Source organism: Bombina bombina, chromosome 1 (assembly GCF_027579735.1).
Source record: "Bombina bombina isolate aBomBom1 chromosome 1, aBomBom1.pri, whole genome shotgun sequence".
NCBI classification, from domain to species: Eukaryota; Metazoa; Chordata; class Amphibia; order Anura; family Bombinatoridae; genus Bombina; species Bombina bombina.
The window spans coordinates 690,451,069-690,523,157 of NC_069499.1; positions in this window are offsets into that span (position 1 = coordinate 690,451,069).

Genomic DNA, 72,089 nt, shown 5'->3' on the forward strand with positions numbered 1-72,089 from the left:
GATTGGCTGATGGAATCAGCCAATCAGAATCAAGTTCAATCCGATTGGCTGATCCAATCAGCCAATCAGATTGAGCTCGCATTCTATTGGCTGTTCCGATCAGCCAATAGAATGCGAGCTCAATCTGATTGGCTGATTGGATCGGCCAATCGGATTGAACTAGATTCTGATTGGCTGATTCCATCAGCCAATCAGAAAATTCCTACCTTAATTCCGATTGGCTGATAGAATCCTATCAGCCAATCGGAATTCGAGGGACGCCATCTTGGATGACGTCCCTTAAAGGAACAGTCATTCGTCGTTCCGGATGGATGTTCCGCGCTGGAGGTCTTCAGGATCCTGCCGCTTCGCTCCGGATGGAAGAAGATCGAAGATGCCGCTTGGAGAAGATGTTTGCCGGTCCGGATGTCCTCTTCTTGCCGGATAGGAGGAAGACTTTGGAGCCTCTTCTGGACCGGATTATGGATCGCCAACCCCCGCTTGGGTTGGATGAAGATCTTGGAGCCAGGACGGATCGGTGATACCTGGATGGTGAAGACAAGGTAGGAAGATCTTCAGGGGCTTAGTGTTAGGTTTATTTAAGGGGGGTTTGGGTTAGATTAGGGGTATGTGGGTGGTGGGTTGTAATGTTGGGGGGGGGGGTATTGTATGTTTTTTTTTACAGGCAAAAGAGCTGAAATTCTTGGGGCATGCCCCGCAAAGGGCCCTGTTCAGGGCTGGTAAGGTAAAAGAGCTTGTAACTTTTTTAATTTAGAATAGGGTAGGGAATATTTTATTTTGGGGGGCTTTGTTATTTTATTAGGGGGCTTAGAGTAGGTGTAATTAGTTTAAAATTGTTGTAATATTTTTCTTATGTTTGTAAATATTTTTTTATTTTCTGTAACTTAGTTCTTTTTTATTTTTTGTACTTTAGCTAGTTTATTTAATTGTATTTATTTGTAGGAATTGTGTTTAATTAATTTATTGATAGTGTAGTGTTAGGTTAATTGTAGGTAATTGTAGGTAGTTTATTTAATTATTTTATTGATAGGGTAGTGTTAGGTTTAATTATAACTTAGGTTAGGATTTATTTTACAGGTAAATTTGTTATTATTTTAACTAGGTAACTATTAAATAGTTCTTAACTATTTAATAGCTATTTTACCTGGTTAAAATAATAACAAAGTTGCCTGTAAAATAAATATTAATCCTAAAATAGCTATAATATAATTATAATTTATATTGTAGCTATATTATGATTTATTTTACAGGTAAGTATTTAGCTTTAAATAGGAATAATTTATTTAATAAGAGTTAATTTTTTTCGTTAGATAAAAATTATATTTAACTTAGGGGGGTGTTAGTGTTAGGGTTAGACTTAGCTTTAGGGGTTAATACATTTATTAGAATAGCGGTGAGCTCCGGTCGGCAGATTAGGGGTTAATAATTGAAGTTAGGTGTCGGCGATGTTAGGGAGGGCAGATTAGGGGTTAATACTATTTATGATAGGGTTAGTGAGGCGGATTAGGGGTTAATACATTTATTATAGTAGCGCTCAGGTCTGCTCGGCAGATTAGGGGTTAATAAGTGTAGGCAGGTGTCGGCGACGTTGAGGGGGGCAGATTAGGGGTTAATAAATATAAAATAGGGGTCGGCGATGTTAGGGCAGCAGATTAGGGGTACATAGGGATAACGTAGGTGGCGGCGATTTGCGGTCGGAAGATTAGGGGTTAATTATTTTAAGTAGCTGGCGGCGACGTTGTGGGGGGCAAGTTAGGGGTTAATAAATGTAATACAGGGGTCGGCGGGGTTAGGGGCAGCAGATTAGGGGTACATAAGTATAACGTAGGTGGCGGTCGGCAGATTAGGGGTTAAAAATTTTAATCGAGTGGCGGCGGTGTGGGGGGACCTCGGTTTAGGGGTACATAGGTAGTTTATGGGTGTTAGTGTACTTTAGGGTACAGTAGTTAAGAGCTTTATAAACCGGCGTTAGCCAGAAAGCTCTTAACTCCTGCTATTTTCAGGCGGCTGGAATCTTGTCGTTAGAGTTCTAACGCTCACTTCAGAAATGACTCTAAATACCGGCGTTAGAAAGATCCCATTGAAAATATAGGCTACGCAAATGGCGTAGGGGGATCTGCGGTATGGAAAAGTCGCGGCTGAAAAGTGAGCGTTAGACCCTTTAATCACTGACTCCAAATACCAGCGGGCGGCCAAAACCAGCGTTAGGAGCCTCTAACGCTGGTTTTGACGGCTACCGCCGAACTCCAAATCTAGGCCTTAAAAAGCTATGCAATGCTCTAAAGTTAGCAGTTATTTTGCTACAAAACAATCACCCCCTAACAGTATACAACCCCCACCCCCCAAACCCACAAAATAAAGTAAAACCTAATCTACCCATTGCCCTGAAAAGGGTAATTGTATGGGCATTGCCCTTAAAAGGGCATTTAGCTCTTTTTCCTGCCTTTAAAAGGGAATTCAGCTCTTTTATGAAATGCCTAAACCCTAATTTAAAAATAAAAACCCAATAAAAAAAGTAAAACCTAATCTACCCATTGCCCTGAAAAGGGCATTTGTATGGGCATCACCCTTAAAAGGACATTTACCTCTTTTTCCTGCCATTAAAAGGGCATTCAGCTCTTTTATGAAATGCCCAAACCCTAATCTAAAAATAAAAACCCACCCCCAAAACGAAAAAAAATACATTGCACAAAATAACAAACAAATTATCATAAATAATAAAACACAACAAACGTCTGGCTACTTTCAAGTGGTGTGCTATAGAAAAAGTTATAGTACATAAAATGGGTGGAGATAGATTCAGGCTTTTAAGTAAAAAAGGGAAATGTTCTGGATTTTCAAGTACAGGATAAGGTTACCCCTAGGCTTGAATGCAGAATATGTTTTAAAGGGACACTAAACCCAAACATTTTCTTTTATGATTTAAGTAGAGAATACAATTTTAAACAACATTGCAATTTACTTCTATTATCTAATTTGCTTCATTTTTTAGATATCCGTTGTTGAAGAAATAGCAATTCACATGGGTGAGCCAATCACATGAGGCATCTATGTGCAGCAACCAATCAGCAGCTCCTCAGCATATCTAGATATGCTTTTCAGGAAAGTATATCAAGAGAGTGAAGCAAATTAGGTAATAGAAGTTTATTAGAAAGCTGTTTAAAATTGCATGCTCTTTCTAAATCATGAAAGAAAAAATTTGGGTTTCATGTCCCTTTAATTATTTTTTGTGAATAGCTTTGTACCTTTTACTATGTAGATTATTTAAAATAATTATATATCTAAATTATCATTTAATGTGAATGTAGGTTGCATCATTGAGCTACATGTTCATGAAAGAGTTGTCAGTTCAAACATTCCAAGCCCTACCTTGTTTAATCAGTGCTGTTAAATTACAAAGCAAAGTTGCCAGTTTCCAATATGCTACTAATGTTTTACCTATGTGGATCAAAGCCAAATCAAGTTTCTCCAGCCTTTATTACTAATTATAAATTGCCAAGCAAAGACGGGAAGAGGCTGTCTGCTTTGTGTAAGCTGTTACTGTGTAGTACGAGCACTTTGGGAATCACTTTAAAAATGTTGACATCTACCCACAATTTCTGTCTTCTTCTATGTTCTTAACAGGGTGTTAAGGTTTTATTAAATTAACATTCTATCCTATTTTTTCGTGCTTCAATGTTATTTCAAAGTTAATTTATAACTCCTTATTTTCTTTGTTCTTCTGTACATTAAAGATTATGTGTGAGTGAATCTATAATCAACTTGTCCATTTTGTGACAGTTCCAGACCTTGTCAGAATCTACCATGCTATGTACCCAGATAAAGCATTTTTTTTTTAAATTCTTTTTATTATGAAACACAAGTATTCATCACAATTCCAATTACATCTGCATGAAAAATCTGATAACATAAATAGCAGCACTGGAACCATATTGGTACACAAGCCAATAAAGCTGGTAGAACCATGAAACAAAACCCAGAATATAATAAAACAGTCAAGACATATTTATGCCAGGGAGGTTGATTATATCCTCATGGTCCCCAACTCTCAGACTGTAAAACTGTATGCTTCCTATGTACACTTGTGCTTCTGGTGATAAATGATAAACTTACAAACAAAACAAACCAAACATAACATAACAAGGAGCTATTATATAACCCATGCAAGATCAATCATTTTCTTGAAATAACAAGGCATAAAGCCATAAATGGCCCAAGTTTAGAGTCTAAAGAGAGGTGTTAATACGCTTGATATCAGTGGTACCAAATAGTGTCTGGCAATAGCCAAGTGGGAAGCCATGATAAACTTAAAGGGACACTGAACCCAATTTTTTTCATTTGTGATTCAGATAGAGCATGCAGTTTTAAGCAACTTTCTAATTTACTCCTATTATCAAATTTTCTTCATTCTCTTGGTATCTTTATTTGAAATGCAAGAATGTAAGCTTAGATGCCTTCTTTTTCAAATAAAGATAGCAAGAGAATGAAGAAAAATTGATAATAGGAGTAAATTAGAAAGTTGCTTAAAATTGCATGTTCTAACTGAATCACAAAAGAAAAAAAATGTGGGTTCAGTGTCCCTTTAAGTGTGAAAAATAATGAAGTATGTTATCTTTATTGGTAGTAGTTTAGTAGAATAAAGTATGAACCAATGTATAGATTAAAGGTATGGTAAACCCAAATTGTTTTCTTTCATGATTCAGATAGAGCATGCAATTTTAAGCAACTTTATAATTTACTTCTATTATCAATTTTTCTTCATAATCTCGGGGGGATATTTATCAAAGTCTCAACCGCAAATACGCCGGAATTCTGCAGCGTAATTGTTGCGAGCTTGATCGGACCTAGTTATCAAAGCCTACAGACTGGCAAATGTTGAAATTTGTGACGTAACACACAATCTGCCAGTCTCAATCCGACGCAGATCGATGCTTACATCATTACAGATGTTCTGAATACACATTCGGCTCTATCTGACACTTTTTCAAAGTTCTCAAACTTTTAACAGGTACGCTCTCGGCTATTCCGGCCCAGTGTACCTGGTTTTCAATCCGCCACCCTGGAGGCCGCAGATGCCATAGAAATCAATGGGAGTCTGAAAGCACCGAAAGTTTATGTTCGATGCTGCCAGATATCCCATTGATTTCTATGGTTGAAAACATGTAACATTTACACCTAACACCCTAACATAAACCCTGAGTCTAAACACCCCGAATCTGCTGCCCCGACATGGCCGACACAAATAAAATGTATAAACCCCTATCCTGCCACTCCCTGACCCTGCTGCAACCTAAATAAAGTTATTAACCCCTATTTTGCCGTTCCCCGCCACCACCACCACCACTAAATAAACGTATTAAACCCTAAACCTTGCTCTTCCACAAATACGCAAAACCCCACGTTGTCAGCTCCAGCCCTGGCACTCTCAGCAAACACGCTTTCTACAAAAATGCTCCCGTGTTGCTGAACGTGCCTGGAGGAAATCCCGCTCTGAAAACGATTTCCTACACTATAAGTTCATTCTTTATTCTTACTCCTCTGCCCTTCACTTCTCTTCTCTCATATCTTCTCACTACTCAAACCCTAAACGTCTCTTCTCCACTTTCAACACTCTCCTCTATCCACCTGCACCACCCCCCTCATCTGACTTTAGTGCTCAAGACTTGGCAGATTACTTTTTCAACAAAACACTTACCATCAGAAGCAACATCCCACCACAAGACTGCAACTTTTCAACTGTGCCCCCGGTCAACCCCTCCAACACTCTCAGTACCTTCCCCCCAACCACTGAGAATGAAGTGATTTCCCTAATATCTTCCTCACACCTCACTACATGCCCACTTGACCCTATCCCTTCACATCTAATACCCTCTCTGTCCTCTACCCTCACCCCAGCTCTTACTCACATATTCAACCGATCCCTTACTACTGGTTCATTTCCATCATCCTTCAAACATGCAAAGGTCACCCCCATCCTCAAAAAACCCTCCCTCGATCCCAATTCTCCTGCAAACTACCGCCCCATATCACTACTTCCGCTAGCTTCTAAAGTCCTGGAAAAACTAGTTTTCAATCACCTAACACACTTCCTATCCTCCAACTCACTGCTTGACCCCCTGCAATCTGGCTTCCGTCCCCAACACTCAACTGAGACTGCCCTCACCAAGGTTACTAACGATCTTCTTTCTGCTAAAAACAATGGCCACTATTCTATACTTATCTTACTTGACCTGTCTGCTGCCTTTGAAACTGTTGACCATCCCCTCCTCTTACGGACTCTCAGCTCCCTTGGGCTCTGTGACATTGCCCTCTCCTGGATCCACTCTTATCTCTCTAATAGGTCCTTTTCTGTCTCATTTGCTGGTGACTCATCCTCTCCACTGCCTCTGTCTGTTGGAGTACCTCGAGGCTCTGTTCTAGGCCCTCTACTCTTCTCTATTTATACTTCCTCGCTGGGTCAACTTATTAGTAGCTATGGCTTCAACTATCACCTCTATGCTGATGATACTCAGATCTACCTATCCACCCCTGCACTCTCTCCGACTGTCCTTTCCCACATCAGCAGCTGCTTATCTGGCATTTCTTCCTGGATGGCCTCTCACCACCTAAAAATCAACATGTCCAAGACTGAGCTTCTTCTAATCCCCCCAACTAATTCTACTCCAGTTTCTAACTTTACTATCACTGTCGGTGACACCACTATCTCCCCATCACCCCAAGTCCGCTGCCTTGGAGTTACACTCGACTCCAATCTGTCCTTCATACCCCACATCCAATCACTCTCTTCATCCTGTCGCAACCACCTACGTAATATCTCCAAAATTCGTCCTTTTCTGAGAGCTGAAACTACTAAACAGCTAATCCATTCCCTAGTAATTTCCCGGCTTGACTACTGTAACAACCTACTAACTGGCCTTCCTCTCTCCCGCCTCTCCCCCCTTCAATCCATCCTAAATGCCTCTGCTAGGCTAATCCACCTCTCCCGACGCTCTGTATCTGCTGCACCCCTCTGTGAGTCCCTTCACTGGCTCCCCATTCACAGCAGAATTAAATTCAAAATTCTCACTTTGACCTACAAAGCCCTTACCAATGCAGCCCCCCCATACCTGTCCTCACTCATCAACAAATATACTCCAGCCCGTCCCCTAAGATCCAACAACGATCTACTCATTGCCTCTTCTACCATCACCTCCTATCATGCTAGACTACAGGACTTCTCTCGTGCGGCACCAACACTCTGGAACGCACTTCCTCGTGCTGTCAGACTTTCCCCCAACCTCTCCTCCTTTAAACGCTCCCTAAAGACCTTCTTGTTCAGGGAAGCCTATAACCAAATCAGTAGCTAATTAATTCCACTTGCCTAATAGTTGCCCTCATCTAACTTCACACTAACATCATTCCTACCTTTGCAGTCCCCACCTCCTGTTTCTCACCCTCCTACCCATTTAGATTGTAAGTTCCCACGGGAACAGGGCTCCCAATTCCTCCTGTATTTGTTTGTTAAATTTTGTCTAGTGTCTCATATTGTACTGTCCTTTTATCTTTGTTACCTATGAACAACGCTGAGGAATCTGTTGGCGCTTTATAAATAAAGAATAATAATAATAATAATAAACCTCTGGCCTCCCACATCACTACCACTAACTAAACCTATTAACCTCTAAACCATCAGCCCCCCACATCGCCAAAAAATAAATTAAGCTATTAACCCCTAAACCTAACAACCCGCTAACTTTAAATTAAAAATACAACCTCCCTATCTTCAAATAAATTTAAACTTACCTGTAGAATAAAAATAAACTATATTAAACTATTAATTAACCTACCCTAACTATTATCCTACAATTAAATTAAATAACTACCAATTAAATTAAATAAATGACATATTAAAAAAACCTAACCCTACTCAAATTAATTAAATATACTATTAAACATTATTAAAAGTACTAAATTACAGAAAAAACAAACACTAAGTTACAAAACCCCCCCCACTTTCAGCCAATAGGAATGCAAGGGACGCCATCTTGGATGACGTCACTTGAATGAAAGTTACAGGCAACCGTATGAAGAGGATGCTCCGCGCCGGATGGATAAAGATAGAAGATGTCGTCTGGATGAAGATAGAAGATGCCGTCTGGATGAAGACTTCTTGCCGCCTGGATGAGGACTTCGCTGGCTGTATGAAGATTGAAGAGGCCGCCTGGATGAAGACTTCTTGCCGGCTGGATGGATCCTTCAAGAACTGTAAGTGGATTGTTGGGGGTTAGTGTTAGGTTTATTTAAGTGTTTTTTTGGGTGGGTTTTATTTTTAGTTAAGGGTCTGGGCATGTAAAAGAGCTAATTGCCCTTTTAAGGGCAATGCCCATACAAATGCCCTTTTCAGGGCAATGGGGAGGTTAAGTTAGGTTTTTTATTTGGGGGGGTTGGTTGGTTGGGTGGTGGGTTTTACTGTTAGGGGTGTTTGTATTTTTTTTTTTACAGGTAAAAGAGCTAATTTCTTTGGTACAATGCCCCACAAAAGGCCCTTTTAAGGGCCATTAGTAGTTTATTTTAGGCTTGGGTTTTTTATTTTGGGGGGCTTTTTTATTTTGATAGGGCTATTTGATTAGATGTAATTCTTTTTTTTTTTTTATAAAGTGGTTTTTTATTTTTCATAATTTAGTGTTTTTTTGTAACTTAGTTTATTTTTATTTTGGTAATGTAGTACTTTTAATAAGGTTTAATAGTATATTTAAATAATTTGAGTAGGGTTAGGTTTTTTTAACATGTAATTTAGTTAATTTAATTGGTAGTTTAATTTAATTGTAGTATAATAGTTAGGGTAGGTTAATTAATTTTTTTAAATAGTTTATTTTAATTCTACAGGTAAGTTTAAATTTATTTGAAGATAGGGATGTTGTAATTTTATTTTAAAGTTAGCGGGTTGTTAGGTTTATGGGTTAATAGCTTAATTAAGTTTATGGTGAATTGGGGGGCTGATGGTTTAGGGGTTAATAGATTTAGTTAGTGGTGGTGATGTGGGAGGCCAGAGGTTTAGGGGTTAATACGTTTAGTTAGTGGCGGCGATGTCGGGGAGTGGCGGAATAGGGGTTAATAACTTTATTTATGCTGCGGTGGGGTCGAGGAGTGGCGGAATAGGGGTTAATAACTTTATTTAAGTTGCGGCGGGTTTGGGGAGTGGCGGGATAGGGTTTAATACGTTTATTTATGTTGCAGCAGGGTCAGGGAGTGGTAAAAAGCCGAATAGACGCGAGATTGATGACTGTTAGTTAACAACAGTCTGATGCTCATCACTCCGTACTTGGTGCACGTCTTTTTGCCGGCTTTTTTTATAAATAAGGAGAGCGTATTGAGATACGCGGCCGCAATGTTAGGCAATGTTAGGCGAGCGTATTTGTGCCGGCGACTGCCACAAAGTTGAGGCTTTGATAAATATCCCTCTTGGTATCTTTATTTGAAAAGCCAGAATGTTAAGCTTAGGAGCCGTCCCATTTTTGTTTCAGCACCTGGGTATCTCTTGCTGATTGGTGTGAAAATGTAACCACCAATCAGCAAGCGTTACCCAGGGTCCTGAACCAAAAAAAAAATTCAAATAAAAACAAATTTATTTTTCAAATAAATATAGCAAGATAATGAAGAAAAATTGATTATAGAAGTAAATTATATAGTTGCTTAAAATGGCATGCTCTATCTGAATCATGAAAGAAAAAAAAATGGGTTTACTATCCCTTTAAACCCTTTGTAGAACAAAAGTAGAGTTTTACTGATATAACCAAGGTATTTTTATAGCATTGGATTAAGTATAACAGTAAAAATGGTTGCTATCATTTCGCAACCAGCATTTAAAAATGCTAGCTGATATTCCAGTGTGTGCCTCAAACCTAATTAAAGGGACAGTTAAATCATATTTAGACATTCATGATTTAGACAGAGCATACAATTTTTAACAACTTTCCAATTTACTTCTATTATTTAATTTGCTTCCTTCTCTTGTTATAATTTGCTGAAATGTTTTTCTAGGAAAGCTCAGGAGCAGCAACGAACATTCGGCCAGATTATGAGTTTTGCGGTAAGAGGGGTGCGTTGCTAACCTGCACGTTATTCTCACCTCTCACTTACCTACAGCGCTGGTATTACAGGTTTTCATAAACCCGGCGTTATTAGGCAAGAAGTGAGCGTAGAGCAAAATTGTGCTCCATACCGCACTCCAATACCAGCGCTGCTTAAGTCAGCGGTGAGCTGGTTTTACGTGCTCATGCACAATTTCCCCATAGACATTAATGGGGAGAGTCGGCTGAAAAAAAGCCTAACACCTGCAATAAAGCAGTGTAAAACTCTGTAACGCAGCCCCATTGATTCCTATAGGGATATACAAGTTATGTTTACACCCTAACATGAACCCCGAGTCTAAACACCCCTAATCTTACACTGATTAACCCCTAATCTTCTGCCCCAACATCGTCGCCACCTACATTATACTTATTAACCCCTAATCTGCCGCTCCAGACATCACCAAAACTATAATAAACATATTAACCCCTAAACCGCCACACTCCCACATCACAAACATTAGTTAAATATTATTAACCCCTAATCTGACACCCCCAATGTCGCCACCACAATACTAAAGTTATTAACCCCTAAACCTAAGTCTAACCCTAACCCTAACACCCCCTAACTTAAATATAATCAAAAGAAATCTAAATAAAACCTACTATTACTAACTAAATAATTCCTGTTTAAAACTAAATACCTGTAAAATAAACCCTAAGCTAGCTACAATATAACTAATAGTTACATTGTATCTAGCTTAGGGTTTATTTTTATTTCACAGGCAAGTTTGAATTTATTTTAATTAGGTAGAATAGTTACTAAATAGTTATTAACTATTTAATAACAACCTAGCTAAAATAAATACAAATTTACCTGTAAAATAAATCCTAACCTAAGTTACACTAACACCTAACACTACACTACAATTAAATAAATTACCTAAATTAAATACAATTAACTAAATTAAATACAAATACCTAAATTACAAAAACAAACAAACACTAAATTACACAAAATAAAAAACAAATTACAAGATATTTAAACTATTTACACCTAATCTAATAGCCCTATCAAAATAAAAAAGCCCCCCCAAAATAAAAAACCGTAGCCTAAACTAAATTACCAATGGCCCTTAAAAGGGCCTTTTGCGGGGCATTGCCCCAAATAAATCAGCTCTTTTACCTGTAAAAAAAATGGATGAAGACAGAAGATGCCGTCTGGATGAAGACTTCTGCCCGTCTGGAGGACCACTTCTCATGGCTTGGATGAAGACTTCTCCCGGTTTCATTGAGGACTTCTTGCCACTTCGCTGAGGACTTCTCCTGGCTTCGTTGAGGATGGATGTCCGGTCTTCAAAACTGTAAGTGGATCTTCAGGGGTTAGTGTTAGGTTTTTTTTAAGGGTTTATTGGGTGGGTTTTATTTTTAGGTTAGGGCTTTGGGCTGCAATAGAGCTAAATGTCCTTTTAAGGGCAATGCCCATCCAAATGCCCTTTTCAGGGCAATGGGGAGCTTAGGATTTTTAAGTTAGGGTTTTATTTGGGGGGTTGGTTGTGAGGGTGGTGGGTTTTACTGTTGGGGGGGTTATTTGTATTTTTTTTACAGATAAAAGAGCTGATTTCTTTGGGGCAATGCCCCGTAAAAGGCCCTTTTAAGGGCTATTGGTAGTTTAGTTTATGCTACGTTTTTTTTTTATTTGGGGGGGGGCTTTTTTATTTTGATAGGGCTATTAGATTAGGTGTAATTAGTTTAAATATCTTGTAATTTGTTTTTTATTTTGTGTAATTTAGTGGGGTTATTTTGTTGTAATTTAGGTAATTGTATTTAATTTAGGTAATTTATTTAATTGTAGTGTAATGTTAGGTGTTAGTGTAAGACAGGTTAGGTTTTATTTTACAGGTAAATTTGTATTTATTTTAGCTAGGTAGTTATTAAATAGTTAATAACTATTTAGTAACTAGTCTACCTAGTTAAAATAAATACAAACTTGCCTGTGAAATAAAAATAAAACCTAAGATAGATACAATGTAACTATTAGTTATATTGTAGCTAGTTTAGGGTTTATTTTACAGGTAAGTATTTAGTTTTAAATAGGAATTATTTAGTTATTAATAGTAGGTTTTCTTTAGATTTATTTTAATTATATTTAAGTTAGTGGGTGTTAGGGTTAGACTTAGGTTTAGGGGTAGTGATGTCGCGAACATAAAAATTTGGGTTCGCGAATGGCGAACGCGAACTTCCGCAGAAGTTTGCAAATCGTGCGAACCGCCATAGACTTCAATAGGCAGGCGAATTTTAAAACCCACAGGGACTCTTTCTGGCCACAATAGTGATGGAAAAGTTGTTTCAAGGGGACTAACACCTGGACTGTGGCATGCATGGAAAATTACATAGTTGATGCAGAGTCTGGTTTTAATCCATAAAGGGCATAAATCACCTAACATTCCTAAATTGTTTGGAATAACGTGCTTTAAAACATCAGGTATGATGTTGTATCGATCAGGTAGTGTAAGGGTTACTCCCGCTTCACAGTGCGCAGTGTAGGTGATATACCTGCCCTGACCATGCTTTGCAGACCAGGTATCAGTGGTCAGATGGACCCTTGCCCCAACACTGTGTGCCAGACATGCCATTATTGCAGACTTATATGGCTTTGGCGTTGCTTTTGCTAATTAGACAGCTGCTAAATGCCACTGCGCACCACACGTGTTTTATGCCCAACAGTGAAGGGGTTAATTAGGGAGCATGTAGGGAGCTTGTAGAGTTAATTTTAGCTTAAGTGTAGTGTAGTAGACAAGCCAAAGTATTGAACTAGGCCCATTTTGGTATATTTAATGCCACCATTTCACCGCAAAATGCGATCAAATAAAAAAAATTGTTCACTTTTTCACAAACTTTAGGTTTCTCACAGAAATAATTAACAAACAACTTATGCAATTATGGCATAAATGGTTGTAAATGCTTCTCTGGGATCCCCTTTGTTCAGAAATAGCAGACTTATATGGCTTTGGCGTTGCTTTTTGGTAATTAGAAGGCTGCTAAATGCCACTGCGCACCAAACGTGTTTTATGCCCAGCAGTGAAGGGGTTAATTAGGGAGCATGTAGGCAGCTTGTAGAGTTAATTTTAGGTTAAGTGTAGTGTAGTAGACAACCCAAAGTATTGATCTAGGCCCATTTTGGTATATTTCATGCCACCATTTCACCGCCAAATGCGATCAAATAAAAAAAAAATTGTTCACTTTTTCACAAACTTTAGGTTTCTCACAAACAACTTATGCAATTATGGCATAAATGGTTGTAAATGCTTCTCTGGGATCCCCTTTGTTCAGAAATAGCAGATTTATATAGCTTTGGCGTTGCTTTTTGGTAATTAGAAGGCTGCTAAATGCCACTGCGCACCACACGTGTTTTATGCCCAGCAGTGAAGGGGTTAATTAGGGAGCATGTAGGCAGCTTGTAGAGTTAATTTTAGCTTAAGTGTAGTGTAGTAGATAACCCAAAGTATTGATCTAGGCCCATTTTGGTATATTTCATGCCACCATTTCACCGCCAAATGTGATTAAATTTAAAAAAAACTTAAATTTTTTCGCAATTTTAGGTTTCTCACTGAAATTATTTACAAACAGCTTGTGCAATTATGGCACAAATGGTTGTAAATGCTTCTCTTGGATCCCTTTTGTTCAGAAAGAGCAGACATATATGACTTTGGCGTTGCTTTCTGGTAATTAGAAGGCCGCTAAATGCTGCTGCGCATCACACGTGTATTATGGCTAGCAGTGAAGGGGTTAATTAGGTAGTTTGTAGGGAGCTTGCAGGGTTAATTTTAGCTTTAGTGTAGAGATCAGCCTCCCACCTGACACATCAGACCCCCTGATCCCTCCCAAACAGCTCCCTTCCCTCCCCCACCCCACAATTGTCCACGCCATCTTAAGTACTGGCAGAAAGTCTGCCAGTACTAAAATAAAAGGTTTTTAATTTTTTTTTATTTTTTTTAGCATATTTACATATGCTGTGGTGTAGCATCCCCCCTTAGCCCCCAACCTCCCTAAACCCCCCCAAAACAGCTCTCTAACCCTCCCCATCTGCCATATTGGCGACCATCTTGGGTACTGGCAGCTGTCTGCTATTATTTCACAGTCAAAAAAGTGTTATTTTTTTAAATGTACACTACTGTTACACCAGATATGAGTGGTGGCACTGGGCAAGTGGGCATAGTATACGCTGTGAGCCTGACACACACGGTGGCAGGCAGGCAGGCAACTGAAATTAGATTATACAGGAAAAAAAAAAGCAGACTGATGTTCTAGCCCTAAAAAGGGCTTTTTGGGGTGCTGTCCTTACAGCAGAGATCAGATGAGTCCTTCAGGACTGTAGTGGACACTGAATACACTAGCCTAGCTATCGATTTCCCTATTAAATCAGCAGCAGCTACACTGTCCCTCCTCTCACTAAGAATGCAGCTTCCGAATGAATCTAAAATGGATGCTGTCCAGGAGGTGGGAGGGTCTGTGAGGGAGGGTCTGCTGCTGATTGGCTGTAATGTGTCTTCTGACTGTGAGGTACAGGGTCAAAGTTTGCTCAATGATGAGGAATAGGGGGCGGACCGAACATCGCATATGTTCGCCGTCCGCGGCGAACGCGAACATGCTATGTTCGCTGGGAACTATTCGCCGGCGAACTATTCGCGACATCACTATTTAGGGGTTAATAACTTTAGCACAAAAAGAAAAATTAGGTAGGCACTGCTCCAGATCGTTGAATGTAAAAACATATACAATGCTTTATTAAAGTTCCAAGTAAAAACAACAACACATGCAGACAGGCAGTATAGGAGACTAATAGTCTAACATGTTTTGCGCCTCCAGGTGCGCTTACTCATAGATTGAGTCTATGAGTAAGCGCACCTGGAGGCGCGAAACATGTTAGACTATTAGTCTCCTATACTGCCTGTCTGTATGTGTTGTTGTTTTTACTTGGAACTTTAATAAAGCATTGAATATGTTTTTACATTCAACGGTCTGGAGCAGTGCCTGCCTACTTTTTCTTTTTGTGCATTCCTTTGCGGTTTGATCCGCCGCTACCGGCTACGGCACTCCAGGAGGTCAGGTGAACTAGCCCTCTCAATTCATTCAGGGCTTCCGGCTCAAGCACAGTTTGTCAAGGTTGCGGTTCACTTCACGCTGTTAATAACTTTAGTATAGTGGCAGCGACATTGGGGGCGGCAGATTAGGGGTTAATAAATGTAGATAGGTGGCGGCGATGTTAGGGGCGGCAGATTTGGGGTTAATAATATTTAACTAGTGTTTGCAAAGCGGGAGTGCAGCGGTTTAGGGGTTAATATGTTTATTCTAGTGGCGGGGATGTCCGGAGCGGCAGATTAGGGGTTAATAATTTTATTTTAGTGTTTGCGATGCGAGAGGCCCTCAGTTTAGGGGTTAATATGTAGTTTATGGGTGTTAGTGTACTTTTTAGCACTTTAGTTATGAGTTTTATGCTACAGCTTTGTAGTGTAAAACTCATAACTACTGACTTTAGAATGCGTTACGAATCTTGCGGGATAGGCTGTACCGCTCACTTTTTGGCCTAAAAAAAAAGCTTGTAATACCGGCGCAATGGAAGTCCCATTGAAAAAAGACTTTACGAAAAGTGTGTAAGTTGATTGTAAGTGTGCCGGACAGCTGTACCTACAAGACTCGTAATAGCAGCGGCAGTAAAAAAGCAGCGTTATGAGCCTTAACGCTGCTTTTTTACTCATAACGCAAAACTCGTAATCTAGCCGATAGGTTCTAGCTGCTGATTGGTGTCTGCATATATATACAGCATGTGTATATATATATATATATATACACCGATGTCATTGGCTCACCCATGTGTTCAGTTAGAAACCAGTAGTGTATTGCTGCTCCTTTAACAAATGATACCAATAGAATGAAGAAAACTTGATAATACAAGTAAATTAGAATGTTGTTTAAAATTGTATGTTCTACCTAAATCATGAAATAATTTTTTTTTGTTTCATGTCCCTTTAAGGCATGTGCTGATTAAAGGGACATTATACACTAATTTTTTCTTTGCATAAATGTTTTGTAGATGATCTATTTATATAGCCCATAAAGTTTTTTTAAAAAATAAATGTATAGTTTTGCTTATTTTTAAATAACATTGCTCTGATTTTCAGACTCCTAACCAAGCCCCAAAGTTTTATGTGAATACCGTCAGCTACCTTTTGCAGCTTGCTCCTGTTTGTGTAAAGGGTCTTTTCATATGCAAAAGAAGGGGGAGGGGGGGAGTGTCTTATTTGCCACTTGCAGTGGGCTTTCCAGCTACCTTTTCAACAGAGCTAAACTTAGAACTTCTAAGTAAGTTTTTTAACAGTTTTATACTGGATTTTTATATCAGTATCTGTGCATCTTATTCTTTATAGTAGTGTCTATTACATGCAGTTATATGAAAATGAGTGTATACTGTCCCTTTAATAGCCAATAGTGATACGTAAATTGTTTTAGAACCAACCAAAACTAACCAAAACTAAAGGTGATTTCAATAACAGAATATTCTATATGGTAAGGTAGCACACATTAAAATAAAAGAATGCAAGATAATAAATAACCAAAACGGTGAAATCAGAAGCAAATGCCGTCATAACAACAACTCAGCATATAAACTAGGTCCTTTTCAAGACTACCAATCTTTTATAAACAGCTTACAAAAGTTTATATCAAATGAAAAGGAACATAAGTATTTTATAGCATTGCAATATATACTCTACTAATGCAGGTTTCCTCATTTCTACTTTTAAGTGACTCAGTCTAAAGTGAAGGCAGCATAAAAAACAAAACAGGCACATTGTTATTCTCATCCCACTCCAATCTTCTGTGTCCCTGTTTTAGTAGAAAAGGTCCAAAGAGCTTGCAAATTGAATAAAAACAGTGTTTATTAGGTAGCCATTAAAAACAGATGCAAAAGAACATAAAAATCTGACTGGTCTTACGCATTTCGGCAGGTCCCGTAATCATAGACCTCACAATGCAGTAGTCAACTGAGTTTAAAGGGACAGTCTGCACTTAGAACAACCGCAATCCATCTGTTAGATAATGTCACAATGTATTTTGCTCACCCCTGCAACTGTATCGAGTCTTGTACACATCCCGAATTATGCTCAATGAAAAGTTATAATATGACAGTTAGAAATGGCCCTCCGATCCGCCCACCCAATACGTCACCCATTCTCTTATTTTCAATAGTCCAATAGAAAATTGCTCACCGATCAAAACCCTGTATCGCGCATTCATTGTTTCGCGCATGCGCAATGTCAGTGGGAACCAAGTATAAGGAACCAAAGTTTAGCTTTATTTTTTTACCGCTCTGGGGTCCGATCCGATATGCAGCGTCGCCCGCAAATGCACTGGTTTGGTATCCTATATACGGCGTAACATAGAAGTTACGCTCGTATATTTCTGCCGTCGCCCGTAGTTTTTTGGGCCATAGGCAGGTATACCAAACCAGCACAGTTTGGTATCCAATATACAGCGTAAGGACTTACGTGGCGAAAATGGAGAAATCTTACTCCATTTTCACCTCGCCACAAAAAGCAGCCGTAGTAAGCCTTACGCTGAGTATTGGAGCCCCGTAACTCCCTAAACTAGCTACAAAATAAACCTAACACCTAACGCATGCGCAATGTCTATCTACCTGTCAACTGCGATCTGCTAAATAAAACCTAACACCTAACGCATGCGCAATGTCTATCTACCTGTCAACCACGATCCCCCGTCGCAATCCCTAATAAAATATTTAACCCCTAAACTGCCGCTCCCGGACCCCGCCGCCACCTACATTAACTACCCCCTAATGTGATCCCCCTACACCGTCGCCAACTATATTAAACTACCCCCTAAAGTGAATCCCTTACACCACCGCCATCTACCTTACCTACCCCCTAAAGTGAGCTCCTACCCCGCCACCATCTATTTTAAAATTATTAACCCCTAATTTAATCCCCCTACCCCGCCGCCACCTATATTAAATTAATTAACCCCTAATTTAATCCCCCTACCCCGCCGCCAGCTATATTAAATTATTTAACCCCTAAAATACTAAAATATCCCTACCACTAAACCTAAGTCTAACCCTACAAATAGCCGTGAAAAGGGCTTTTTGCGTGGCATTACCCCAAAGTAAACTGCTCTATTGCCAGCCCTTAAAAGGGCTTTTTGCGGGGCATGCCTCAAAGAAAACTGCTCTTTTACCAGCCCTTAAAAGGGCTTTTGGCGGGGCTTTGTCACAAAGTAAACTGCTCTTTTGCATCTAATCTAAATCCCCTTACACCGCCGCCACCTATAATAAATGTATTAACCCCTAATCTAATCCCCCTACACCGCCGCCACCTATATTAAACACATTAACCCCTAATCTAATCCCCCTACACCGCCGCCAGCTATATTAACTAAATTAACCCTAATTATATTAGGGTTAATGTAGTTAATATAGTTATTATATTATATATATTAACTATATTAACCCTAATTATATTAGGGTTAATATAGTTAATATCGTTATTATATAGAAACATAGATATTGACGGCAGATAAGAGCCATAGGCCCAGCAAGTCTGCCCGACCTTACCTAACAGTATAAACTTATCTAGTTCGTAGGATAGCCTTATGCTTGTCCCATGCATTTTTAAAGTCCCCCACAGTGTTTGTTGCTACTACCTCTTGAGGAAGTTTATTCCATAAATCAATCACTCTTTCTGTAAAGAAGTGCTTCCTCAAATTACGCCTGAATCTACTACCCTTTAGCTTGAGCTCATGACCCCTTGTTCTTGAATTTTCCATTTTATGTAAAATACCCACAGCCTCAGTTTTACTAAACCCTTTAATGTACTTGAAAGTTGCTATCATATCACCTCTTTCCCTTCGCTCCTCTAGGCTATACATATTTAGGTCATTGAGCCTATCCTGGTAAGTTTTATTTTTTAGACCATGTACCATTTTGGTAGCCCTCCTTTGCACAGATTCAAGTTTGTTAATATCTTTCTGAAGATATGGCCTCCAGAACTGCACACAATACTCAAGATGAGGCCTAACTAATGATCTATAAAGTGGCATAAGAACCTTACTATTTCTGCTGCAAATACCTCTACCAATACATCCAAGCATTCTGCTAGCCTTACTCGCTGCATTACTACATTGTTTACCAAGTTTTAAATAATCTGAAATAATAATTCCCAAGTCCTGTTCCTCGTCTGTAACAGTCAGTAAAGTGTCATTGAGTCTGTAATTAACATTTGGATTTTTCTTCCCTAAATGCATTATTTTACACTTTGCTGTGTTAAACTTTAGATCCCAGTCGTTTGTCCAATCCTCCAATTGTTGTATATCACTTCTCATTTTGTCTACCCCCCCTGGAACATCCACTCTGTTGCAAATTTTTGTATCATCTGCAAAGAGACATACTTTCCCCTGTAGCCCTTTGCTGATATCGCAGATAAATATGTTAAATAAAACAGGCCCCAGAACTGACCCCTGAGGAACACCACTAGTAACAGCCCCCTCTGCTGAATGAACTCCATTTACTAAGACACTTTGATTTCTGTCCTTAAGCCAGCATTCCACCCAGTTCACAATTTTTGAATCTAGACCAAGGAGATATAGTTTGTGAATAAGTTTATTGTGTGGGACGGTGTCAAATGCTTTGCTGAAATCTAGATATGCTACATCAACTGCTCCTCCCTTGTCTAATACTTTTGTTACATAATCAAAGAAGTCAATTAGATTAGTCTGACATGATCTCCCTGAAGTAAAACCATGCTGATTTTGGTCCTCTAAATTGTTTGTCTTTATGTAAGTCATAATTCGTTCTTTTAAGAGGCTTTCCATTAATTTCCCTACTACTGAAGTTAAACTAACTGGCCTGTAGTTGCCAGATTCTTCTCTACTGCCCTTTTTATGAAGAGGTATTACATTTGCTATTCTCCAATCATCTGGGACAGCTCCTGTTAATAGTGACTGATTAAACAGATCAGTTAATGGGACATTTAGCACTGATCGAAGTTCTTTTAAAACTCTTGGATGAATATTATCAGGACCCACTGCCTTTGTAACATTTATTTTTGATAATGCTAACAAAACCTCATCCTCTGTAAAAAGATTACTGTTAAGCTTGTTTCTATTTTTCGTAGCATCCCTTAATGTAGACATTGTATCTTCACAATCTTTAGTGAAAACAGAACAGAAGTAATCATTGAGACAGTCTGCAATCTGCTTATCTCCTTCTATTATTCTACCATCAACTGATTTCAATTTTACTATTCTTACCTTATTTTTTCTTCTTTCACTGATACATCTAAAGAATGTTTTGTCCCCATGTTTTACTGACTGTGCTATCTTCTCTTCTGCATGAGCTTTAACCTTCCTAATTAACTGCTTAGTCTTTTTTTGTTGGTGTCTCCATATTTTCATATCATCATCATATTTTATAAGCTATCTTTTTTGTCTTTACAGCATGTGCTACTTCTTTGGAAAACCAAATTGGTTTCCGCTTTCTTTTACTTTTACAGACATGTCTAATACAGTGTGCGGTTGCATCTAAAATGGCACCTTTCACAAATTCCCACTGTTCTTGAACCCCTGTAATAAGAGTTTTCCCCTTTAAATAGTTTTTTAGGTATTCTCCCATTAATGAAAAATCTGCCGTCCTAAAGTCTAAAACTTTTGTTTTAGTCTGGGTGGACAGTTCCTGAACATGAATACTAAACCAAACAGATTGATGATCACTGGATCCTAAGTTCTCACCTACAGACACATCTGAAACTGTATCACTGTTTGTAAGTATTAGATCTAATATAGCTTCCTTACGAGTTGGTTCCTTGACTAATTGCTCAAGTGATTCCCCTAGCAGAGATTCAAGAATATACCTGGTTCTAGCCAATCTAGCAGAAGGAATCTTCCAGTCTATATCTGGCAAATTAAAGTCCCCCAGTACTATAACCTTACCCTTCATGGTCATTTTGATTATTTCATCTAATAACAGATTGTCCAGTTTTTCATCCTGCAATGGAGGCCTATATACAACCCCTATTCTAAGAACATTTTTATCTCCAATTTCCAAAGTCACCCAAATACTTTCCACCTCATTATTTGTTCCTACAATTTCAGTAACCTTTATTTTTTCATTTACATACTAAGCAACTCCTCCACCTTTCTTTCCTACTCTGTTCTTTTTAAATAACCTGTATCCAGGTATGACTATGTCCCAGTCATGCAAATCATTGTACCATGTTTCTGTTATAGCTACTAAATCCAAGTTGTCCCTAGTCATTATTGAAATGAGTTCAGGTAATTTATTTCCTAAGCTGCGAGCATTTGTGCTCATGGCACAAAGAATTTTTCTACTAGAATTTCTAGAATTGTTACTTGGACTAACAGTTTTGGCATGCTGTGGGGGGCAGGTGGATATATTAATGCTACCCCCCTTTATTAGTTTAAATGATTTCTAATAAAGTATTTGAACTCCTCTCCCAGATACTCTGTTCCTCTAGCATCCAAATGCAAGCCATCTCTCCTAAACAACCTAGTATCTTTCCAAACAGAGCTATAATGGCCAATAAAACCAAATCCTCATTCCCTGCACAGTTCTTTCCTGTGTTATGTTACCTGGAGAATCAGGTACCAATAGATTTAAATTACCTGTTACAGCTTCAGAGGGCTCAGAAACAGCAATCTCCTCATCACAAGTGTATTCGGCAAGAGCAGCATAGGAGTTTTGCAATGGCAGAGGTTGTGGGCAATGCTTCTGGTCTACTGTTCTAATTCTTCCAGAGCCTACAGTGATCCATCTGCCTCTCCTTGCTGATCTCTGGGGTAGAGGGGCTTCTTTCTGAGGCAGCTTTGTAGAGGTAACAGGTATGTTACTTACCTTAGCTTGAAGTTTAGCTATTTCCTCCCTTAACAGGGAAAACTGCTTACAAACAGGACAGCCCCTAAATCTCCAAAAAGTAGCACGATTAAAAAGTGCAAAACACCCATTGCACTGTATCTGAGACATTTTAAACTATGCAACACTTTAACAATAAGTAAAATATAAGTATTATTTACTACTGAATAAGCCTGAATAACCCTGAATAACTCCTGAAATAACTCAAATATCCTTATTTATTTGATCCTTTTTTAGCTTGATCCCTTTGCTAAGAAGCAGAGCTAAAAATATATTTATTAAGAATAATAAACCTATCTAACTCTAACATCCCTAACTAAACTCTTATTAAAATAAATCTAATATTAATATTATTAATTGAAATATTCCTATTTAAATCTAAATACTTACCTATAAAATAAACCCTAAGATAGCTACAATGTAATTAATAATTACATTGTAGCTATTTTAGGGTTTATATTTATTTTACAGGTAACTTGGTATTTATTTTAACTAGGTACAATAGCTATTAAATAGTTAATAACTATTTAATAGCTACCTAGTTAAAATAATTACCAATTTACCTGTAAAATAAATCCTAACCTAAGTTACAAATACACCTACAATATCAATAAATTAAATAAACTACAAATATCTAAACTAAAATACAATTAAATAAACTAAACTAAATTACAAAAACAAACAAACACTAAATTACAAAAAATAAAAAAAAGATTACAAGATTTTTAAGCTAATTACACCTATTCTAAGCCCCCTAATAAAATAATAAAGCCCCCCAAAATAAAAAAAATCCCTACCCTATTCTAAATTAAAAAAGTTAGCTCTTTTACCTTACAAGCCCTTAAAAGGGCCTTTTGTGGGGCATGCCCCAAAGAAAACTGCTCTTTTGCCTGAAAAGAAAAACACAATACCACCCCCCAACATTACGACCCACCACCCACATACCCCTATTCTAAACCCACCCAAACCCCCCTTAAAAAAACCTAACACTACCCCCCTGAAGATCTCCCTACCTTGTATTCACCCAGCCGGGCAGAACTCTTCATCCGATCCGGGCGATGTCTTCAATCAAGCCTTAAAGAAGTCTTCTTCCATCCGTGCGATGTCTTCAAGCAAGCGGCAGATAGTCTTCTTCCATCCGGCGATGTCTTCAAGCAAAGCGGCATCTTCAATCTTCTTTCTTCGCTCCTCCGCCACGGAGCATCCATCCAGCATGACGACTTCCCGACGAATGAGGTTCCTTTAAATGACATCATCCAAGATGGCGTCCGTCGAATTCCGATTGGCTGATAGGATTCTATCAGCCAATCGGAATTAAGGTAGAAAAATCTGATTGGCTGATTGAATCAGCCAATCAGATTCAAGTTCAATCCGATTGGCTGAATCAATCAGCCAATTGGATTGAACTTGAATCTGATTGGCTGATTCAATTCGGATTGAGGGGTATACGTGTCGGGCTATGTTTGGGAGGCGTGTTAGACAGTGCGGGGGATTTCATACTTTAGTCAGGTTTTGTAGGCGCCGGCAGTTTCTAAAGTGCCGTATGTCACTGGCGACTCCAGAAATTTGTACTTACGCAGATTTCTGGACATCGCTGGTTTATCAGACTTACGGCACTTTAGCATCTAATGGTGCCGTAAATAGGATAGCTCGAGTTGCGAGCTGAAACTGCAGGCGGCGGGGGTTCCCTCGCTTGCGCCGCAAACTATGCTGCATATAGGATCGCGCCCCTGAATTATCAGAAAGCGTTGCTATTGCTTACACGGAGGGCAGAAAACAGAGTTACTCTTTCTGTGTTTGCCGGGATAACAACTACAGACTTCCGGTTTCGAGCTGAAAAACAATGCGCATGCGTTTTCGAGTAGGATGACATCACTGGTTTGTCCGTGCACGAGTGTTATAGGGAAGGAGAAGCACTCGATAAGACAGGAGGAGAAGCTATTGGGAGGAGTTACACGGCCATGTTTAAATCATGGAATAAAAACTGCTTTTATGTAAAAGTTGGTAAGCACATAAACGAAAATACGAATTAAGGGTATCAATACAATTGTAAGCATGCGATCGTAACTATGGGCTAACGTTGTTTTCAGTGTAGACTGTCCCTTTAAGGGGCCAATTTATCAAGTGTCTGTCAGACATGATCCACTCAGCGGATCATGTCCGACAGACATCGATGAATGCCAACAGCATACGCTGTCGACATTTAACATTCCACAAGCAGTTCTGGTGAACTACTTGTGCAATGCCGCTCCCTGCAGTTTTGCAGCCAATCGGCCGCAGCAGGGGGTGTCAATCAACCCGATCGTATACAAGAAGGAGGCGTATGAGTTTAGCACTTTTGATTCAGTTTATTGGAACACCCAGTGAAAGCAGACACTCCCCCCTCCCCCTTCCTCTGCATATGAAAAGACCCTTTACACAAACAGGAGCAAGCTGGAGTATGTATACATCAGTATTCTCCTAAAACTTTGGGGCTAGGTTAGGAGTCTGAAAATCAGCACAATGTTATTTAAAAAAAAATACATTTAAAAAAAAAAAAAACCTGTATGGGCTATATAAATGGATCATCTGCAAAACATTTATGCAAAGAAAAATCTAGTGTATAATGTCCCTTTAATAAGACATATGAAACAAATGGTCCATATTATCTGCTTCATACCCCATAAATAGGTAATTATTTCCACTTGTAATGTAATAGGGAAATAATAATCATAGGTGATAGTATCTTTGTCGATTCCATAAATATCAGAGAGGAACAGAAATATTTTTTTTTGGTAATTGGGTATCTAATTTAAATATTGAAAATACTTCTTGTTTGGATAGCAATTGATCCCTGTTACCCCCTCTTTTTGGAGTGCTCACTGTTTCAATTGCCAGACACTTAAATGTATCCACATTTTTATGTGGTGATCAAAAAGGGCCTAGACAAGGCTGAGCAGAGTTTATCATTAGTGATATACCCAAGGTGTTCACATATCCTAGATCTGACATCCCTGCTAGTCATACCCACGTACTGCATGTGATGTTAAGTACATTCTATGAGATAAACTACATAGGTTGTTGAACATTTAATACAACCTTTTGTTGCAAAATTCTGTCTTGTGAAACATGAATAAAAATCTTTCCCTGCTATGAGATAATCACATGATTTACATCTGGCTTTACCACACCTATAGGTGCCATTGACATTGAGCCAAGGACCCTTGGGAGAAATATTGGGTAGTTAACTAGGAGAAAGTAGATTACCTAGTGTTAGGTTTTTAGAAAAGACACACCGGCAACCACCTTCCACAACTTTTTTTATTTCCTTATCACCATATAAAAGTGGAAAGTATTTCCTTACCATCACAGATGGCAAAGTATTTCCTTACCATCACAGATGGCAAAGTATTCAGATGAGTACTGAGTTATGAAGAGTGGTTGTCGATTCTGTCTATTTTTAACCTTTGGTTTGAAGGTTTCTGTTCTTTTAAGGTGAGATACCTCATTGGATACTTTGTTCAACAGATTTGTAGGATATCCCCTATCTTTAAAGCATTGTTAAAGAAATCTGCTCTCTTTCTCAAATTCTTTATGGTCTGAAAAATTCTTTTGTCTCTAATGAATTGGCATTTTTGCATCTTATTGGGATTATGAGGAGTCCCTTCCCTCACCTTGGAGCTTCCACATATACCCCCGGGACAGGTCTTTGAATACAGCAGAATACAGCTGAGCTCCGTGTTGATTCACCACTATTGACTTGTGCCTGCAGCACTTGGATTGGCTCAGCGGAGGTTAAGTGCCACAGAGGGCTCTGTTGACTGGCCCGTAGAGAGAGGAGGTGGAGAGCGGTTATAAACGCATCTCCTGAGTTGGGTCTCCAGAGCTGAAGCAAGATGACAGCAGTATACGCTGAGTCAGGTCTCCTGAGCCGCAGTTATATGCCACTGAACCTAGCTCTATGAGTTGAGTAGTTCCGAGTTTGTGGGAAGTCTGGAGCAGAGAAATATGCCATTGTGGTTTGTCATCTTGACACAAAGTGGTAAGCAAGTCTTATATCAGACTGTATGATCTGTCTTTTTTGTGATATTTGATATCGGATCATTACTACTTGGAACACGGTGCGTCTCTTTGTTGTTTACACTTTATCCTCATGACCAGTCTTAATTGTAATAGCCAATACTGTAGGGGGTTTGTTTTCTATCCAAGAAGTCATTGTTATTTGCCAGTAGTACCTTTGTGGACATTATGGAAGGAGCACAAGAGACTGTCCATTATTATTCATTGCAGTCAATGATGATGATTTGGAGCACTTGGATTTAGAAGAATTCTTTTCATCCAAATCTGCTGATACCAGATTGGGGGAATTATTCCCTACTATGGAACTGTTAAGATTTAAAGAAACATGCCTAAAGTTAGACACCTGGATACTGAATAAGTATTTAAAATTAGAAATGATACCTCGTAGGTTAAGTGTAAGGAAATTTCCCACGTTTGAAGTAACTGATGTATCTTTAATCAAAGAGTGTAACGATATTTTATCTGAATGCTCATTAAGAATAATGGTCATGTTAGTGAAGTTTAAAATGGATCAGTTAAACAAAATTAGGAATGATATTGTTAGCTTACAAATAGAACTTAACAAATGGAAAGATCAGAAAGAGTACAGCAACTTTGACAATTTGTTACAGGAGACTGTTGAAACATCAAAACAACAAATAGTTCAACATAAATATAATCAATTCCTAAGAGACCAAAAAGATTACAACACAGGACAGGTCTTCCTTTGGCAAAGGCTTAACCATAGAAAATGGGTAAAATAAAAACAATAAGAATATACATAGTGGGGGGCGGAGTTGGCTTGCAAAAAGATCAGACTTCTTTTCATGGAGCTCCCAGTGTAGCAGTAAATCCGAGGGAAAAAAATCGCTGAAATTCCACAAAAATTATCATTGATATACATGTTTCTCTTTGCCTAACTGATTTCTTTCAAAGTTGTTGGCTGGCACCCGGAGATTTTACACAGAACTCCTCTATGAAGCAGCCCTAACATTGAAAAAGCATTATATAATTGAGACCGCTAGACTTACAGTGCTTGCATCTGGGCAGAAGGAGATCTAGCACCACTGATCAATAAATGTGGCTTCCCATGAACGGCAAAAACACTAGGACAGATTACCGGCAGAAGTTGCGGGAGTAGCCATCTTAAGTTACTGTGTCCTGACTACATGTAAGTGCCTATGCCTACTGCGATCTCTGTCTTGGTGAAGTTGTGAGCAGTGCTTTCACTTCTTTATATCTTGTAAACTGCTAATACCGCTAGATTTGTAGGATTTGGCTGTGGATCCTCCCTCCCCACATAGCTGAGTTTCAGTACAGTTTCCAGGGTAACTTCCCTGCATGCCCAATTACAAACCCCAGAGGCTGCCCAAACTAAATCTTGTCTAGCCTATCACCTAGATAACGAGTTTTGCGCTAAATGGTGCGAAACTAACTCCAAAAAAGTTGCGTTATTTCACTCTTCATAGTGCTGCCATTACGAATTACTGAAAAAACTCCTTGTGCATGCAATATGGTGGCGTTAAGCTCCATACTGCACAAAAGCCAAAGGTTGCTTTGACGTGCACATGCATGCTTTCCCCCATAGACATCAATAGGGAGAGAGTGTTAGAAAAAAACTAACACCTGAAGTGCGGAATGAGAAATCTCCATAACGCAACCCCATTGATGTCTATGGAGAAAAAAAAGTTATGTTTAAAACTAACACCCTAACATAAACCCCAAGTCTAAACACCCCTAATCTGCCGCCCCGACATCGCCGACACTAATAAAAGTTATTAACCCCTATTCCACCACTCCCCGACATCAATAAAAGTTATTAACCCCTATTTCGCCGCTCCCAACATCGCTGACACCTAAATAAAGTTATTAACCCCTATTTCGCCACTCCCCGACATCGCTGATACTATAATAAAGTTATTAACCCCTATTCCGCCACTCCCCGACATCGCTGATACTATAATAAAGTTATTAACCCCTATTCCGCCGCTCCCCGACATCGCAGACACTATAATAAAGTTATTTACCCCTATTCTGCCGCTCCCCGACATCGCCGTCACTAAATAAATGTATTAACCCCTAAACCTCCGGCCCCCCATATTGCCGCTAATAAATAAATCTATTAACCTCTAAACCTAACACCACCCTAACTTAAAATTACAATTACAATTTAACTATCTTAAAATAAATAAAAACTTACCTGTGAAATAAAAATAAACTTAACATTAACCATTTGAGTGCTAAGCACTTTTCCACCTGGGTGCTAAGATTTTTTTATTTTTTTTTATTTTGTTAACAAAATTTTTTTAACTTTTTTTTTCCATACCCCAAGACTTACACTGTTGGAAAGGTTAGGCGATTACCTTTCCAATGTTGGGTCATTGCTCCTATACTTAACATTGTTAAGTATAAATAAAGTTGCACGGTGACGTCATCACGTTATTGCGCGTGACGTCACCATGCAAAACAGGAAGCCCCGGCGATGCCTGTCACTCTATAGGCACAATCGCTGGGGTAGGAGTGGGTGGGAGACCCCAGATCTCCCTCAAGGTGGGATAGTGCTAGTGACGGCTCTGAGCCGTCATTAGCACCAGAGCTTGAAACTCTGTGACGGCTCAGAGCCGTCATTATCACTCAAAGGGTTAAACTATAAATTAATCTAAAATTACTATTCTAATAAAATAAAAAAATACTACCAATAAAAAAATCTAAATTACAAATTTAAAAAATCGAAAATTGCAAAAAATATTAAACACTAAATTATGAAAACTAAAAAGCACTAAGCTTACAAAAAATAATCAAAATTATCAAAAATAAAAACAATCTAATAGCCCTATAAAAATAAAAAAGCCCCCCCCAAAATAAAAACACCCCCTAGCCTACAATAAACTACCAATAGCCCTTAAAAGGGCCTTTTGTAGGACATTGCCCTAAGCTAGACAGCTCTTTTACCTGTAAACAGTAACAGTAAACCTGCCCAACAGTAAAATCCAGGACCCAACCAACCCCCCAAAATTAAAAACCTAACTCTAAAAAAAAAAACTAAGCTACCCATCGCCCCTAAAAGGGCATTTGTATAGGCATTGCCCTTAAAAAAGGCATTTAGCACTAAATAAATGTATTAACCCCTAAACCTCCGGCCCCCCACATCGCCGCTAATAAATAAATCTATTAACCCCATAAACCGCCAGCCCCCCCACATCGCAAAACACTAAATTAAACTATTAACCACTAAACCTAACACCACCCTAACTTAAAATTAAAATTTCAATATAACTATCTTAAAATAAATAAAAACTTACCTGTGAAATAAAAATAAACTTAACATTAACCCTTTGAGTGCTAAGCACTTTCACACCCAGGTGCTAAGATCTTTTAAGTTTTTTTTATTTTTTGAACACATTTTTTTTAACTTTTTTTTTTCCCAAGACTTACACTGTTGGAAAGGTTAGGCGATTACATTTCCCCCTCAATCACTGGGGTAGGAGTGGGTGGGAGACCCCAGATCTCCCTCAAGGTGGGATAGTGCTAGTGACGGCTCTGAGCCGTCATTAGCACCAGAGTGGGAAACTCTGTGACGGCTCAGAGCACTAAAGCACTAATCTAAAAAAAAAAAACACCCAAAAAAATGAAAAAAATAAATAAATAACACTAACCCCATAAAATCTACTAACGGTTCCTGAAGTCTGGACATCCATCTCCATCCAGGTAGCGAGAAGTCTTCATCCAGGCGGCGATATCTTCATTATTTTGGGTGTTTTTTTTTTTTAGATTAGGACTTTTGCTGAATGCCTTTTTAAGTTTGTTAAGTTTTGGCACTTATACTGCGCTCTCACCTCACTACCTGTCCCCTTGACCCTATCCCCTCACAGCTACTTCCCTCCCTCTCTGCTACCCATACCCCTATACTCACACACACTTTCAACCTCTCCCTCAGCACCGGTATATTTCCCTCATCTCTGAAACATGCACTGGTCACACCTATCCTCAAAAAACCTTCCCTTGATCCTACCTCCCCATCCAACTACCGCCCTATTTCCCTCCTCCCTCTTGCATCAAAGCTTCTCGAAAAACTAGTTTATGCACGCCTATCCCATTTCCTTACAATAAACTCCCTCCTTGACCCACTGCAATCTGGATTTCGTCCCCATCACTCCACAGAGACAGCAGTTGTTAAGGTTACCACAACCTACTTAAAGCAAAATCAAAAGGCCACTTCTCTCTGCTTATCTTCCTTGATCTGATCCCTTGATCCTTTGACCCTGTTGACCACCCTCTTTTGCTCCAAACCCTCCAATCCTTCGGCATCTGTGACACAGCCCTCACGTGGCTCTCTTCCTACCTGTCAAACCGTACCTTTAGTGTAGCCTTCTCTGGGGCCTCCTCTGAACCGTCACCACTTTCTGTCGGAGTGCCGCAAGGCTCTGTCCTCTGTCCCCTTCTCTTCTCAATCTACATGTCATCACTAGGTTCCCTAACAAAGTCCCACGGTTTACAATATCATTTGTATGCTGACGACACCCAAATCTATTTCTCTGCACCAGACCTATCTCCTTCCTTGCTAACCCGTGTCACTAACTGTCTTTCTCACATCTCTAACTGGATGTCCTCTCACTAGCTCAAGCTAAATCTCTCCAAAACTGAGCTCCTTATTTTCCCCCCTTCTTCAAAACTTTCCACCCCCAATCTCTATAACTCTCGACAACTCCATCATTACCCCTACCCCGCATGCCCGATGTCTGGGGTCACATTTGACTCAGATCTTTCTTTCACTCCTCACATTCAGTCCTTGGCTAAAGCCTGCCGCTTCCACCTTAAAAACATCTCTAAAATTAGACACTTCCTTACACAAGACACAACTAAGATTTTAATCCACTCTCATTATTTCCTGCCTCGATTACTGCAACTCTGTCCTCTCTGGTCTCCCCACCTGCCGCCTAGCTCCTTTACAATCCATAATGAATGCCTCTGCCAGACTCATCTTCCTTACACTTCGCTCTTCATCTGCTGCACCTCTCTGCCAATCCCTTCCCTGGCTTCCTCTTGCCTCTAGGATCAAACACAAAATTCTTATTCTGACATACAAAGCCCTCAACTGCACTGCTCCCCCCCTATATCTCAGACCTTGTCTCCAGATACTCTCCCTCCTGTCCCCTTCGCTCTGCTCATGACCTCCTACTCTCCTCCTCTCTTGTTACCTCATCACACTCCCGTCTATAGGACTTCTCCAGACTGGCTCCCATCTTGTGGAACTCTCTGCCTCACTCCACAAGACTCTCTTCTAGTTTTAAAAGCTTCAAGTGCTCCCTAAAGACTTTAATGTTCAGGGATGCATACAATCTACGCTAACCTTTCTTTATACCAGTTCCTCTCCTCCATTGCTATCCCCTGAACCATCTTAGCATGTAAGCCTAAGAGTCCAGCTGTTTGTAGATTACCTTCTTAAGAGCTGACTACAACAGTGCAACTCTTGGCAGGGCCCTCTACCCATTTGATCCCTATAATTGTTTTTTTGTACTCCGCATTTGTTTATAGCGCTGCGGAATCTGTTGGTGCTCTACAAATAACTGATAATAATAATAATAATAATAATAAATAGGGCAGTGAAAAAGAGCTGAATGCCCCTTTAAGAGCAATGCCCTTTAGTGGCAATTGATAGCTTAGGTTTTTTTTAGAGTTAGGTTTTTTTTATTTTGGGGGGTTAGTTGGGTGGTGGGTTTTACTGTTGGGGGGACTTTGTATTTTTTTACAGGTAAAAGAGCTGTTTAACTTAGGGCAATGCCCTACAAAAGGCCCTTTTAAGGGCTATTGGCAGTTTATTGTAGGCTAGGGGGTGTTTCTATTTTGGGGAGGCTATTAGATTAGGTGTAATTGTTTTTATTTTTGATCATTTTGTTTATTATTTTTTGTAAGCTTAGGGTTTTTTATTTTTTGTAATTTAGTGTTTATTATTTTTTGTAATTTTAGATTTTTTTTATGTTTTTCTTAGTGTTAGGTTATTTAAATTTGTAATTTAGATTTTTTTATTGGTGGTACTTTTTATTTTATTAGAATAGTAATTCTAGGTTAATTTATAGTTTAATGTTAGGTTTATTTTTGTTTCACAGGTAAGTTTTTATTTATTTTAAAAGAGTTATATTGTACTTTTAATTTTAATTAATTTAATTTCTAAGGGATCAGAAAACATAAATAAAGGACATAAATGTAATTAATCTTTCCTCATACCATCTAACAGATATAGAGAAAAGGGTCCTTCCTTATGGGCTAGGTTTTTGCCCTACCAGGGGTTTAAATTTATTCCACACCATTCTTGATGTGAATAAATTCATCAGGATATTGACTTTGAAGAAATTCTTCAAAGATGAACACTCTCCCTTTTCATAAACCAAAGTATCATATACCATCCAATAGGAAAGGGATAATCTCACGTTCCAAGATGTGTGTAGTATAACTCATTTAGAAGAATTAGGGCATCGGTTCATGATGAAAATCTGGTTGAATCTGGACACTACCCCAAGTTCAAGAATACATCCAATTTCTACCCTATACATAATAGAGGTGAGGCATTAGAACTATACCATACATACCATACATGGTTGGTGGAAGATTTAACCACATTGTCATATAGCAGTAGCCCTACTCAATCTAACTCAACAATGCAAGAAAGACAGGCTATCACCTCACTACGTGAAAACAATATTATAATTATACACCAATCAGATAAGGTAGGCAGTGTGGTAGTTCTTCATCGTTCCCATTATATAGAGGAAGCGCCGTCAGCTAGGGGATAACCATACATATGCGACTTTACCTGGTAATACAGTCAGATTTTTTCAACAAGAACTAACATCCTTGGTGGATGATGGGTTAAGTTTAGAGATACAGCTAAATACCTGCTGGTAGAGAATCCAGTTACCCCCATATTCCATCACCTACCCAAGGTCCACAAGAACCTTGAGCAGGTTAAGGGTAGACCTATTGTGTCGGGACTAGGCTCCCTACTTGAACCACTCTCGGAGTGGCTTGATAACATACTCCAAAATTTTATAGATGACCTCATACTCATCTGGGGATCAGGAGAGGTACAGGCCAAAAACTTTGTAGACCTTTTAATAGACAGTGAATTTGGTGCAAGATTCACACATGAATGGAACAAAACAGCATCAATTTTTTTAGCTCTTAAGTTGACAGAAATGGTTTCTACTGGCAAGATAATGAGTTGCCTTTTTGCCTTTTTTGTAAGCCTATATCTGGAAACACCTTACTACATGCTAAGAGTGAACATCCAGATTATGTGTTTAAATGAGTCGTTAAAGGCCAATTCATTAGAGCCAAAATAATTTGTTCAGACCATAAAGAAATTGAGAAAGAAAGCAGAATTCTTAAACAATGCTTTAAAGATAGGGGATATCCTACAAATCTGTTGAACAAAGTATCCAATAAGGTTTCTCACCTTAAAAGAACAGAAACTTTCAAACAAAAGGTGAAAAATAGACAAGATCGGCATCCACTCTTAATAACTCAGTACTCATCTGAATACTTTGCCATTTGGGATATAGAAAGGAAATACTTTCCACTTTTATATGGTGATAAGAAACTAAAAAAAGTTGTGGAAGGTGGTTGCCGGTGTGTCTTTTCTAAAAACCTAACACTAAGTAATCTACTCTCTCCTAGTTCACTACCCAATATTTCTCCCAAGGGTTCTTGACTCAATGTCAATGTCATCTATAGGAGTGGTAAAGCCAGATGTAAAAAAATCAAGTGATTATCTTATTGCAGGGTAAGATTTTTATTTATGTGTCACAGGACAATATTTTGCAACAAAAGGTTGTATTAAATGTTCAACAACCTATGTAGTTTATCTTATAAAATGTACTCAACATCACATGCAGTATGTGGGTATGACTAGCAGGGATATCAGATCTAGGATACGTGAACACCTTGGGTATATCACCAATGATAAACGCTGCTTAGCCTTGTTTGCACTGACAATTTGATATATTCATTAACTTGCCTCTCAAATAATATTGGACATGTTTGTTCAAATGAATTGTTGGGGATGTTAACCTATAGTTGAAATTTGACCAATAGCATAGCATGAGTAGATTTTTAAACTCAGTTGACTACTGCATTGTGGAATCTATGATTACGGCACCTGTCGAAACACGTAAGACCAGTCAGCTTTTTATGTTCTTGTGCATCCATTTTTAATGCCTACCTAATAAAGAATGTTTTTTATTATCTTTGGAAGCTCTTTGTACCTTTTTCTACTTTTGCCTTACCTTATTGGGATTTTGAGGAGTCCCTTCCCTCACCTTGGAGAATCCACACATACCGCCGGGACAGGTTTGTGTCTTGGACGCTGAATACAACTGAGCTCCGTGTTGATTCACCACTATTGGCTTGTGATTGCAGTTCCAGCACCTGAATTGACTCAGCGGAGGTCACGTGCCACAAAGGGCTCTGTTGTTCGACCCGTAGAGAGAGGAGGTTGAGTGCGGTTATACGCATCTCTCCTTAATCGGCTCTCCAGAGCTGAAGCAAGACGACGGGTCTCCTGAGCAGCAGTTATATGCCATTGAACCTAGCTCTATGAGTTGAGCAGTTCTGAGTTTGTGGGAAGTCTGGAGCAGAGAAATATGCCATTGTGGTTTGTCATCTTGACATGAAGTGGTAAGCTAGTTATAACCGACTGTATGACCTGTCTTTTCTGTGACATTTAATATCGGAGTAATACTACTTGGGACACGGTGCTTCTGTTTGTTGTTTTCCCTGTCTTATCAGCTAAATCCAAGAGGCATCATCAAAGATAGCCACATGCAATCAATTCCCCTTGAAGTGAGGATCGTCATGGTTGAGAGAAGCTTTGTGTGCACTTTCATTCCGTACCGCTGATAACATTGTTTAGGTATCCTGCCAAGCCCGCTTGGTTTTTTTTATGGTAGCACAGCTACCAAGGAGGAGAGAAGCTGCTTGAATCCGGACCATCACAGTGCTAGCCATGGAGTATTCAGTTTTGTTTGTAGCAAGTAGGCAAATTGTAGCACAGGTTTTGTCAGATTCTATTTCAGTCAGATTTGGCTCTGATACCGTTGTTAAGCAAACAGCAGACTTTTCTGAGTGAAACAAGTTCTTGCTGGCTCTCAAAGAGAGCAGCACATCTTCCAGTGCAAATTGCAGAGAGTCAGGGGTGACAGTAGAGCTGATAATGTATTTGTGATATACACCATGCCTAAAGAAACATCTGTTACAGCCAAAGCATAAGTTGAGTAGCTTCAAGTGGATTATTTAACTCCTCGGTTGCCAGGAGGATGCAATATCCTGATCGAGGTATGTTACTGGGCATAGTGGTTGCCAAGGGAGGTGCAGATTACAAAGACTATAGCCACAAATAAACTCATTCATTGTGAAGTGTAAAGACAGAGCAATATGAATTAGTGGCCATCTTAAAATGTCGCACACTGCAAGTGCACCTTGGAATGTTTTATGGAGGCTGTCATGGTTCAACCTGTTTACTTTTTGTTCTCATAGGATTTTTCCTGTTGTTGCAATATTATATCAAGTGTGTCACACCATTTTACCAAATCACTTTTTTCTTATTCCTGCCATATGCAGATTTCTTCCTCACACTTTAATCTTTTTTATGTATCTTTACATTATTCCTGATGCCCATGCATTGCATAATGGGCCTCATTTGTCAAATGCTGGGCAGACAAGATTCGCTCCTGGGAACGTGTACATCTGGCATCAAGGCTTGTGCAACTCCACCCCCTGCTCTCACATGTCCAATGATGTGCGAGTTGGGGCTGTCAATCACAGTGGCCTGGGATGATTTTAATCCGCCAGCTCAGAGCTGGCGTATAGGTTATGAAACAGCAATCTGGTGACCGCTACTTCTTAACTATTGGCTGCTCATGCAAGCCTGCAACAAAGGTGCTCAAAAGCTACATCTGTAGCTTGATACATGGTTGCTTATATTCATAAGTGCTTTTAACCTTTGTCTCTGATTACTTGCCTATCTGTTTCCTGAGCACATATTTGTCTACTTGATGACTGGTTGATTTGGATCTTCAGTCACAGATCCAGAGCCTGAATACTAGACATTTTGACTGCTTGTTGGTTTAACTCTGTTTTTAACTGGCCTGATCCTTTGTTTTGGATTCTTCTTCTGCTTTGTTGCTATTTGACTGTACTTCTGAGCAATACTCAAGTAATTTCTCAGATACATCTACCATTACAATCAAGATGTTTCTTTTCACTTTGCTTCATCTACAAAACTATTCTGGGTTACTTCCATTGCCAGATTGGGCCACCGGGACACTGGGAAAAAATATGGAGAGCAACTATTACAGAGCACAGGGAGTGCTAGTGCCGCAACACAGTTAGGGAGCGGAGGGCAGTGGCCGAATTTGAGCACTGCAGGTGACGGAGCAGAGTGTCCGGCAGCTGCTTTTTAAGCACAAAGATGGGGCAGAGTGGCAGACTCAAGAAGCTGCCTAGTTGCCCAGCTAGCATAAGATGTGTAGTGGTGCAGTGGCCATTCCAATACTCCAATAGAGGCATCATGATAATGCATGGTTGCATCATCAAGGCCAGCCACTGCAGCCAATAGTAGTGTTAGGATGGAATATGGGGGGCGGGGAGGACATCACATGACAATGCACACACGTGCACCAACATCTAGGTCAGGAGGGAGCCGAGCTGGAGGGAGGCCCCATGGGTCAGCACCACTGCACTGTCTGCAGTCACATCATAGGGACTGGGAGCATCAAGCAGTTTAGCATTTGCAGACCAGTGCGTGCACTGTGCACTAACACTAAAAATAAAGGTAGGTTAAGTTTTTTAAAATAATGAAATGCTGGCACTGGCAGCTGCCTAGAAGTGTGTGTCAGAAAAGCCTTTGAGACTGAGACATTTGTACTTCTAGACTCAGACAGTAAATAAGCCACTTAGTGGTGATGAGTGAACAAATCCAATAAAATGCATGCCATGTACATCTCATAACAGCAGCTAAAAGTGTCCCTCCCTTTGATCATCACATCAGAAGTATATATATATATATATATATATATATATATATATATATATATATATATATATATATACATATATTTGTAATATATATGTGTATATATATATATAATATGGCTTTGACAGATTATTGGGCTGGTCTTCTACAATTTTTTCAGGGCTGCTTTTTATTCCCAGTCCGGCCCTGGTTACTTCCTACTGTTCACACAGGTACTTCTGGCCAGCAACTTCATATAGCATTACTACTTCCAAACATATATAACTAACACGGTCGTGTGTGTACTCAAACGAATGTGCTGTGCTCTCTGGCTTCTCTTTATATAGAATAATATACAATACAAAATTAAAAAGATACCAAGAGAATGAAGCAGATATGATAATAGAAGTAAATTAGGAAGTTGTTTAAAATCAAATGCTCTATCTGAATCATGAAAGAAATATGCTGGGTTTCATATCCCTTTTATAAAAAAAAAAACCAAAAAAACAACAACATAGTATTAATAGTTTAAAAGTGTCCTATGGTGAGGGAAGCTGACATCTTTGCAGATTTTTGCTTATTTTTTTCTCTGCCCCACAAAGAAAACCATTGCTACACCAAATATTTGTATAATAATAAATACAAACATTATAGAATATTGGAGAAGACAATTAAATTTAGTAATCAAATATTTGTTGTCTAGTCAGTAGAGCACTAATCCTCTATGTGTGGAAACAGAATGGATTAACAATAATGCTTTATGTAACATTCACCTCGAAATAGAAACCAATTACAAGAAAGTCATTGCTTTCTTTCTTCTTTTATAGAATTCTAGTTGACAGACGTGAGATATTGATCTTTTTTTTTAGAAACAGCCGCAGCAAATGGACAAAGGAAGATATTTAGGTTTTTGAAGTCTTTACCGAGATATGTCATTTTTATTAAACCTTTTTAACTATTTAACAACAGGATTTGGGATGTATTTCTCAGCCACGCTGTTCAGGGATTCTATCTACTGGGGAAAGCGCATCTGTTGTTTACAGAGTGAAATGACACCAACAGTAAAATATACTGCATTACCACTTAACTAAATAGGTATACAGCGAGGCTATAGAATTTGAAAAAAAAACAACCAACCAAAAACAACAAAAATAGAGACTTTTTTAAAATAGAAAGTACATTTATCTTTGTCTTTAAGTAGTACACTATATTGACTTAAAGCACCTTAATATGTGGGCGATTTGAGTTTTCTTTAAAGATAAAAAGGAATACATAACCTAATCATTTGAAAGCAGTGCAGTTCTGGCAGTGTCATTTTCTTGATTCTACAATAATATACACAGGAGATGAAATTGTAATCAAAACATCCATCTGTCCAAAGCAAACAGGCCCTGTTTAACAGAAATTCTCCCTGGACAGGAATTAACTTATCTGTATGTCAAGACTCTGCTAACTTTGTTGCCTTGGAAACTGTATGCAATGTCAGCTTCCTCAACTGCACGCCCAATAAAAACAAATATGAAATTACTAATGCATATGTGTTTTTCTTTATGGATTGCTTTAATCTTACAAATCTTTGATCTTTGCACCTTTCATATACCTCAGCTTATTACTAATAAATAATATAATATTATTAAAATATATTTTAAAATGACCTGCAACTACAGTCAGAACATGTGGAAAACACGTCATATTATAAAATGGTTTATTTATTTATATAATATCACTATATTCTGTGACACAATACTAGAGAGACAGAAAATGGGAGATTTGGATATATTATTAGACATATTTAAGGTCACTTAAGAGAGAATGCAAAAAATGGTTTTATTTATTTAGTATCACTATATTCTGTGACACAGTACAAGAGAGAAAGAAAATATGAGATTTAGATATATTATTAGAAATAATATCTCTCTTAAGAGAGATTATTTTCAAGAAGAAATAGTTGGGATGGTTGGGATTGAGAGTTGGTTAAAGGATAAGCAAATAGATACGATCTAGTCAAATTAGAATCATTCTGTTTATATAATTACTTGTCTGTCTTGTGCTTTTTTCAGATTCACATATCCCATTATCAGGTTTTTTTCAACCATGGGATCTTGCCAGGGAAACCAAAATAGCTCAAACCACAACTCACAGCTATAATGTGCCTTTGTGTTCCTTAAGTAATGCAACATCCATGATAGCTGTCAGAGACAACATGATATCTTCTTTCTGTTTCTGTCTAAATCTCAGCTATGCCTAAGAAAAGCAACACAATGTATGTAAATTGGTTGTTTTCAGAAACTTATGTGCTGGTAATAAATAACCTAAAATAACACTGAAACTTTGCAATCGTTTGAAAGAAATTGAACAGCAATATCTTTGGTAGATCCATCAGTTAAAATGTTATTTATATGTTAAAAATGGGTGCTTCTTCCCTATCAACAAATGTACTTTGTAAACAACACTAGATTTACCGAATAATTAAGATGGAGGTAAATCTCCTGCAATTTTCCATTTATAGAAATCTTACTCAAATCAACATAAACAAACTTTTTTTGGAGTCAGTTAACTGTTAACTATAACCACAGTAATGAGATGTAGGGAGATTAGCTCGAATGCAAGGGGAGCACAACTAGGATTTATGATTCAATAAATGGAGAGAAGGTCAGCTGATTCATTTTACAACATTTACTTTGATGTACTGCCAATATATAGAACTGTAACAATGTGTAGGAAGGTACACTGTGTGAATCACTTACAATAAAATGAATGGTGAGCACCCTATTTTAGTTAACTCCTTGAATGTGAATTACTACCTTCATCGCCATAGTTCATAAAATCTTAATGACAACAGCATATTGTTCACCGGAGAGAAGAGGCACTATTCCACTACCAATTATAGTAACCCCCATTCTTTGTAGGTGGGTGTGATGTCACTATGCTGTGTGTAATGAATACTTCCACACTGTTAGTGCTACTGGTGAGAGGGCACCTGCTGGAACCTAAATATCGGCTCCTATATCACATAGAGGGGCATACAACCCCAGAGTTGAAACATTTGCTTTAAAATAACAACATATGGTGATATTGTAAAAAGTGAAGACAATGTTACTGAAGGGGGAGGAAAACTCTAATGGAGACCCTATCTCCCACCTTTTAGACCTAGAGGGACACCTCTTTTAAATGAGGGGACACTTGTTCCCTAGGATGCAGATGACTATGGTTAAAAACTGGAGACAAGGGATTTTTTTTCCTATGGTGGGCAAGTGGGGCTATTACATAGCATCTCTCCCCTGTCTTTATTTATACGGAAACCATATCTCTCTTTTTAATGAAAGATTACACTACCCTCATGTGTCATTAAGGAGGTGATTGCGGTGGGGTAGAGGCCTCAAAACACTGTGTATTTTTATAGGTTTGGGATCTAAGGCACCTGTCATTAAAAGGTGATTGCCAAAACAATAGCAATCACCAACCTATTGTATTTTCTAAACAGAGGACAGGGCACCAAAAGAAACACAATATACTTCATATGAAACAGAGGGTCACTCTTGGTCACAAGGCCATCTAACATTACTTTGTTACTTTTCAGCAGCTCTGTGCTCTAAAAGGGGCCATAGCACTCCAATATAATAACTAAATGTAATGTGACACTCTTTTGAAAGGTCCCTGTTTAAATGAGAGGTCACATGCTCAGGTGGCTTTCAGATTCTTCCCAGGTCAACAGCTATCACCTGATAAAACCATATGTATTTGGAACAAACTCATGTGGATGTAGCAGCCCCTTTTCTTACTCCCACAAGACAAAGAGGGATGTCATCCTCTTTCAAATGAGCGGTCCAATGTCTGTCCAGCTACCAGCTGTTTGTCATTACAAAGACAAATGCCTCTCAGCATTGGTACTACTTTTTGCTCCTCTAAAAGGGCCTTACCACCCTGGCAATATAGACATTTGAAAAATGGTTGTCATAGTAAACAATTACCTGGCGACAAACAGAAATTTTATTTCTACTTATTTTCTGAATAAATTGCATAGGTACAACATTCCTTTTTTTTCTAATTTCCAATAAGTAATATTATTGAATAATATAAGTTATGGAGTTCTAAATTTTGAAATTTGCCATCCTGGGAAACTGATACAATGCTAAATATTGAACCATAAAGTGTGTGTAAAATATTTAGGAAATAATTACTTCCATGCTAAAGCTTTTTTTTTATCATTGTTCAGTATTTCTGTAAACTAAAGTTATTTTATAAAAAAAGAATTGGACTGTTTAAAAAACAAAAACATAAATAAAGCAAAACAAATTATGATGTGTTTGGGACCTTTAAAGAAATAACACTGAAACTGATGTAAAGATACGAGTGCAAACCGCTAAATACTGTAATAGTACATAGGGTGTAATTAGCTTAGCAGGGAAGGGGTTAAACATAAAGGGCTAGATTACGAATGGAGCGATATTTTAATGTGCGTCTGTAAAGGAGCAAACTTTCCTGTTTACAGGCGCACGTTAAATTAATGGCTGGTTTATGCTCTCTCGAGCTTGCAGTTAAGCTCTGGTTAATGAAAAAAATGTGCCCCAAAATAAAGAGGACAGTACTGTACAAATAAAAAAAATTAGCATCTTTATTTTTATTAAAACAAACTGCACAAAGCAGTTATAAGGGGTTAAAGTGAGGGGGTATGGGGTGTTAGAAAAAAAAGGCACTGAAAGTGCCTTTACATTGACATCTATGGGGGACTGTGTTTTCACTTTAAATATATATGTACATGCTTATATACATATATTTATGTGTTAATATGTGTTTATACAAATATAAACACATGAACATATATATACATGCTTATATACATATATTTATGTGTTAATATGCGTTTATACAAATATAAACACATGAATATATATGTACATGCTTATATACATATATTTATGTGTTAATATGTGTTTATACAAATATAAACACATGAATATATATGTACATGCTTATATACATATATTTATGTGTTAATATGTGTTTATACAAATATAAACACATGAATATATATGTACATGCTTATATACATATATTTATGTGTTAATATGAGTTTATACAAATATAAACACATGAATATATATTCAGATACATATATATTTTTATTTTGCTGCCAAAGTCTATAGAAGCACGCTCTCGTGAGTGCAAGGTTTCCAGTCAATGTGAACGTGAGGTCGTTTTTGCATTGTGCTTGACTTGTAATACCAGTGCACATTTACATGCGCTGGAATTAGAGTAGAGTTAAAATATCGCACTCGCATTGCATTAATAAGATTTTTTTACCAGGCAGAAATGTCACCCATACTTTTAAATCACTGGTGACATTGAAGATTCCACAAGTTATTTGCGGCATCGTGTCCCTGTTAATATTTCAGCCTTGGCATTGTTGCAGCAGCAAGGTTGCAGACCAGGTATCTGTGTTTTATTGAGCGACAATACTTATACCCAGGAGTGTGAAATCAAATAATAAAATAAAATAAAAATATGATGAGACATTGGAAACGAACAGTATAAAACAGAAATAACACGCTGCAGTATGTGAGCACAAAATTAAGAGGTTTAAGGGGAAGGAATAAAGGCTTAAAGGGACAGTTAAGTCAAAATTAAACCTTCATGATTCAGGTAGGGTATGCAAATTAAACAACTTTATAATTTACTTTTATCATCAAATTTGCTTTGTTCTTTTGGTATTTTTTGTTTAGAGCTAAACCCAGGTAGGCTCATATGCTAATTTCTAAGCCCTTGAAGGCCGCCTCTTATGTATTATGACAGTTTTTCATAGTTAGATAGCGTTAGTTCATGTGTGTCATATAGGTAACAATGTGCTCACTCCTGTGGCGTTATTGAGCACTGATTGGCTAAAAATGCATGTCTTTTAAAAGAACTGAGATAAGGGGCAGTCTGCAGGGACTTAGATACAAGGTAATCACAGAGGTAAAAAGTATATTAATATAACTGTTATGCAAAATTGGGGAATGGTTAATAAGGGAGTATCTATCTTTTTAAACAATAACAATTTTGGTTTATACTATCCGTTTATTAGTGACTTTAGTCAAGTAGGAAAATGATTAATGGCTTAATTTAGGAGTAAGATTAGAATCTAGTCAAATATATCTTAATCCACTATTTCACCATATAAATAGTCATATTGACTGCTATATATAAACAGGACAAAATACAAATAGCTAATCATTTAAAAAATTACACAGACAGTAAATGACAACTTGTAAGTAAATAATTTAGTAATATATAGCCAAAATCTTTAGGTTACATGATGTATAAATGTTTATTTACAGACATTTTTAAATTTATAGTTTTACTTGATACCAACTGCGAAGACAATGAAACAGTTACACACATTGAACTAAAGGCCAACTGTTTATATGAGCTCTCCAGACTCTAAAATAAATCAATAATCTAATGTTCTTGTTCACTGCTCAATTTTAAAATGATATATCATTGTCAGCTCTTTGTACCAGTACATAATTTAGTTGTTCTACTTCTTTATTGCACTTAATAATTGTATTGTATGTGTCTTCTTTATCATTGTTAGTGTTCAATGTCATTATCATCCAGTGTAGCATGTAACCATAATGCAAGTACTCAATTAGGGCCCGAAGATCTAAAGTTATCTGGGCTGGTGAGATTATTTAAGAATGTTTGCCAGTACTTCTATTTCCCTGGTGGAATTATCTAAAGCCACTTTTTTCCCTGAAAACAGGGTGTTTTGCTGAGGGGCGTATACTGCATTTTCATATAGGAAGTTCAAAAAACACATAGAAATTCATACTTATCAGTACTAAATACAAAACACAATTGATTTTTCATCGTAAAATGGGCTGAACATGAGTCTTCCAAGGCCTTGTATGATATTGTCTCTCAAATCCAAGCATAATTATTTAAACTTTTCCACCCTACAGATCTCACAGTTTTTTCTCACAAATTAAAAGGTGACAAGCGTTTATTTAAATTATTAAAAACACTAATTACTCTGAAAGGAAAACCAATGCATACAAAATAACAGTGGATTTCAGGTACAGTGCACTGAAAACAGTGTATTTTTATTTTTTATTAGGCGTAATATTGAAGTTTAAACATACGCTGGGTTCTTATTGTGTAATTTGTCCTCCATTGCAAACATTTACACTCTCATTATTTCTATGGAAGACAGCTCACCACTCGCAGGGACAGTCCATTTCTTTTGATAAGTGCAGCCATTTTTACTAGTGAATTTGTGATTATCAGGCGTTGAGCTTTGAGGCAATACATAATTTAAAGCCTTATACATATTATGTTAATTGCTTTTGCCCATACCATACAAGAAAGTTAAAGGGACAGTCAACACCAGATTTTTTTGTTGTTTTAAAAGATAGATAATCCCTTTATTACCCATTTCCCAGTTTTGCATAACCAACACAGTTATAATAATACACGTTTTACCTCTGTAATTACCTTGTATATAAGTCTCTGCAGACTACCCCCTTATTTCAGTTCTGTTGACAGACTTGCATTTTAGCAAATCAGTGCTCACTCCTGGGTATATTCCTGTGCATGAGCTCAATGTTATCTATATGAAACACATGAACTAATTCCCTATAGTGGTGAAAAACTGATAAATGCAGAGGCGGCCTTCAAGTTTAGCTTTCAACTAAGAATACCAAGAGTACAAAGCAAAATATGTGATAAAAGTAATTTGGAAAGTTGTTTTGCCCTATTTGAATCATGAACGTTTTTTGGACTTGGCTCTCCCTTTAACACTAACAAGTTATACTTATTGCTTATACCTCACGCCAGTTTTATGCACCAGAACCTAACATCTTAGCTAATTATGTAAACATTATAAACTACCAACATATTAGTAAAAAACAACAGATACCCTGTCATGTAGAAATAATGTTTGTCCCCACATTATAGGCTTCCTCAGTTCTTATGCATTTATAATCATCACTAGGTACTGAGATTATCTCAGAATAAGTCTAAACAAATCTGTCCCTAAACATGTTAATGTCTATCCCAGCATCTTCTTATTACAGAGAATAGGCTGCTAGAAAGGTTATTATGTAAAGCTGTATTTCTCAATAATCAATCTAAGCAGCTGTCTAGGGTTGCCTTCAGAAACTATATAGAGCAAAATGTAGATACCACTTAAAGGGCCATGGAGTCCATTATAGAGCATGCAATTTTTAAAAAAGTTCTAGTTTACTTCTATTATCAAATTTACTTTGTTTCCTTTGGTATTCTTTGTTCAAAAACAATCAGGGAGGCTCAGAAGCGTGCAGCAGTTTTGTAAGAATACTTTTAGCAATGTTATGCATTTAAGGAACCATTAGATGGCAGCATCATATTCTGCAATTCAGTGCTCTAGACTCCCTCTAACTAGGTATTCTCTATACCATGAGTATGAAGCAAAAGGTATAATAGAAGTAAATTGGAAAATTGAATGCTCAGCTTGAATCATATAAGAATTTTTGGGGATTGCCTGTCCCTTTAAGCAATAATTTTGCAATAGTTCATATGCCAGTTCAGGGAACTCATTGTGCTGATCATTGTCCTTGATAAAGTAGATCTGGGCCTACTGTTATGACAGGGTCTAATTCTCATCCTGATCTTTATTTCTGTGCATTGCAATAATTCATGTGTTCTCAATGCTCTGTTGAAACTGTAGTAACTATCTAAGCAAATGATCTGTTTAATGCGATGACCAAGGAACCATTTTCTCTCCTTATCCTCATCATCACTGCTTTCCTTGCAATCGTTATATTATTTATTTTTAATTTAATAGCAGCCTACAAATAAATGTAACACAATAATTGCATTATTAAAAATGGAAATATTTAAATTGGAAATGAAAAATTGGATAATAATATGAACAAACCACATTACACAAACAAGAAGAAAAGTAATTAAAGTTACTGAACTAAAAGGAAAAAAAAACAATGCCAAGGAACTCCTGTCGAGTGTAATTACAATTCACGATGTTAAAAAAATTAATTCAGTTGTCTGCTACACAAACAAGGGTCACATCAAATTAGTAAAAATAATATGACAATTGTTTTAAATTACAAAGTTAGTTTGATGTGCGTGTTAATTCTGTAATGAAGAATACAATAATCAGAATAGACAGTTTTTCCAACAGACTCTCCAACAGTGTCTAGATATATTATTTCAAATTTTTGAAGAAAACATTTCTTGGATGGATTGCATGAGTTAGCAGAACATAAAACAGGATTTTACTAATGGATTTAAAATGAAGTTGAGCTTGGAAAAAATTATATTTTTTGTTTAAAGACAGGAAACTTTTTTATTTCATTTGAGATTAGCAGATATTTTTACAGATTGTATTGAAAATAAAGAGATGCAGAACCCACAATTTCTAATATTATGTATATAGAAAAGCCCCTACATTTTTAAAAAAGAACAATAAGCAAACAATTCAGAGATGCAGGGGGTGCCAAGGGTATATATAGAAATACAATCTAATAAAGGAAGATAAAGAAATATAAATCCCCGGCACACACTTATTGTGGGAGGCATGAGAAGGGGCCTAAATTATAAAACATAACTTTTAATAATAATAATAATAATAATAATAATGATTAAAAAGTGTTGACATAACACAAAAATAAATCAATTAAAAAGCAAATACAAAGTATCACTGTCTGAGTAGTAGGGAGAGAGAAAAAGATAGTAACCTATTAATTAAGGCAAAGATTCAGGTCAGGAATCAGAGGACAGAGAGGCCCATTGTGTAGCATTTTTACAGATTACCATAGTAAATTATTATTATTACTACCTTGATATAATTATGTAGTAAAAGCAAAAATTTGCATGATCAGAATACCTGATGAAGGTACCTCGTTGTCTGGAAAGCTTCCAATTGTATCCACTATTAGTTAGCTACTTAAGGTATCACCTGTATATACACTTTTTAACTTTTTTTTTAATACACTGGCTAACATTGTACTAACCCTTTTCTGCATTAGTATAAGAATAATATATATATATATATATATATATATATATATATGTATGTGTGTGTGTGTGTGTGTGTGTGTATGTATTTTTTATATTATATTAGTTGTTTAAATATTTAAGATATAAGTATGAAAGTTAAGTTACTATAAACTACTTTACGGCTAGATTTAGAGTTCTGCGGCCAAAGGGGTGCGTTAGCTACGCATGCTTTTTTTCCCCCGCACCTCTTAAACAACGCTGGTATTTAGAGTTAACAGAAGGGCTGCGTTAGGCTCCAAAAAGGGAGCGTATAGCATAATTTACCGCCACTGCAGCTCTAAATACCTAACACCTGCAAAAAAGCAACGTTCAGCTCCTAACGCAGCCCCATTGTTTCCTATTGGGAAACACTTCCTAAGTCTGCACCTAACACCCTAACATGTACCCCGAGTCTAAACACCCCTAACCTTACACTTATTAACCCCTAATCTGCCGCCCCCGCTATCGCTGACCCCTGCATATTTTTTAACACCTAATCTGCCGCAAACTACGTTATCCCTATGTACCCCTAATCTGCCCCCCCTTAACGTCGCCGCTACCTACCTACAATTATTAACCCCTAATCTGCCGACCGGACCTCGCCGCTACTCTAATAACTGCATTAACCCCTAAAGCTAAGTCTAACCCTAACCCTAACACCCCCCTAAGTTAAATATAATTTTATTCTAACGAAATAAATTAAATCATTAAATAAATTATTCCTATTTAAAGCTAAATACTTACCTGTACAATAAACCCTAATATAGCTACAATATAACTAATAATTATATTGTAGCTATTTTAGGATTAATATTTATTTTACAGGCAACTTTGTATTTATTTTAACCAGGTACAATAGCTATTAAATAGTTAAGAACTAATTAATAGCTACCTAGTTAAAATAAATAAAAAATGACCTGTAAAATAAATCCTAACCTAAGTTACAATTAAACCTAAAACTACACTATCAATAAATTAATTAACTAAACTATCTACAATTATCTACAATTAAATACAAATAAATACAATAACTAAAGTACAAAATATAAAAAAAGAACTAAGTTACAAAAAATAAAAAAATAATTTACAAACATTATAAAAATATTACAACAATTTTAAGCTAATTACACCTACTCTAAGCCCCCTAATAAAATAAAAAAGTCCCCCAAAATAAAAAAATGCCCTACCCTATTCTAAAATAAAAATTGAAAAGCTCTTTTACCTTACCAGCCCTTAAAAGGGCCTTTTGCGGGGCATGCCCCAAAGAATTCTGCTCTTTTGCCTGTAAAAAAAACATACAATACCCCCCCCAACATTACAACCCACCACCCACATACCCCTAATCTAACCCAAACCCCCCTTAAATAAACCTAACACTAAGCCCCTGAAGATCTTCCTACCTTATCTTCACCACGCCGGGTATCACCGGTCCATCCAGAAGAGGCTCTGAAGTCTTCATCCTATCCGAGCGATGTCTTCATCCAAGCGGGGGCTGAAGAGGTCCATCATCAGGCTGAAGAGGTCCATCATCCGGCTGAAGTCTTCATCCAAGCGGAGGCTGAAGAGGTCCATCATCCGGCTGAAGTCTTCTATCAAGCGGCATCTTCAATCTTCTTTCTTCCGGCTCCATCTTCATCCCGCCGACGCGGAACATCCTTCTTCACCGACGAACTCCCGATGAATGAAGGTTCCTTTAAGGGATGTCATCCAAGATGGCGTCCCTCGAATTCCGATTGGCTGATAGGATTCTATCAGCCAATCTGAATTAAGGTAGGAAAATTCTGATTGGCTGATGGAATCAACCAATCAGATTGAGCTCGCATTCTATTGTCTGATCGGAACAAGCATGCAGAGAACAACCATGTTCTCAATGAACCCACAAAACTCATTAATATCAAAGCTGAATAGTTTTGTAAGTAGTTTTTAGTTTGTTTTTAGTTATAGTTATTTTAGGGGGATATCTGTGTGTGCAGGTGACTATTACTGTGCATAATTATTAGGCAACTTAACAAAAAACAAATATATACCCATTTCAATTATTTATTTTTACCAGTGAAACCAATATAACATTCACAAATATACATTTCTGACATTCAAAAACAAAACAAAAACAAATCAGTAACCAATATAGCCACCTTTCTTTGGAAGGACACTCAAAAGCCTGCCATCCATGGATTCTGTCAGTGTTTTGATCTGTTCACCATCAACATTGCGTGCAGCAGCAACCAAAGCCTCCCAGACACTGTTCAGAGAGGTGTACTGTTTTCCCTCCTTGTAAATCTCACATTTGATGATGGACCACAGGTTCTCAATGGGGTTCAGATCAGGTGAACAAGGAGGCCATGTCATTAGATTTTCTTCTTTTATACCCTTTCTTGCCACCCACGCTGTGGAGTACTTGGACGCGTGTGATGGAGCATTGTCCTGCATGAAAATCATGTTTTTCTTGAAGGATGCAGACTTCTTCCTGTACCACTGCTTGAAGAAGGTGTCTTCCAGAAACTGGCAGTAGGACTGGGAGTTGAGCTTGACTCCATCCTCAACCCGAAAAGGCCCCACAAGCTCATCTTTGATGATACCAGCCCAAACCAGTACTCCACCTCCACCTTGCTGGCGTCTGAGTCGGACTGGAGCTCTCTGCCCTTTACCAATCCAGCCACGGGCCCATCCATCTGGCCCATCAAGACTCACTCTCATTTCATCAGTCCATAAAATCTTAGAAAAATCAGTCTTGAGATATTTCTTGGCCCAGTCTTGACGTTTCAGCTTGTGTGTCTTGTTCAGTGGTGGTCGCCTTTCAGCCTTTCTTACCTTGGCCATGTCTCTGAGTATTGCACACCTTGTGCTTTTGGGCACTCCAGTGATGTTGCAGCTCTGAAATATGGCCAAACTGGTGGCAAGTGGCATCTTGGCAGCTGCACGCTTGACTTTTCTCAGTTCATGGGCAGTTATTTTGAGCCTTGGTTTTTCCACACGCTTCTTGCGACCCTGTTGACTATTTTGAATGAAACGCTTGATTGTTCGATGATCACGCTTCAGAAGCTTTGCAATTTTAAGAGTGCTGCATCCCTATGCAAGATATCTCACTATTTTTTACTTTTCTGAGCCTGTCAAGTCCTTCTTTTGACCCATTTTGCCAAAGGAAAGGAAGTTGCCTAATAATTATGCACACCTGATATAGGGTGTTGATGTCATTAGACCACACCCCTTCTCATTACAGAGATGCACATCACCTAATATGCTTAATTGGTAGTAGGCTTTCGAGCCTATACAGCTTGGAGTAAGACAACATGCATAAAGAGGATGATGTGGTCAAAATACTCATTTGCCTAATAATTCTGCACTCCCTGTAGAGGCAGACTGGGCGTTCACAGTGTCCCAGTTCACTGACCAAGGCAGTGCAACAAATCACTCCAGGGTAGATTTCAATCAAGCTCAGGCTCTCAGCAAAGAGTTAAAATACCATAGTTTAATGGTGCAGTAAAATACAATATAAAATGTCACAAATGTGACCGTAACAATGGATAAACAAGCAACTAGTTTCTCAGATCTCTGTCTGTTTGCTCAGGCTTCTATCCAAAGACTGAGAGCTCTGACTTATAAATGCTAAATGACTACTCTAAGAGTGAAACATAACCACACCTATTCAGGTGTGGAAGTGAACCTGCCTCATCAGGTGTGTGAGTGCACACCTGTTTCAATCAGACCATAGTTAGAATACAATGATTAAAACCTTTTCCAAATAATTCACATTATACTAAAAAACAAACAAGTACTGTACAAATTGGTTAATACAGGATGTAAAAAACAACAACCATAGCCAAACATTATCTTATGGTGGATATCATGTCAGCATCATATGTTATAGGATATTATTATGGTATTCTAAAATAGTAATATTAAACAATTGTTCCCCACCCTTTTTAAAAAAAAAAAAAAAAAAAAAAAAATATATATATATATATATATATATATATATATATACACACATACATATATAAAAAGTACATGATATTCTAATTCTTGGTGTTCATACCAAATGTCTTACGGCTAGATTTAGAGTTCGGCGGTAGATGGGCTGTTAACACCACGCGTGTTTATGTCTAACGCACGTCATTGTTTGACTCCGGTATTTAGAGTTAATATAAGACCATCTAACGATGCTCCTAACGCGTGTATGTCACACGCGTAATCCTGCCCGCGTTAGACAGTCTCCCATAGAAATCAATGGGAAATCAAATAAATTGCCTTTTTTCACCTAACACTCGATCTCGCGAGAATACGCACAGCTCGGTCATATGACGCATACCACATCATGCACAACAATAACACGCCGCAAATGTCACAACAACAATCAATCAACAAAGCACACAAGCATTACACATTCACAAGCGGGGGAAGTTTTAATACTATTTATACGGGGAATACGCATATACTTTAAGATGCGGAAAATCGCACAATAACAACAAGGATTAAAAAATATATACATACACTAGAAACAAAATCGCATTCAATATCATTATATATTATGAAAAACATACATATACAACACTTCACGAAGAACACACCATCGCAAATTCACATTTAAAAAGAATACTTTTGGACAATGAAAGCGAAAACGAACACTATGACATCATCGCATTCTACACATTCCACAAATACCAACTCTAAATGAGCATGCGCAAATTCACACACCTAATACACATTGCAATAATATTAATTGCTAATAAAGCACACCTGAACACTAATTACAATGGAAATTGGGACATCATTAAACATTTACACAGGGTATATAAGCACCACACAAGCATGGCTTCTTTGACTGTGTTGCTGGTGGGTCTTTGGAGATTTAAGAATAGAGAGTTTGAGAATTTTTGAGAGTGAGTTAGTGTTAGCGTGAGAGAGTCAGTTGGTAGTGTTAGCGTGAGAGAGTCAGTTGGTAGTGTTAGCGTGAGAGAGTGAGTGAGTTAGTGGGAGTTAGTGGGAGTGGGAGAGAGTCTGTTAGTGGGAGCGTGAGTGAGTTAGTGGGAGTTATTAGTGATAGTTGTTAGTGTGAGCGTCAGTTAGTGGTAGTTAGTGAGCGTTAGTGGGAGTGTTTGTTATTGAGAATTAGAAGTAGTGTGAGTTAGCGAGCGAGTGATTTATCTGTACACTTAACACATTTACACGCAAACACATTCAATACATACATACACTTATCAATAACACTACATACACTCCATACCCCCTACCCCCTCATACTACACTCCATACCCCATTCCTTGTAGTCCCATTCCCTTTCATCCCATTTACTCTCATCCCATACCCCATACCCATCCCATACCCATCCCCTAGTTACATTTAGTTTACATATCCTCCTTTTAGTCTTATTCTTTTCGTTTATTTAAATACTCCTTACCCTCTTTGTTTTGTTTACATCCCTCACACTTTAAGCACCTTTTTTGTCTTTTTAGTTCTTTATTTTGACCCCCTTTCATTTCATCACACTCACTTTTTGTTTGATTATTTGGGGTTTAGTTTAGGGAGGAGATGGAGGCCAGGCAGGGGACAGGTAGAGGGGGGAGTAGAGGGAGGGGGAGAGGAACAGGGCAGGAAGGGGGGCAGGAAGCGGGGGTGGAAGCGGTGGGTGGACCCAGCCACTTGGTTCAAGATGACCAAGTGGCTGGGCCCAGTGGCGGTCAGAGTAGGGCTTCACAGTCTGGGAAACAGAGGGCATCGTCACAGGGGAAGGCCAAGGCGACTAGGGAGGCGAGGTTTACGATGGAGGAGAAGGAGGCCCTCGTAGAGGCCTATATGGCCAGGCATAGGATGCTGCAGCACCAGAAGACTACCCCGACTGACAGGAGGAGGCTCTGGAACGAGATTAGGAATGCAGTCAATGCAGTGGGTGGCCGGAACCGGGATATGGATTCTATCAAACATCGGTACCGGGACTGTAAACTTGAACTTAAAAAAAAGTTAAGCCTGGAGGCCCGACATGCCGCAGGGACCGGTGGCGGCCCTGCCCTTGAAATGGAGTACTGCAGATGGGAGGAAATGTTGCGGCCCAGCATCTCCGAGGTGGAAGTAGTCGGTATCGGAGGAATCGATACCGGGAACCTGCCACTCTCATCTGACGGTAAGCTCATTGAACAATAATTTCACATACGAATGTATTTCAATGGACACTATACGCAAACATTTACTTTCATGATTGAGGTAGCGAATACAATTTGACAAAACATTCAAATGTACTTATATTACCTAATTTGATTCATTCTTGAGATATATTTTAATGAAGAAATAGCCATGCACACGGTGAAACAATCACAGGAGGCAGCTATATTCAGCTAACAATCAGCATCTTATAAGCATATTTAGATATGCTTTTCAGCAAAGAATATCCAGAGAATGAAGCTAATTAGATAAGAAAAGTACATTCGAAAGTTGATACTAAATGTATGCTTCTAAATCATGAAAGATAAAACATTGGGTTTCATGTGTTAAGGATCAGATTAATGCTATTACGCTGTTTACACGCATTCTATTACTTTGCGGTTACATCAGTATCTAGGCTATAGGTTAGGTGTGCATTTAAACAGACTGAAAACAAACGCAAAAACATTCACATTGACCAGATATCACAAACACGGTTTAGAAAAAGCGGAAATCGTATTGATTGTTTGTTAGATTTCAAAGTGGATTAATGATTCTGCATTTGTAATTGTATCGTAAGCTAAGTCATTTAAACCTTGATTTGCAAATATGCTAATATATATATATTTTTTTTTTATTTTTTTATTTATATACAGAGTCTGGGGACGAGGCAGCACAGCCTCCTGCATCTCCCCGGGATGAGAGTGGTGGTGAGGAATTCCCACTTCGGAGGGAAGAGGCCCCCCGTGACGAACAGCGCACGGGAGATGATGAAGAGGCCCCGGAAGCACAGGAGGATCCCGCTGAACCCGCGGAACCCGCGGAACCAGAGGTCCCTCAAAGACCCGCACTCCGCCGTGCACGGGCACCCCGCCGTGCACGGGTTCAACAGGCACAACAAGAAGAAATAGCGGAGGTGCGGGTTCTACTGGAGTACATAGACCAGATGCGTACCTCCCGGATAGAAAACATAGAAGGACGACGCAGAATACTTGATGGGCAGAATCAAATAATTCAAGGCCAAAATGAAATAATCAATATACTGAATAGAATACAAGAAGGACAAACAAGAATGTTTAATCTTCATCAGGAAATGTTCACATTTTTCCGGGAGGCGCATGCTGGTCTACCTCCTGTTGCTGGGCCTCTTGTTGCTGGGCCTCTTGCTGCTGGGCCATCTCCTCCTGCCGGCCCATCTCATCCTCCTCCTCAGCCATCTACTCCTCCTCCTCCTCAGCCATCTTCTCCTCCTCATCCATCTTCTCCTCCTCCTCAGCCATCTACTCCTCACCTTGGTCGTCCCAGTACTCTTCCTTCCACTCCTCCCACAACAGCTCCAAGGAGGACTCTTCGGAGTCGGCAGTTGCCTCTCCCAGAGCCTCAGCCCCGTGGGAAGAGGGGAAGGAAGAGGAAGTAAGTATTTTTTTCCATCTTCAAATATTTTTTTTGTGTAATGGATAGGTATGTGATGATGTGGTTTTCATACACTTGTGGACCACACTCTGTATATAATCGACTTCTATGGGACCGGGTCCATGGAGGAAGATTCTTTGCAGAGTGTGGGTTATAAGTGTGTGAAAACCACATCATCACATACCTATCCTTGTTCATGATATTGATTGGTTTCTGTGATGTGATGTCCAAACTGTTTCCCGAATCGCTAACTAAATTACCATAACAATTATCCATGATGGCATATTACTGTTTGAATGCCAATAACACAGCTTAAAGGGACAGTCAGAAAATTATTGATTACAAAGAAAACACTGTATTACGCATTATAAAGTTTGAAACAACAAAACATGGAGAAATACATGTGTGACTTATGTGCTTACCCTTGTATCTATGACTATGAAAAATGACCACTTATTTGTTGTTCTGACATAACAACATTTTAGATATCAATGATCAATACATGGTCAATAATATGCTGTATGAGCACAAGGTTTTACATATACAAATGCTATCCAAATGCCCTCTAGTGCTCAAATTGTATAATGATTACAAGCACTCTTCAAGATTTAAGAAATGAGCACACCAACCTCATAGGTTTAGAGAGCAAATTTAAATAAACCCAGACAAATTTTCAATTGTTGAGAAACATTTGATATCCTTGATATTACAGAATTGACTTTTCGAATAATTTTTTAAATTTTTTTTTTCTAAACTGTCCCTTTAACAACATTACATATGCTAACACATATTTTAAGCTTGTTGGTATATCTACATGTACTTTGTAAAAAAAAAAAAATTTAAATAACATTTATATTGACGTGTTAAATAAAGTCTATTTTCTTTAAGAGACATTATTGTGTTAATATTTTATTGTAAATATTTTTATTTTAACAATGAATATGGTTTAAAGTCCTTTTAGGAGTGGGGGGGGGAAATATGCTAACAAAAATATATTTGAAGATTAAACTATGTGGATCTCATACATGATACAAAAAACAACATTTGCATTCAAGGGACAGTATCCTATATTTTTTACATAACTGTATGTAATAGACACTACTACAAACAACAAGATTAACATATACTGATATCAATATTAAAAAGCTTCAAACACTTGCAAATAAAATAGGGTTAGCTATATTGAAAATATAGATGAACCACCATTACAACCGTAAAACAACACAATACCCCATCATTAACATATGAAAAGACCCTTTACACAAACTGGACAAAGCTGGAGATGGTACTCACATGAAACTCATTGGCTTTGCGAGGAGTAAGAAAATTACTTACATTTTATTACAACACAAGACAAAATAAACCGATTGGTTAAACAATGGACTATCTAACTAGAGACAAAATCAAATATTTTTATTTATAATGTGAGTGTCTAATGAACCTTTCATAAAATATACAACGAAATTACATTTAGAAGAAGTCGGCATCATATATTTAGCATATGATAAATGCATATTGATTACTTTATTCAAACACAATAGCGCATATTTATTAATTAGATATGTTCAACATTAAACACAACAGTAGTTTTTCAGAAAAAGGAACATTGTTGACAAACATATTAAACATGGACTGGAGAGATTTGCACTTGCCTATAAATATCCTATGCATGAAAACATTTTGCTTTCGTTCGTTGATTCAACCAGACATCCAGCAAAAGAGAATGTGTTGGTCTTTATCAGCTACGGGTCAACAATGTAACATGATGCAAATAATACATATTCGCAAGCTTTGTAAAATTGCATGCAGTCACAAACGTTTTTAACGTGCACAAATATTGCGGGACTACGCAATCCAATCACACGTTTTTTTACCTTTACATGTTCCGTCTTAACATGGCGCTTCCTTGATCACGTAAGAACGCCATCCAATGAAAGGCACATTATTGATCACGTAAGAACGCACAAAAAAAAAAGGCGCATCCTTGATCGCGTCAAAACGCAAGCCAATAAAAGGCATATTCCTGATCACGTAAGAACGTCAGTCAATACAAGGAATCATTGGACAGCCTGGCAGGTGACGTCTTAAGCAACATGGCGCATCCGAGATCGCTGAAAAAACGCAGACAATACAAGGACTCAGTGACATCTTGGCATATCACTAAGAAACGTATTTATATTTTAGGAACTAGTATGTGTGTAGATTGCTATCTAGGAATGTCACCAAATCATGAATCATCTTTTCGGACTTGACTGTCCCTTGAACTATAGCTATGGTGTATATCTTTAACATTTAAAAGATACACATGAGAAATACATATGCCATTGATGTTTTAAGATATGTTTGGATTGTTGTTGAATAACAATAGTTATACATGTATTGATTAAACGTGTCATTTATTCAAGTTTAATTATTGTCAGCCTACCTATAGCCATATATGGGAGGAGATGTATTTTGTTAACATATTAGTTAACTAATATTCATCATCTACATTATTTGCATTACACACAGAGATTGATTTGGTTACACTTTGACAATAATATAGATTTGAAAATGAAATACAGGTGCTGTCAACATTACAATAAGATTGTTTATTAATAAAACTATATGTCCTTGTTCTTGTAAAAAGGACAAAAACGCTTTACAAATGGAAATACATTCATTTACAATAGTGATCAACATCACTTAAAGGGACATTATTTTGTTTTTAAAAAGAGAATACACATAGTCAATACTATTTAAATAAAATGAACACTTTACAGGGATTATATCATTGTATCAATACTCAGATCATTTGGTAAAGGTGCATCAATTCATGCAGAGTTTATAAATACACACATGGATCTGAACATTTAAATATACATATATACACAAATACAAAAATATATATACATATATAAAGAAATTACTCTGCTAATCATAATCAGGCAATGATAGAGCTAAGAGAAAATAATATAAACACAAATAATAAGATTACATTGGAGATGTTAATCTTAAAGTCATTTACTATTGTCTTACATATATGATTTCATTATAACAAATATATTTGTTAGGTCCCTTTAAGGATAAACAACATAAACTAGAGCTTTCAAAAAATAACAGGAAGAATGAGGACAAAGATTTGTGAAATAAAATGTATTTTATTAGTATGTAAGAAAACATTCACAACGTTTATAAATAATCTTGTAAAAATAAGGAATATATGAGCCATATGACAAGGTAACACAGTGCATCACAGTCCATGAAGAGAGTTGCCAAGGGCCAGCATAGCCCCATTGGAGACACATGGCAAGGTAACACAGTGCATCACAGTCCATGAAGAGAGTTGCCAAGGGCCAGCATAGCCCCATTGGAGACACATGGCAAGGTAACACAGTGCATCACAGTCCATGAAGAGAGTTGCCAAGGGCCAGCATAGCCCCATTGGAGACACATGACAAGGTAACACAGTGCATCACAGTCCATGAAGAGAGTTGCCAAGGGCCAGCATAGCCCCATTGGAGACACATGACAAGGTAACACAGTGCATCACAGTCCATGAAGAGAGTTGCCAAGGGCCAGCATAGCCCCATTGGAGACACATGGCAAGGTAACACAGTGCATCACAGTCCATGAAGAGAGTTGCCAAGGGCCAGCATAGCCCCATTGGAGACACATGGCAAGGTAACACAGTGCATCACAGTCCATGAAGAGAGTTGCCAAGGGCCAGCATAGCCCCATTGGAGACACATGACAAGGTAACACAGTGCATCACAGTCCATGAAGAGAGTTGCCAAGGGCCAGCATAGCCCCATTGGAGACACATGACAAGGTAACACAGTGCATCACAGTCCATGAAGAGAGTTGCCAAGGGCCAGCATAGCCCCATTGGAGACACATGACAAGGTAACACAGTGCATCACAGTCCATGAAGAGAGTTGCCAAGGGCCAGCATAGCCCCATTGGAGACACATGGCAAGGTAACACAGTGCATCACAGTCCATGAAGAGAGTTGCCAAGGGCCAGCATAGCCCCATTGGAGACACATGGCAAGGTAACACAGTGCATCACAGTCCATGAAGAGAGTTACCAAGGGCCAGCATAGCCCCATTGGAGACACATGACAAGGTAACACAGTGCATCACAGTCCATGAAGAGAGTTGCCAAGGGCCAGCATAGCCCCATTGGAGACACATGACAAGGTAACACAGTGCATCACAGTCCATGAAGAGAGTTGCCAAGGGCCAGCATAGCCCCATTGGAGACACATGACAAGGTAACACAGTGCATCACAGTCCATGAAGAGAGTTGCCAAGGGCCAGCATAGCCCCATTGGAGACACATGGCAAGGTAACACAGTGCATCACAGTCCATGAAGAGAGTTGCCAAGGGCCAGCATAGCCCCATTGGAGACACATGGCAAGGTAACACAGTGCATCACAGTCCATGAAGAGAGTTGCCAAGGGCCAGCATAGCCCCATTGGAGACACATGACAAGGTAACACAGTGCATCACAGTCCATGAAGAGAGTTGCCAAGGGCCAGCATAGCCCCATTGGAGACACATGACAAGGTAACACAGTGCATCACAGTCCATGAAGAGAGTTGCCAAGGGCCAGCATAGCCCCATTGGAGACACATGGCAAGGTAACACAGTGCATCACAGTCCATGAAGAGAGTTGCCAAGGGCCAGCATAGCCCCATTGGAGACACATGGCAAGGTAACACAGTGCATCACAGTCCATGAAGAGAGTTGCCAAGGGCCAGCATAGCCCCATTGGAGACACATGGCAAGGTAACACAGTGCATCACAGTCCATGAAGAGAGTTGCCAAGGGCCAGCATAGCCTCATTGGAGACACATGACAAGGTAAAAGAGTGCAACAGGCACAACAATAAACTGATAAAAAGGCCAAATGGCAACAATATAAATACTAATTCAACATGTGGACGGATGATTATTATCTGCCACCATGGAGCATATCCAGATCCTCCACTTACTGGTCATCATCTTCATTGTCCTGTGCATGTCCAGCTCCAGATTCAGGCCTTGAACGTAATTGCATAATTTCACGCAGAGTCAAGTCCTGAACCCGGAGCTGGGCCTGCATGGTGTTGTTCATCCCTCTCAGGACATCTGCGTTCCTCAACACGGCCTGCTCTACTCTTGCTATCCCTTCTAGCATGAGCCATGCTGAGTCACAGCCTAAAATAAAATAAAATTAAATATTAAGGATAATTACACAACAGAATAAAAGATTTTAATACATACATTGTCATCATAAAGACAAATAATTATTTACATAAATTATTTTTCATATATTCTTTACACATGAATTAGGTTATTCAGACAGACAGAAATCATTAAAGGCTCATGTTACTCAAACATGTTGTCCCCTTTAATTGGTTTTAGATGATCCACTTATACAGCTTGAGTGTATCAAATCTTGTTAAAGGATTTACATTGTACTTACATCAGCAATTTAAAAATTCAATTTAGACTGTGGTAGGCACACCTATCCTTAAACATTTTGGCATTGAGGACAAGCTGTGTAAACATAGCAACCAGAAGAAATTAAATTCCCACTGGGTTAGACAAGAGATAATGTATCCACATTTGGACATAAAATTTTGGATCCAAGTAGTGGTGTTTGGTATATGTAGTGATATCCAATTAAAGGGACAATGAACCTAAATATTTAATGGACTGATTCAGATAGAGCATGACATGACAAATCTTTAGAAATTACACATATTCATTATATGTTTTAATTGTCAAGCTATATTTTGAATGCAAGAATGTTGGTTTTTATGGAAGCCAATATTTGTTGATGAACTTTGTTTGTGCATGCTGGTTGATGGATACATTCATCCAACAATAAAGAAATGATGGCCACATTTATTTTATTGTTTAAACTAATTATAGGAATAAGTTGTTTTCCATAAATATATCAAGAGAATGACGAATAATTCATAAGAGTATTCTATTATACATTGGCTTAACATTGCATGCTGGATTTGAATCACAATTTTACCAATTTAACTTCACTGTACCTTTAAGTATCTTATAAAGTGTATTTAGAATGATACTTACAGCTGTGCCTGGGAAGGACAATCTGACACCCAGGACAATGAAGGTTTAAACAGGGGGGAGGGATGGGATTGGCTTGGGGAGGGATGGGAATGGCTTGGGGAGTGGTGAGCTGCTGCTCCAGGGTAGGCCGTACAGCTGGGGAGTGGGGAGTTTGGGTCTGGACAGCTGTACGGGCCAGAATACGGGGAGAGCGGCGAAGGGGGGTGTATGGGCGTTTTTTGGGAGGGACAGGATATGAAATATGGGAAGGGCTGGCAGTGGTCGGGGCATGGTCATGAGTTTGGTGATGGGAAGGGCTCTGGGTGTGTGCAGAGGTGTGGCCATGGTCAGGGGTGTGTGCACGGGGAGGGGTCTGTGACTGGGCAGGGGCGGAATCCAGATGACCAGAAGTGGTGGATCCATCTGAAAATGTAAAAGAAATATATTAACATCTCATACATCCTGACATCAAATCAACGCATTTCAAATTGATTATGTTTTCAATATACTTCGAAGTGTGTTTGAATCTGTAAACTATTCTGAAATGAGGATATGGTATCTATATAGGCACTCAGATGAATCTCAATGACTGTCTGTACAATGTGAAACTTATTATTGTGTTTTGGCATGGAATATGCATGTGACATAATGATGGCATGAATTATATATTCTTAAAAAAATATATACAAGCAGATTTTCATGCTGCCTGATATAGAAAGGGGGCAGTAGTGTATTTGAACAGACAAATAATATTCCTTTTTAAAGGGAAAAAGCTGTAGACTTTGAATGTCTTCAATAAAATGATTTCAAACTAAGAAACATGTTGGAAACATGATAGATATATTTCACATACCATCAGACTCCAAGGCAGCCTCTTCCTCCTCCATCCCACATGTGACATCAATCTCTGTAAAACATAACATGTTGTGTACACCTTAAGATCAGATATTATAACATATGTTACTGTTGCTCAAATACGCACATCAATGTTGCATTAAAGATATACACACACAAAGTTATGATTTACATCATTTTGATGGAGCATACAAATGACAATAGATTTGTTATTGTCAATAAATCAGAATATTAATGTATTGTTTGTCTTAATGTTAAATTCATAAAAGCATAGTACATAGAACATTTAAGATTTCTCATGTGTGTATCACTTGATGACTGTTGTCAAAAAAACAAATTGAAAAAAACATATGTTAGACATCTTATGAATAACAAATGTGTAGACTAATAAAGTAGAAATTATTAATCGCTCAATATAAAAAATAAATATATAAACAGAAGATAAATTCTATGTTTTTTTATAATGTTATGCTTCATCGGAATCATGATCATAATATTGATTAGCAATACACCTTCAATTACATATAAATGAGTCAATGGACTTACCAGGAGACCGCAAAGGCGGCTCTATGTCACTGCTGGATTCCTGTGGGCTTCCCACACCAACTCTCTCTATGAATGATATAGATATATATTATTAAACACATTTTGGATATCACTAAATCACATCTGTCTAGAATTTTAACATTAATCAACTTTAAAATGTGAAGAATAGAGCAGTCATTACACCAGAAAATGCTTGATTGAATCAAGGGGATTCTGTAAATATATCTGTATTGAACATATGTTTAATGTCAGACTACATTAGACATCAAATTCATCTCAGATGCTGCTATTGCATATCTAAATATACCCAATGATCAATGTTCTTAACCCTTTAAGGACACAGCTTTCACTTAGCTCAATTGTTTTATGACGGAATAATTCCGTCATATGTCCTTAAGAAGTTACAAGAATACACACAAACCACATATTGAGGAGCATCTGTTGACAAATCTAAACAAACATGTGTCACATCGACCCATTTTTTCAATGTACAGTAATCTTGTTTAGGACACAACACATATTTATCACAATACATAACAAACTTGATTATTACAAATATGTAATCATGGTGCTGTTAGAGTATGCAGATATCTATAAAGTAACTCCAACAGATAATTAGATTTATATATCAATAGTTTTTAATAAAAATAATGTAAAGATGAATGAATCTATTTTGTCTTAAAGGGACACTGACATGATTAATTTAAATAATTGATTTCTATGTTCAAAATGTAAAAAATGATTTAACATTGACTCCTATTATAATTAGAATGTTGTTCGATATTAATCTTAAAGGCAGATAAGGAATATTGGATTCAATAAATATTGTTTGTTGAAGGTATCCACCAATCATCAATATAAACCCAGGTTGGTCAACAAATATTTAGATGCACATAAACGTACTTTCTTTATTTTAAACTACATTTAGCAATAGAATATGTCACATATGATGATAGTATTATATTTTATGTTTATTAATATTGCATACTGTATGTGAAAGACAATATTAATAATTGTAGCTCAGTATCCCTTTAATCTAAAATTAAATAGATTCCACAATGTTGTTGTTTGTTAATGAATTATCTACTCCATATGTTGATGTAATGAATGGTATTGAGCATGCAATTAAAATCAAATATGTTATTTAAGGATATCCGAATAATTATATAATTTTCATCTATTAAATAGACATTACATATAAATATTGAACAATGTGTATTTAGTATGTAATGTTCATTCCATGTTTCTAAGACAAATGTCAATTAAAATGAGACATACCATACTGTGACAAGCCCTGGCTTGAGGATCCAGCAGCCACATCCATATCTGTAATATATTAAATGAGGATTGCATATCATTAATACTAATCATGCCATGTTTAAAATATTTACATTAATATCAAATCAATAGAAAAATATTAATCCTTTGGTAGTCCCATGAGTTAATAGTTTCCGCAATTAAATTAATGATAAATATATCCTGGACTCTTATTTTCAATCAGTTGTGTTGTTTACTGTATCTTTAAGAATATCTGCTTGTTATTACATAATCATCAATTGATGGCCATATGTTATAATTTATTAGTATTATTCGTTTTTTATTAGATATAATATTTAAAATAAGAATACTGTATTCTTCACTAATCTAAGAATTTCCATTTAATTTTTAACAACATGTATAAAGCAATGCCACTTTCCGCAAACCCATGTTAACGTGGATGAGAAATGCCATTTTCGCGATCATTGCGCAATGATTCCAAGCGGAATTACGCATCCGTCATTTGAACAACATGTATAAAGCAATGCCACTTTCCGCAAACCCATGTTAACGTGGATGAGAAATGCCATTTTCGCGATCATTGCGCAATGATTCCAAGCGGAATTACGCATCCGTCATTTGAACAACATGTATAAAGCAATGCCACTTTCCGCAAACCCATGTTAACGTGGATGAGAAATGCCATTTTCGCGATCATTGCGCAATGATTCCAAGCGGAATTACGCATCCGTCATTTGAACAACATGTATAAAGCAATGCCAATTTCCGCAAACCCATGTTAACGTGGATGCGAAATTACATTTCCGCTCTGTGACGCATATTCTGTAGAGCGCAAGAAACATCATTCCTATTTCATGTGTCAATAATCTAAAATCAGATATCTAAACATCATATGTAGTGTATGTTGTGAGATCTGTATAGGTTTAGTATCTGACTAAATACACATTTTTGATTTTTAAAATTATAAATATTATATGAAGTTGGATAATTACCTGGTTCAGATTCTCTATCGGCTCCTCCCAGGCCACCGGACGGAGAAGCATCTGCCCTGTCCCCCGCGTCAGGACTTTCAGATCCCGCAGCTGGGAGGGAAGAAGAGGAGGCCGAGGATGGCGAGGATCTAAATCTTTTGGGGACCCGGAGATTGAGGAGCTCGCATAAAGTCACCTCATAAGGGAGTAGGTACAGTTTCCGCGGGGCCTTTCTTTGGCCCCCTCTTTTACGGGCTTGTACCCAGTCCCTTATGAGGCTACTTTTTTCGATAAACGCAACCTCATATCTCCGAATCTCCTCATGATCTGATCCTGGGTCCTCTGGACGTCACACACCAATCTAACCGCATTGGTGATAGACTCCCAGAGGGCCTTCTTAACAGGCGCATCTGTCGAGCTCCTCTTGTTCCCAAACAGCTGGGGATAAAAGTCCTTGACGGCGTGGACCAGTGCAGCGCTCTCCTCCTTGGTGAACCTGGGAACTGACATGCCTGCTGGGTTGTCCAATAAATATATTATAATAATATAAACTGCCTGCAGGCATTAGAGAACTGACAAAGATGGCAACGTGTAATGGACTTTTATATGGTGAAGTAAACATGAGATGCACCATGGGACAATTTATCTGTACATCTGATTGGATAAAAGTTTGAAATATTGTTATAATGTCTGTGAGACCATCCTGACTCAAGTTGTGTTTGTGTGATGAACTCTGATTGGCCGTTCCTTAATGTTTCATATCTTAGTAACTTCCTTACACATACCGCTTGGTGGTGCTGTAACTTCATTTTTCATGTAGACTTATTTGTAACTCATGGGCCTGTCATGCGGATATGTGTGACGCAGATTTAATATCCGGGATCCGTGAAATATTAATGATTAAATACTCTTTAAAATCTAATCCTGTCACATTATTAATGTTGTAGACATTTCTCGGTTTAATAACGGTCTGTTTCTTTAATACAAATACACATTTAATATTGTATGTCTTTATTGTTCTTTAAATAAATTGATTGTGAAGTATTGACATTGCTCTATTAAATGTATTTATAATGCACATTGATTGTGTGCTATTGCGTGACATTACACTAATGTTTAAATATGCTAATCTGGTGTTTGAAGATGCGTTTCCCACGCAATATTTATTAATGTTAAAATTCCGGTTAGAATGTCAGTAACTTGGATAATCTGTTTATAAATGTTAAACTACAGCTTTGTTATTCGCAAATAAACCTCGAGCTTGTATTTCTCTGAAGTGCTCATATATGTTATTGTGCAATGGCGTATTTAGTTTTAAAGAGACATTACAAACAAACAATTGTATCAAATGATCTGTAGAGATAGAAGATTGTTTAGACTTTAAACTGTAAATCATTTTCTCTTAGTATTTATATATCCTCAACAGAAGAAATTTAAATGCACATGGTTGAGACAATCACATAAGGCATCTCTGTGCATCCACCAATCTTCATCTACTGAGCCTATCTCGATATGCTTTTCAAGCAAAGTATGTCAAGATAGGAAGAGAAGTAAATACACTCTTTAAATCTCTTAAAGGGACACTGTCCAAACAAATTTACCATTGGTGATTGAGCATGAAATGTTAATCAACTTTATTATTTAATACGATTATCAAATGTTAAGTTATCTTGTTATGTTTCTTTGCAAATCAATAATGATATTTTATATTACGGACAATTGTTTAATAAAAACCTGGGTTGTCCTTGACGATTGTTGCATCAATTATTCCAAACAATCAAGTTCTGTCCAGAGTACTGAAGCAAATAAATTAGCTATTTACTGCCTTATTTCTAAAGTAATGATAGCAACATCACAATGAGCATTCATAATATGAGACAAGTTTTAAAGTTGATTAAAATAGAATACTCATTCAGAATGTATAAATCATTGTTTTTTTAAATGGCTACCTTTAAGTATATTTTGAGTTCATGTCCCTTTAAATAAACATTTCACAATAATGCTTAATATATCATAAACCTAGGCACCTTCCTTTTGCTAAATGAGTCTAACATATGAGTAAAGCAAATTTAGATTAACTTCTAGATTGTTTTACACACTGACTGAAATATATTTATTAAATGAGGTCTTTTTTAGCCTTCAGCGTAGAGGGACATTAAGCTATATGTTATGTATGCATTTTGTATAATAATCTTATATTTGACCAACTTAATATGTTTTGTTATTCAATCATTATATTGTAATTATATATATATTCGTGGATTAAATACATCTCTACATAGGCTATTTTGATGCTGATTGTTGTTTGCATATAGATGCCTTATATCATTGACTAAGATATGTGCATTTATTTGTATTTTAACAAGTATATTTAAAGACTGAATGTAATTCTATAGTACATTCTAAATATGTTTAAATTCTTGTATGATATTTGTTACAATGTATACAAAATATACATTTTGAATGACCCCTTTAAGGACCCAAACATATTGTATTTTGATTTAACATTGACAAAATAAACTAAAGGGGAAATTACATTCTATATAGATATTTGATGTCTAACCCAAGAGGTAAGATTGTAATAAATACATAATATTACTAAGTATAGTTAAATGACTCCACTAGAAAATTACATAGATTAACCTGGCATCCAATAACTAATTTTTTAAAAATATCAAGTTAAATGACCTACCATTTATAAATGTAATAATTGTAAAATATTTTCTAATAATGTTTTGAGATACCTAAGGAAGATACATGATCTTATACAATTCTTTTTACATTCAACAACACTGTCACTTTCATGTAATTGAACCACTTCACCTTATTAAATGTTAAAACAATCATAATATTAATACATATCCTAAATATTTTTAATATATACTTTTTAAATATAAAAGCATTGAAGAATCTGACTCCCCAATTAATGTTAAAAGATATATTTTAATATTCTCTGAAGATTTTTATTTTCTACTATTAATGCATTATTTTCTCTTATGCATGTGCTTGTCAAATAGCCAACTACCAGTCATGGGAGTCCAAGTTTTATTTATTTACAGATTATATTGATATATATTAGAATCTGTTAAAAATAAACATATATTTAATTGAAAATAATTAAATATTCCAGGAAGTCATCAGATGCCAATCTGAAATGACAAATAATAAAAATGGAACAAAGTTAATACACACGTTGTAAAATATTCATAAAATACATTTAAAATCATATGGTGTCTATGCTCTAACTTTGATCAACATTTTTTAAAGATAATAATTACATTGATTTTAAATTAATGAAATACATACACCATTATATTGTTGATTAAAAATTATATTTAAATATCAAAAATTAAAATTATACATAATAATGTATATCACATGTAAACAATATATGTATGCTGAACATAAATGTAATATTTCATGTCCATTCAAATACCTCTATATCAACTATAATATGTATTCCTTTTTCTGATTGTGATCCCTAAATATCTAATTAAGAACTAAATATGACTAATGTATGTAAGCTACTAATATTCTACAGTCTTCACTAGCATGCATTGGTACACCAACCTGGACAATGCATGGTCTTTGAAAGTCAATTCAGGGGTAAACAGTTGATCTTCAATAGGTGTCTTATTCATCAGTTCATTAAATAGAGGACTGGGAAATACCATCTAAAAAAGTACAATCATCTAAGTGTCTGATTGTGATCCCTAAATATCTCATTAAGAACTAAATATGACTAATGTATGTAAGCTACTAATATTCTACAGTCTTCACTAGCATGCATTGGTACACCAACCTGGACAATGCATGGTCTTTGAAAGTCAATTCAGGGGTAAAAAGTTGATCTTCAATAGGTGTCTTATTCATCAGTTCATTAAATAGAGGACTGGGAAATACCATCTAAAAAAGTACAATCATCTAAGTGTCTGATTGTGATCCCTAAATATCTAATTAAGAACTAAATATGACTAATGTATGTAAGCTACTAATATTCTACAGTCTTCACTAGCATGCATTGGTACACCAACCTGGACAATGCATGGTCTTTGAAAGTCAATTCAGGGGTAAACAGTTGATCTTCAATAGGTGTCTTATTCATCAGTTCATTAAATAGAGGACTGGGAAATACCATCTAAAAAAGTACAATCATCTAAGTGTCTGATTGTGATCCCTAAATATCTAATTAAGAACTAAATATGACTAATGTATGTAAGCTACTAATATTCTACAGTCTTCACTAGCATGCATTGGTACACCAACCTGGACAATGCATGGTCTTTGAAAGTCAATTCAGGGGTAAACAGTTGATCTTCAATAGGTGTATTATTCATCAGTTCATTAAATAGAGGACTGGGAAATACCATCTACAAAATAGAAAATCATCTAAGTGTCTCCAATAGGATGTCTCCACAGCCTTATTCTATCAAATAGTTTGCACTTACCATGTGAACATGTATTTGTATGGTTTTCAAGGTCAGCAGAATTGAAATATAATGCCAGACATGATCCCATTGGTATACTTCAATTTCAATCTTGGCTTTTTCCCCACTGTCAGTCTTGGAAATCTTCACTGTCAGGCTTCAAATTGTTCCCTTTCAGTCTTTAGATTAAGTCATCTCCCTAATGTAAGAAATTATATATAAAGATTTCATACAAGTGTGTGAATAAGTTCTGTACCCCTCTCCCACCCCCCATTTCATAATAAATATCTATCACTAGCTTACTAAGCCTGTGTATGAACCTGTGTTATTTTCTATCAAGTGTGAAGATGAGTCATATTGAGCAGAACAAACCTCTGTGTGACATTGAACCATAGTCATTCTAGAGTATCCCTTTCTGATTATGTACATTTTAAGTAATGTGTAAACAAAGTTATATTTTTTAAAATGTATGCCATATGATGTATTTGTGTACAAATCATGCCAGCAACAGTCCATACATTTCTACTTACCATCTGATGTCCTCTTTAAAAACCAGGTGGCAAAGACTCGCTATAGGACCCAATGCCCAGAGCATCACCTATATTATGAGAAATAAAGATTATTCTAACATTTGATCAATACTAACATGTTTGCACAATTCTCTACTTGTCATTTCCCTAGAGTTCACATCTATTGAAAATACTCCAGTGTAACTTCTATTATTTACCGTCTAAAGTGGCGGTTGATGACGTCTGCTCTGACATCAAGTCCCTCGTCCTGGAATTCCCCCTCTAGAACAGGATCATCCTCCTCATCTCTGAGGAGGTCTCTGTCCACCGGGACGGCCTGCAGCATCCCAGCCCGCTGTGCAATATTATGCAGGACGCTACAGGCTACAACGATCTTAGCCACCTTCTTTGGGTTGTACTGGAGTGCTCCTCCAGAACGGTCCAGGCACCTGAATCTCATCTTCAGGAGCCCGAACATCCTTTCAACCACCGCCCTGGTTCTCTTATGAGCCCTATTGTAGCGCTCCTCAGACACATCAGTTGGGCTACGCAAGGGGGTAATGAGCCAAGGCCGGCTCATGTACCCAGAATCACCTATAAATTTAGAACAGAACATAATTCAAACAGAATACTTAAACTAGTATATTGTTGTATAAATATATTTTTTAAAAACCATAATCCATATTAAAAGTTGTCAGAAAGATAAAATAAAAAAAATAAATTTATATATAAATCTGTATCTTGCCATTTCATCTAAGACATGCTACATATGCGTATTTCTCCTAAACCAAACCTTGTGTAAAATGCTAACTACATGGTTACATTGCATTCTCTATCTGAACACTTAAGGTAAGACATGCTACATATCTGCATTTCAATAAAAATAGACATTAGCAGAAAAAGACAATGACAGGGTTAAATTGCATGAGATAATATCTTGCCTTTTCATCTAAGACATGCTACATATGCGTATTTCTCCTAAACCAAACCTTGTGTAAAATGCTAACTACATGGTTACATTGCATTCTCTATCTGAACACTTAAGGTAAGACATGCTACATATCTGCATTTCAATAAAAATAGACATTAGCAGAAAAAGACAATGACAGGGTTAAATTGCATGAGATAATATCTTGCCTTTTCATCTAAGACATGCTACATATGCGTATTTCTCCTAAACCAAACCTTGTGTAAAATGCTAACTACATGGTTACATTGCATTCTCTATCTGAACACTTAAGGTAAGACATGCTACATATCTGCATTTCAATAAAAATAGACATTAGCAGAAATAGACAATGACAGGGTTAAATTGCATGAGATAATATCTTGCCTTTTCATCTAAGACATGCTACATATGCGTATTTCTCCTAAACCAAACCTTGTGTAAAATGCTAACTACATGGTTACATTGCATTCTCTATCTGAACACTTAAGGTAAGACATGCTACATATCTGCATTTCAATAAAAATAGACATTAGCGGAAAAAGACAATGACAGGGTTAAATTGCATGAGATAATATCTTGCCATTTCATCTAAGACATGCTACATATGCGTATTTCTCCTAAACCAAACCTTGTGTAAAATGCTAACTACATGGTTACATTGCATTCTCTATCTGAACACTTAAGGTAAGACATGCTACATATCTGCATTTCAATAAAACTAGACATTAGCGGAAAAAGACAATGACAGGGTTAAATTGCATGAGATAATATCTTGCCATTTCATCTAAGACATGCTACATATGCGTATTTTGACTAAACCAAACCTTGTGTAAAATGCTAACTACATGGTTACATTGCATTCTCTATCTGAACACTTAAGGTAAGACATGCTACATATCTGCTTTTCAATAAAACTAGACATTAGCGTCGGTAAATAACAAATGGTTAAATTTAATCCTATAGCTGAACATGACGCTAACAGTTAAAAAATACAGGGGCAATTGTCAAAATAATTAACCATGTTGAGCACAAATACTCACCAACGAGATAACCAGGGGGCATTTGTCTTTCCTCAAACTGTCTCCACAGGGACGACAGAGAGAGGATGCGGGCATCATGACAAGCCCCTCCAAAATTCGCATACACATGCATAATCCTCATCCGTGCGTCACAAACATACTGCACGTTGAGGCTATGAAAATGTTTGCGATTTCTGAAGGGCAAGTCATCAATTGGAGCACGCAGCGCAATGTGGGTACAATCAATGGCTCCCAAGACATTGGGCAATTGAGCAATATCAAAGAATTCCCGCTTCAGGCGCCTCCAATCACCATCATTCTGTGGGAATCCTATGTATTGCTTACTGATACGTACCATGGCGTTCAGAAAGTTATCAAACACCCCAGAGAATGTACCTTGAGCCAGGCCATGCATGTACAGTTCTCCGGATTGAAAACTCCCTGAGGCCAGGACGTATAGACAGCTTAGCATCGTACTCATGGGGGGAACAGCAGTCCTTATTTGTATACGTGGCTCCAAATGAGGTTTAAGAAGATCGTAAAGGCCAATGAGCTGTTCGCGATCGAGCCGATACTTATCAAAAACCTCAAAGTCACTCATGTTTTCCAAGGTGGGTCTCACCCTGTAGACACGAGGACCTCGAACCAGACGACCCCTTCGTCTCAGTCTGAGCCGCCGAGGCTGCCTGATTCGACCAACAGCTAGTTCGCCAATAGCACCACCAGCAGCGTCTACCATGTCATCGTCATCCATCTTTCAAAACAGCGTAACAAGGTATGCACTTGATCTGATGTGGATCACAAGTGATGCATTGGCCATGTTGTTTGGGGGATTTATAGTACAATTAGTCCAATGGTAGTGAGTTTGTAATGATTGCTAATTGTAT